This window comes from Amblyomma mixtum, chromosome 6 (genome assembly GCF_055824585.1).
Source record: "Amblyomma mixtum isolate Tamu chromosome 6, ASM5582458v1, whole genome shotgun sequence".
Lineage (NCBI taxonomy): Eukaryota > Metazoa > Arthropoda > Arachnida > Ixodida > Ixodidae > Amblyomma > Amblyomma mixtum.
The window spans coordinates 48,062,747-48,125,836 of NC_143017.1; the positions used below are offsets into that span (position 1 = coordinate 48,062,747).

The 63,090-nt window shown below is 48.5% G+C and overlaps 2 protein-coding genes across 2 annotated transcripts; one reads left to right on the forward strand and one right to left on the reverse strand.

Annotated features, from left to right (window-relative positions):
• Positions 1-2,377: 2,377 nt before the first annotated feature.
• Positions 2,378-13,356, forward strand: LOC149339010 (uncharacterized). Its single transcript, XM_089550390.1, has 5 exons — positions 2,378-2,545; positions 8,280-8,445; positions 9,715-9,928; positions 12,478-12,766; positions 13,081-13,356. Exons 1-5 carry the CDS (start codon positions 2,378-2,380, stop codon positions 13,354-13,356), a joined length of 1,113 nt encoding a protein of 370 aa, XP_089406516.1.
• A 12,012-nt stretch (positions 13,357-25,368) lies between these two features.
• LOC149339011 (glycine receptor subunit alpha-2-like) lies at positions 25,369-47,351 on the reverse strand. The gene is made up of 8 exons (XM_089550391.1): positions 47,242-47,351; positions 46,642-46,709; positions 42,465-42,694; positions 42,288-42,370; positions 42,018-42,152; positions 36,168-36,309; positions 31,482-31,701; positions 25,369-26,688 (listed from the first exon to the last, which is right to left on the reverse strand). Exons 2-8 carry the CDS (start codon positions 46,681-46,683, stop codon positions 26,521-26,523), a joined length of 1,020 nt encoding a protein of 339 aa, XP_089406517.1. The 5' UTR covers positions 46,684-46,709; positions 47,242-47,351; the 3' UTR covers positions 25,369-26,520.
• Positions 47,352-63,090: the final 15,739 nt, after the last annotated feature.

Consider the following 63,090-nt stretch of genomic DNA (forward strand, 5'->3'; position numbering starts at 1 on the left):
AATATAGAAAGAAGGCTACAGGAAAGTAATCTAGGTTATAATCTGTCGTACAAATTAGGCAGATAGGTCACTGACCAACGGCTCCCAGGTTTAATGTATGCGGACGACATTGTACTGTTAGCCGATAGCCAGGAAGATTTGAAAACTCTGATTAATTTTTGTGGAGGCGAAGGAGACGCTCCGGTTTCATTTTTAGCGCGACTAAGACAGGTGTGATGAATTTTAGCGATACAACTGATCAGGTGCTTACAATACAATGACATGAAATGCACATAGCGGCCGAATACAAAAAACTAGGGGTATGGGTAAAGAAAGGGCAGATATACAAGAAAAAGCACGAATAATCTGTTAGGGCAAAAGGGCGAAGAGATGCCGGATTACTGAAACGTAGAGCATTGTGGGGGTACAACAAATATGAAGTACCGAGAGGTATATGGAAACAAAATAACGGTGTCGGGGTTTACTTTCGGGAAGGCGGTTCTGTGCTTAAGGGCAGTTCAGTTGAGATTAGAGTAAACCAGAGAGTTGTTGGAAGATTAGCACTAGGTACCCACGGCAACACCACAAATGAGGCAGTACAGGGGGATATGGGGTGGGCATTGTTCAAAGCACGGGAAGGGAGGGCAGCTACGGTATTTAAATATTTATACAGAAAGAGCGTTGACTCACAATGGCGAAAAAGAACTAGGAGACTAACCAGTAACTATGCAGGGCACAAGGACGGACAAAGAAAGAGCATTAAACAATAGGTAAAAAATGCGGAAGATAAAAACTGGATGAAATCAATGGAAAAGAGCACACTGTAGAACTATATCGACACTGGAAAAGGCAGATCAGAAAGGAATAGCTCTATGGTAACTCAACAAGCAGTGCCCTACTCTTTGAAGCTAGATGAGGGTACCTTAGAACCCCCAGCCACAAAAAGAATTTAACCAAGAATATGACACATGAGCTGTGTGTGGTAAATCTGTAGACACAATTGAACACCTCATACTCGAATTTGATGGTTTCCATCCGAATGTTGATGCAGGCACAGTCACTCTCCCTGAGACTCTAGGGTTTAGAGATAGCAATGGTCCCGAAATAAATATGCGGTGGATATTAGCAAAAAGCGTTTTAAATATTGTTGCCTCAAAAGCAGGGAGGAGACATAAGGTTAGAAGTGAAACGTATTTAAAGAAAATGGCGAATTTTAAGATCAATTTCCAACGCAGTTGAACAAAAGTTAAGAAAAAAAAGCCGAGCATGGTGGCAACTGCCACCACTCCGTTTCAAAGGGGACGCTCCTATCTTCCATCCGTCCATCTAGCTTTATCCTTGAGAGTTTGGAAACACGCATCAATGTCATTTCGTGGTCGACATTTGCGATATCCCTCCTAGTATTCATGCTAGTGGATTCTGCTTGAACTGGCACACACCGCAGCGCTGCGGTGCATGGTGAAAGTTGACAAGAAAGCAGCTGGCAGTTTCCTAGAGAGCGCGCGGCATGCACAAGAAGTTTATACGGATGGAAAACGCGATTGCTCAATGAGGATTTTTCCAAATTATTTTTTCACAAGTAAGTAGAAGCCCCCACGAAGCCATACACGAGCGCGGCCTTTGGCCAGGTGTATTATTGCTTAAAGAAACATTCAACCCGTGGTGGGTCTAATCAACACAAGCTTGACTGCATGATGTCGGAAGCCGTTGACGACTTCACATGCATAAGTCACCAATTTAAAAATTTGGTTCACTCTGCTCGTTTTTTTTTTCTCACCAATCTAGCCCAGGAGCAGGCTTTGCGTCAGCGAACACGCGCTCTAATTCCTCCGTGTTTGTACCCTCTCCCCCGGAGTCTCACTCGGGAGGAGGACGTATCTGTGCGCCGGATTCGGGTAGGAGCGGCTCTGACTCCTTCTGTGCGTCATCGGTGGCGTGACAAACGTTTCGAAGTGACTGACAAGTGTCCTCAATGTGGTGCTGCGCCAGACCAGTGTGACGAAAAACACTTGCTGTGGACTTTCCCGGCTACAGCTTCCGTGAGACGACGCTTCCTGAAGAAGGTAGGCCTGCGACGGGACGTTGCAGGAGACTATCGCAAGTGGACTCATGACAATCCCTTTATCGTGAACTTTTGCCACTTTTTAAGCGAGGCTTGTTTACACTCCTTCTCATAACTTTCTTTCCCTTTATGATTATGCCTAATGGCAAGCATCTCGAATAAAAAAAAAGAAAGGAATAATGTATTTCGCATAGCAAATCGCGCATCAAATAAAGACAAAGTGGAGACGGCAGCGCGAGGCACGCGCTTACCGAAGAAGGAAATTTTTTTCACGAAACGGTCGCATCGCGTTGTCGTCGCGATTGGGTCTGTTCGAAATTGAGCCCGCGTGTCGCGATGGACGTCTCCCACATTGCCGCCAAGGACTTCGTGGTGGAGAACGTGCTCGGCTTCCTCGACACCGAGCAGCTGTTCACGTGCGCCGAAGTGAGCCGGCTATGGCAGTCCGTCGCCCTGTCCCTCCTGCGCAAGAAGCTCATCTCCGTCTCCGTCTGCTGTGCGCCGGTAAGCCTTTCTTTCGCGTTCCGTTGTGCGGTGCTGTGTTACCAGTATCATGCGCCTTCGTTTCCTCGATGGCGATAAGCCCGCTTGTGAAATCGGCAAGGCTACCTTTGATCAGTCCAAGCCCAGCTTTCCTGGACATCAGCGTTGTCTGTTACTCACCAGGAACGGTTTGTGGTGGTCCAAAACGTCCCAAAGCGACTAAAGCTATGAGGGACGCCGTTGTGAAGGGCTCCGGAAAGTTCGGTCACCTAAGGTTCTTCAACGTGCGCTGATATCGCACAGTACACGGGCCTCTAGAATTTCGCCTCCATCGAAATACCACCGCCTGTGGCCGAGATCCCACTAGTAACGAGTACTGTGCAACTCTATGAAGATATTTTAACTTGTTGTTCTTTTTTAAAAGAAATCTGCGCGAAAATGCTGAAATTGATGCTTTACTTTTGCCCTTCGCTAAAAAACCTTTCGTATAAAATGCCTCGTGCGCTCTCATCGACTAGTTTCGACGCCCATAGAAAATCAATGGGATGTACCGAGCTTTCTAAATTCCTACGGTGATTTTCTGTGTTGAGCGCCACGCAGCACGTGACGGCGTTCGTGTGACCTAAAAGCGTTTCTCCAGGATTTTTGGTCTTGTCAGGCAAAGCGGACTTTCGAGCTCTGCTAAAGTCTGGTCACTGACCTGTGCTTCATATTATTGCTGTGTCATCATCATGGCACAAGAGTGTGAATCTAAACACATTTGTGTCAAGTTACAAGTTCTTCAGGAGTCCGGATACGTCGCGTTAGGTCTGCATGAAACATTACGGCAAGTGTGATGGCTGCAGCGTAATCGGTCGCTGTTCCAGCTGGCGGCAGTCAGCCTGCAAGAATCAGCGCGGCATTCTGCGTGCACTTAATCCTCCCGCCGCCACTCTTTCCAAACCAACTTCTATGTGTCCGGCCCGGTGGCTTTCCGCATAAAGACAGATGATATGTGATGTTTTACCGAAAACAAATTTCCGGAGCCCTCCACTACGGCGTCTCTCATAGCCTGAGTCGCTTTGGGACGTTAAACCCCATAAACCAACCAACCAACCAAAAGCAGCGAATCTTCGTGCAACAGGATTGGTTTATAGGTTATGGTGTTCAGCGTCTCAGAGTGACTTCGTCTCCGAGGGACGCCGTGTAGTGGAGGGCTCCGGATAATTTCGAAGACCTGGCGGTTTCTTTCACTCGCACTGACATCGCACATTACACTGGCCACCAGAATTTCGCCTCCAACGAAATTTGACCGCTGGAGCAGGGATAGAACGCGGGCACGTCTTCCGGGTCAATACTCGAGTGCTATAACCACTGAGCAGCCGCGGCAGCGCAACAGTAATCGGTTGTAATGATTCGTTGTCAGGAGCACCTCGTCTCGTGCTTTCTCCCTACCGGAAGGAGCTCACCTGCGCTAATTTGTTTTCCAGTGTGAAGGGATACCACATCCTTTGGGATATCCGATTTGGGATATCCACACCTGTGGAGACGAAAATCCTACTCATGCTCTTTAATCCGTGGTTATGAAATAATCTTATCACTGCAAACATGGCGCCCATGGGTATAAATCGCTTTCCTAGTGCCCTAGAGACTTTTGTCTGCGATAGTACTTTAGGCGAAACGGAATATGTGTGAGTTATCTGTTAAGCTATCACGCTAAGAATGCAAAAAATGCTCTCAAGGCAAAGATTATGGCGGGTTTTAGCCACGCCATTCTTTGAGCAGGCAGGTGAGCAAGGAACTGCTCCCTGATCTCGAGAACACATACGCAGGAAAAGCAAAAGACGTGTCGCGCGGGAAGTCGTGGAATCAGAACGCATTGCTTAAATGACAGTATTGCGGACGGCTACAGCAATGTGGCTTCCAGTGCCCGCTCAAAGAGCTGGCCTATTTGTTCATGCCTCAACCATTTGGGCTAGTTGTCGAGGTAGTTGGTTATTTTCTTGTAAATTCGTAAGAAATCGCGAGGAAAAGTACACAAAGGAATACACACAGAGAGGACGAGCGCAAACTAACGACTAATTTATTCAGAGGCTTTCGCCGGCTATTCGGAGGCTGTCAAGTCGGCGCATGTGCGTAGCATCTTTTTACGGAAGGTCAGTGAAACAAATTGGCTCTGGTTTGACCAATGGCCATCCCGAGTAGAATTGAGGAAGCAACGGCGCAGCAATCGCAGTGGGGGCGCCATCTCAGGGGGAACTTTGACTGTCTATAAAGTGCGTAGACGCTAAAGCGTTTTCCGCACCACTTTGATTGCCTCTCTGGCACTGGTGACGTCACCACTGGATGACGTTACACACGCTACTATTCAACATAGCGATAATAGGACTCACGAAAGTACTGGACGAAATAGAAAACATCAGCTACGCAATGTATGCAGATGACATAACAATATGGACAACCACAGGCTCCCTAGCAGCTAAACAAGAGCGGCTACAAAAAGCGATCGACCATACTGAACAATACGCCAGGGCCAGAGGATTATCGTGCTCAGCAGAAAAATCAGAATACGTAAGAATAAAATAAGGTACACGAAAATACGACTCCCAAATCATCCTGAAACTCGGAAACGAGACAATACCTGAGAAAACGGAAGTCAGGGTACTTGGAATGTGGCTGCAAAACACAGGCCGATGTAGCAAAACCATTGCCTCTATTAAGAATACAACAGAGCAAGTCGCCAGAATCGTGCGAAGAATCAGCAGTAGAAATAAGGGGATGAGAGAACAGGACACCCTAAGACTCATTGACAGCCTCGTCACGAGCAGGGTTACGTACAGCCTCCCCTACCACGAACTAAACAAGCAAGAGACTCTACAAATCGACACCATACTACGCAAAGCGTACAAAACGGCGCTCGAACTTCCAATGTCCACACCAACCGAAAAACTAATGGCCCTGGGAGTATCAAACACCTTCGACGAACTACGAGAAGCGCAACGTAGTGCGCAATTAGATAGACTCACTCAAACCAGAACGGGAAGACACCTACTGGAGAAATTACGGCTACCTCTAGGCACACAAAGAGACAAGGAACAGATTAATAATGAAGACAGAAACAACATCCGGGTAAGACCAATACCACGACATATGGATCCGAATTTACATCATGAAAGACGACAAGCCATAGTCCGAGCACTCACCAGGGAACTAAGCGACCATCCCAACGTAGTCTACACGGACGCAGCAAAGTACCGATACCAACGCAAAACAATCGCCGTTGTAACAGACGAAGGAGGGCAAGAAATAACCAGCGCAACGATAAACAACCCAAACATAGAAGCAGCTGAAGAAGCCGCCATTGCTCTGGCAATATCGCACGGCAACGCAACAGGACACAACCTCATTATAGTGACGGACTCCAAACAAGCATGTAGAAACTACACACGAGGCAGGATCGACAGCATCGCCAATCATATTCTACACACGACGAGAAGACACAAAAACACTAAACATAGTATAGTGTGGGTTCCGGGACATGAGGGGATGAGGGGCAACGTGGCAGCAGACGAGTTAGCTCGAGGATACGTCAACCGAGCAGACTCAGCACTTTGCACCACAGACACCTTTGACCCAGTTACCCCCACGTACTCAGATATACCAGCCCCACACAAAAGGCTCACCAAAGAGGAGGCGGTAGACTGGCGCAGACTACAAACCGGTACCTACCCACACCTTCACAATCTACACAAGATTTTCCCTACACAATATGCAGACGAATGTCCGTGGTGTCAGGGTAAACCTACACTAGAACATATCACATGGACCTGCCCTAAGGCAGACTTAGAGCCAAGAATAAACCCGAGTGTGATGCAGTGGGAGCACTTGCTGGCCAGCGAGGACGAGGAAGCGCAACGATTCCTTGTGCGCCGAGCCAAAATGGCAGCAGTCAAGTGCGGCATCCTGGACCAAGGATCGACCACGGCGCCCAGTGACCCGTAAGGGTCACGAACACCAATTTATTGACAATAAAGTTTTTTCCATCCATCCATCCATCCGTTACACACGAGTATTAATTACTAAGTAATTACAAATTATTAATTAATGGTTAATTACTGATTAATGACTAAATACTAATTAACTGTTAATGACGCTTAAGCTTCGCCTTTAGGAGTGGAACGCGACAGCGTGTTGTAGCGCTGCCAGGCAGTCCATGGTTAGTCCACGGAATGCCACCACCCGTTCGGCGCGATGCCTTGCCCTTTGAACGCAACGCTTTTTGAGGAAAGGAAATTCTCTGTCATCTCAGTGGACACCCGAACCGCACCGTACAGGAAGGGAGGAAGTTGGAGGGAAAGAAGAAAGAGAAAGAGGGGCCGTAATGAATCACATGAAAATTATATTTGTGGAAAGGAAATTACGCAGTGACTGTCTCACACTCCCTCCTCGCGCATGCGCAGTTGGGGCTCTCCGGGGCTCCGCGAAATCGCTCACACCTAGCTACACCGTGCACCTAGCGTAGTGTTGGTTCCGCAACAAAACTTGCGACCACCAGGACCCCCTATAAGACAGAATTCAAAAAATGCAAGCTCACTACTATGCATTGCCACAGAACAGTCATCATCGCAGTTCTGAGTGTTCTTTATGAGAAAGGCTTCCATGAGCGCTGTTGTAGGCGAAGTTTGCGCGAAGAGAAATACTATGTCCCGAAGAGAAATACTAAATTCTAAAGAGAAACTGAGTAATTAAGGCTCTGGAATTACACTCCGCTAAAACAAATACAGAATAAAAGTAAAAGTTTAGTTTAGTTTAGTGAAATTCTAGAGGCCCGCGTACTGTGCGATAGTGCACGTTAAAGAAACCCAAGTGGACGAGATTTCCGGAGACCTTCACTACGTCGTCACTCATAGCTTGAGTTGCTTTAGGACGTTAAACCCCAATAAACTCAACTACGAAGGGGAAAAAAAGCGGAAGAATTAGAGGATGGCACTTAAGTGTGCCTAAGAGAGGAAATGCGTGAGCTTTTCCCTGTCCTCTCTCTTTCTCCATCCATTTTTTGGTTGCTTATGTTTGTTTGTTATTTCTAGTTTAATTTCTTTAATTTTTCTCTTCAGATCACTGCGGCGACCGGCATTGGAGCAATGTGAAAGCAAAACGTATACATACTATACCAGCACCATGGCTATTCTGACGTCCAAGTGCTATGTCGACGTTCGTGTCTACTGCGACTTCTGTGTTTTTGGCGTTTAATTGACTAAGTATTCCACGTCAACCACATTTGGAATTTAGCGCGATTTTTTCACCCACTACCTAGTGCAATCAGGCTTTTTTTCATATACCTTCATACAACATGAACGTGCGGACAAAATTTGCTTACACTCGTTGATCACGCGTACATAGCCATATAATGCTATCGCATGAAAAACAACAAAAACGCTGGAATAAAATGTTTTGGAGTCACTCTACTCTTCGGCTCGTGACGAAAACGCGCAAATGGCATGTTTTCCTTACTAAATAACGAATTCGATCAGGATCCTTCACAATAACAGTTATTGGCAGTTCAGCACTCGTCCATCGTCCTCTATTAATGTGCCGCTGTCATTTTGCGTTATCGATTGTCAACGCTGCTTCGGCAGATGTGGCGATGAACAGAAGAGGTCGCGACAGTCCACGTCATACTGAGCACACTTACGCGAAATCGGAAACGCACCACTTCTTGAGGCAAGCCGCCATGACTGCGGCGCAGAAACAAGCATTTGTTTCAACATGTGTGCAGGACTCGGAGGGGGCTCCGCTGACGTCGGCACTGGGCAGCGCGCACATGTGCGTGGATATCTTCTGCTCCAAGTTCTCCCGCTTCCGCAACATTGCGCGCATGGCGGGAATGCGGCCCTCCCTCGTCTTCCTCTCCTACCACGGGGACCTCAACGAGGACAGGAAGGGTGCGTCTTCGTAGATTCGGGCTGTTGTTTGCCATCAGAACGCAACACGAAAGGTTACTATGCTATGATGGGGAGCGTACGCGAACATGCATGGCTAAATTATATGTACGGTGATGGGAGACCGTCCGCACATTTCTTTTTATAAAACTGAAGGCATAAACACCAAACTCCATCGCACAAGTCGTTTCCAACGCTGTGAAGGCTGCCGCTGTCTAACCCGATCAGAAGAGATAGCGCTGAAGAACGTATTCCTCCACTCCTCTCACCTCAAGACTGGTGGCTCCATCCCTGAGAGGGAAAGAGTACCAGTTTCCAGTTGCTGCGCCCAGGAGACTCGGCCGACTCGGTGGACACCATATTTACGGATGGCTGCGCACAACTTCGGAGCCAGACTCTCTTCTACATCCGCAGTGCTCTGTTGCGCGAACTTTATCTCGTAATTTAGCCAGTGAATGAAACGCTCGCTGTACTTTTAAGACGCTATCTTAGACTATCTTTTCAATTTCTACAATAATTGACTGAAAAATAGTCACAACACTGTTCAAATTGTTGAGAGACCATTTGTTTTCCTTGGCACTGACTGGACGACAGACCTTCACTTTCACACTGCTTGAAACATCTTCTAAGATGAAGTATACGGAGTATACGGTACAACCACAACGTTTGCATTCAGTTCCAAATTAGATTTGGTAGCGCACGCCATTAGTACTTTTGCCTGAATTCACTAGCTAGTCGGCACAGGGATACAAACTCCAACAGACTGAAATATATGGCTTGAAAAATAGCAAATCGTAAATTGTGGGGTCTAAAGTTCGGAAGTGACGCATAGGCTATGAGAAGCACTCTAGCTGAGTGCTGTGGATTAACTTAGGGAACCTGGTGTCCTTTAACGTGCACTGACTTCGCACAGCACATGGCCGTTTTTATATTTAACCGCTATGAAAATACGGTCGCTGCCACCGGGTTCCAACTCACCACCCTGGGATCAGCAGGTGAGCACCAGAGCCACCGAATCGCCGCGGTGGGCCATATCTCTTGAACTGTGCAGAAAGTCGTTGATCTACCTGTTTTCGTCGTCCAAAAAGAGAAATAATTATAGAGGAGGGATCGGTGTGATTTAAAGGCAGAAACCCGTGTACACCACAATTCAAGTAACACCACAAACGAGGCGAGCTTTGAACACCGCTGCTGAGCAGTCAAAGTACATGGAGAACTTCAGGTAAACGAGCGAAAAATTCGCCTAATTTTCTTCGGCGATTTCTTGCGCAGTGGTGGAACGCCTGCGCGAGTTGCTGCCTTCCGATTCGGTGATTCTATACTTCAAGCTGGAGCTTGTTGGAACTATCGACGAGGCCGATGACGCAACGCATGAGGGCGTCTTCGGCGAGTTCCTATTCTGCGCCGACACTAACAAAACACCGCAGCCGCTAGCGTTGGACGAACCAGACGACCAGGAGACGTCGCGCAGCCCTTTTGCTGCCGGGTGAGTAACTTCCCAGTCGCTATAAACCGGAGCTATAAACCGGAGGCAATGTAAGCCCCGTTAAAAAAAGTAGGGGTTTACAAAGTTAAACCGAGTAGACGTGTGAAACCAGTTGTTCGTTCTTCATTTGGAGGGGGCATTTAAGCTCCGCTTTTAGGATATGACACGATATATTTGGTCAGTTTTCGTATATGTAGCATTGGTCATTCTGTATTTAACATCCATACATCGCGGCTGGTCCTCGTATTACTGCCAGCGCAATGGCGCAGTGGTTGAGAGATGCGTCTCTGCACTGGCAGGTAGGCTATCCCCGCCACAGGTAGGAATCCTGCGATCCAAGTTCGTCTTCCTGAGCAACCTCTCGCTACCATTAATTTAACTTCCACCTGCCATCTCCACGAGACAAGAAGAGATTTTGCTCGGGATTGGTAAGTCCGGAGTAATGTACTGGCACTAAAAAAAAGAACCTTGTCAGGACTACATAATATTTTGTCGTAACGACAGATTTTTATTTTGTTTTGTGGCGCTTTTAACTTGAGAACGTTTGTGCCTTCAATCCCGAAAAAGTTGTCGGGAGTTCGCGTTGGCGACCATTTCAAGCCTCGCAACCGTTGCGGCCGGCGTTAGCAGATAGAATATGGCGCCTTGAGGAAGAGGGGAGAGAGGATAAGTTATTCAGTAGCCATGACATTCTCGTTCGTCACTCCGCGTTCCGGGGTTCGGGTACCATAATTTTCAAAAAAGACAAGAGCTCGAGAAAAATAAGTACTGCACGAATAAGACGGGACAGGAGAGAGCCCGCAAGGTCGTTACAAGAGCGCAATTACAATCACAGATTACAAGAGCGCAAGGCTCATCAGATTTTCCCAGGCAATAACTATTACAAGAGCGTTAAAAACAGGATAAGTGTAATTACAAGCAGATCTCTCTCCTTGCGGTCGCGTTATTGAGCTTCAACTTCCATACACATGTTTATAATTTTGTAAAAGCATTCTCCACAGTGCATGAACGTCCTTTGACCGGCGTTCGTGTTCGAAATACTATATTTCTCAGCACGCCTTAGGTCGCTGACAATATTTTGACACGCCACTCATCAGCAAGACACAAACAGCTGCGAAAAGGAGACATGGATGGCGCAGAAACAGTCTTACAACACATAAACGCAGAGTATCAAGCTCATTTCATGAAGGAATGCAAGACGTATTTATGAGCGATCTCAGCAGCTCACTTAGTCTTATCCAAAGGCGCCGGTGCGTAAAAAGTGCCATTCAGAGGCAATGAAATGAGCAAAAATGCATATCGCGCGAATGATATCCAAGAGATGGTCCTTTACTTGGCCCGCCCTCACTGCAAAACCAATGATAAAAATTTGTAGAGGTTTAACGTGTTTAAACCGACTAAACGTGCGAAAGCAAGTGTTCACACTTCAATCGAGAGAGACACTTAAGCTCCGAAATAATGTTACGACGTGATATCTTTAGTGGGTTAATGCACATATCTGCAGAATTGGTCATTCTCTATTTAACATGCGTAGATGGCGGCGAGTCCTCATATACCCCTACCAGCGCAGTGGCGCAGCGGTTAAGCGATGCGCCACTGCACTGGCAGGTGGCTGTTTCTATCCCAGCCACCCGTCGGGATTGTGCGACCAATGTTGCTTTTCCCAAGCAACCTCTCGCACAGCTGGCGCTACGCTCCACAGAACGTACCCAACTTACTACCCGGTGGTGGTGGTGAAAATATTTTAATAAAATAGTTTAGGAACTTGTAGCGGCGGTTGGAGCTCTCAGTCCGGAACCCCATTCGCGTAGGCTGCTGTCCGGGCTCTTTCGATGAGTTGCTTTTGACTCGTTTCGTCCGAGCTGGTCAGAGCTGCCTCCCACCCCACCTGCGTTGGCTGGTTTTTAAGTGATCGCCTGATTTTGTTGGCAGGCCCATACCATATGGTACAGGTCCGCCTTCTCCCCGAAGAATTTGCATTGTGAGTCAAATGACTCTAGGTATATTGCGTGTAGTCTTCGTGGGTTGTTGTAAGTGTTGGTCTGTAGCTTTCGGAGGTGTTGTTCCTCCCCTTGATCTAGTGTCTTAGCCGGCGGAGGGTATACCCGACGGGATAATCCTAAGTGCTGAACTATGTCGGTGTAAGTTAGTAGTGGGGTAGGAGGTTCCACGGCATCCGCACTGTGTGCCTGGGGGAGAAATGCTCGGGTTGAGGCATGTGCTCTCTCGTTCCCTGGGATGCCCTGGTGACCTGGTACCAAGCTTACCCGAGTAACTCTGGTAGGCTCGAGTAGTAACTCGAGCCTATGTAAAGTTCGTCTAACAGAGTTATTCGTTGGACACAGCAGCCCAAAACCATAACTTCTAACACCTTCAAAGGAAACGGCTCTCTTAGAAATTTGTAATAAAAACATGGTCCTTGCAATAACGAAGCGGAACTAACTGCTCCCGAAAAAATTTCCAAGCGTTCCAAGCGTACCACTCATTTGCGACACCAACAACAATGATTAATTGTGCAGACCTTTTTCGTTACTTCCCACTGTTTGCAGACCGTCTTCAGCCGGCAACAGCCAGCAGCAGACACGTAAGGACAGCGACCCCCGCCACCTCCTGGGCCCTGCTGCTCCGGCCGCCCCTGTGGCCGCATCGTCAGCGCTGCTGCCATCTCCTTGGGCCCGGCCCCGTCTCCCGTCGGTTGGCAGTGACGGTGGCGCCGTGTTCCGCAACGTGCTGCCTGGGGTCCTCATGTTCCAGGCGCTGCATGTGACCATGGCCGGCCTCCAGGGACACGCCGTCACGTCGCACTTCACCGAGGAGGCCACCGGGAGGACGGTGATGGTAACGTCACGTGAATATGCTCGAACCATTGCTTTCTGTGGAGCCATTGTTCCCTCTGCATCACATTAATTTTAGTGGCATTGAACACAGAAGCCAAATCAAGAAGATGGAGGACGGCGACAACATAAAATAACTGCGCAATCGTCTCGGTGTAGATGGACTATAGACAAACATGGCTAGAGACAAACACAAAGCGCCATTCACCAAAGCTGCCAGCAGGCGGGTACAAGACATGGCGCTGAGGTCGACGGGGATAGTCTGGTAGTATGGTGGGAGTTGCGCATGCGCTTACCCACTTTCCACGTGTGCTGCAGGTGACGTCGGCGGCCCTGCTAAGCACGATGCCGAGCAGCCAGCTGGAGGCGTTCATGCGTGGCCTGAGCGACAGCTTCGGCTCGACCGCCAACACGATCGCGGTGGCCTTCCCGCGAAACCAAGACGAAGCGCTCGTCGAGCTGGAGATCTTCGAGCGCTGCTTCCGCGGGGTGCCGGCACTGGCCAACCAGGCCACCGAGTTCAACGTGGGCGGACAGTTCGCGCCGTTGGGTCAGCTCAAGCTCGTCTTGCTGCTTATAAAGCTACTCGACTGATTTGGTACTGCAAACAGACCTGCGATCTACTCGGTGGTTGTCTACTTCCGCGTACGTTAGGAATGTCAACTACAAAAACTTCACTGCCAAAACAACGAAAAAGTGTGACAGGAGCATGCAGTGAAAAAAGAGACTGACTTCCTCCTCGGGCTTCTTCCGTAGTCCTTACCATAAAGGCAGGCTTCGGTTACAAGTGGAAACTCTGCTTATTCGCGTTTTATAACAGAATCCAGATGACCTCGCGACGCTAACGGTAAGGGATTGGTGGATGAATTCATAATGCGTTTATTCCTGTATCCTTTGATTTGAATGCTCTCATTCGCCAATGCTATGCACCTCGCACACATTGTCAGCTGTCCTGGGTGTGTCCTAAATAAGGCATACTACCATCCTTCGCGATACACGTATTTGAAGACACCTAAGATCCAAACTTTACTGAAAATAGAGGCTTTCTGAGTCACGTAGCATTGTCTTACTAAATGCGTGTAATGCTCATGTTTTCCTGCTATCTTAAAATGAACGCCCATGCTAAGTTCTGGCTAGACTCAGCAACCTCCCGAAAATAGATTTTACTCTTCACAAGTAACCGGTGAACGCTTCCTTGACCTGATTCCACTGACGTGTATTGTGCTGGACGCCCGCGATCTCACTATGTCATCTCAAATACATGTCACGGACGCACTCAGACATAGTATGCTTCATAAAAAAATTCAGGGGGGCACTTTGTTGACCTAAAGTCTGGTGGGGCGAAAGCCATTAGCGCGGTGTTGCTGCTTGTGTCACTGATGTGCGATTAAGATGTCGATTAAGTACACAATTGCTTGTGAATCCTAAATGCTGGAGACACTGGAGGGCGTTTGGGAGGCATCTGTCTGATTCGACGCCTTTCTGCAAACACTCTCCAGCTTCCTAGACAATGAGAACTGCATATGTGTCGACAGGAAGTAGCATAGCGATTAGTACGCTCGGCTGCGGAACGGCAGGATGGTGGTTCGAATCCCATCGTGCACAAAGACTGTTTTTCGGGTCTGACTAGAAAAAGCGTGACACCTCTGCTGACAACCTTCTGTTGACAATGATGAGGCATTAGAGGCTTTCGCAAATAAAACTCTGGTTTGGGCGAGTTGGTTCATGTTGAAAGAAAAAACTGGAAATGGCGCAAGAAACGGGGACACAGAAGGCACACAAAAGACAGAACTGACGCCAACTTGCAACTGGGGTTTATTGCACCAAGCCTGCCTTTTGTACCGCAACCAAGCCGTATCAACAAATGCATTAATGTTGTACATATCAAACGGCAATTCATGCGAACACTGGCAACTAAGTATCGCTGAGCGCTGCAGAATCTAATCTAAAAGGAGCTTGGGATGCAAACTTCTTTTCTGGCCAGCAAATACAATAACAACGTCAACCAAGGCATCTTTTCTTTTCTTTTTCTAGTCTTTCTTTCCTTCTTTTTTCTTTTTTTTCTTTTTTTCTCTTTCTTTTTCTTTTTTGTTTCTATTTCTTTTCGTTTCTTTTTTTGTTTCTTTCTTTTTCATTCTTTCCTTCCTTTTTATTTCTTTTCTTTCTTTTTTGTTTCTTTTTTTTATTGTTTATTTTGTTTCTTTCCTTTTCGATTTTTTTCTTCGTTTCTTTTTTCTTTTTTCCTTTCTCTCTTTCTTTCCTTTCTTTTTCTTTCTCTTTCTTTTCTTTTTTTGTTTCTTTCTCTTGTTTTTTTTCCCTTAGTTGACGTTGTTATTGTTTCTGCTGGCCAGAAAAGCTCCTTTTAGATTAGATTCAATTCAATTCAATTTCAATTTATTTTCGAATTTCTTTTACAGGAAATACAAACACTTTTTGGACCCATAGCCAGCGGCTAGTTCGGGTCCAAGTACACGAAACACGTAAAAGCAAATTCAAAAACGGCGGACATATACAGAAAAGCGTAAGCGTTGTACAAGATTAAAAGCAAAGCAGTCTAAATAACACTGGTAGATAACATTCGGCGCGGCAAAAGAAAGAAAATAGCTTTGAAGACATGACATGCAAAAAGAACTTTCGGACATCAAGTGTTAGTAAAAACTATCGTGTTACATACAAAGTACATAATAACAGAAAACTGTGACGAAAAAAGAATTTCAGGTTAAATCAATTATTTCAATTAAGTGTTTTTTAAACATACCAGCAAAATTGTGTGAGTTTTTAAGAGAAATGGGTATCGCGTTCCAAATTTTTACCCCAGCAGACTCCACTAAACGCTCACCATATACATTGCGGATGGTAGGGAGGTTGAAATTGCTGAAAGAGAGGTTTCTAGTGGACCGAAGAGGGAGATGTAGTATTGATGCATGAAAAGGGTGGTTGTGTCTTACTATGTTGTGAATACATACAGAGATTTTTAATCGGTACAATGAATCAAATGGAAGGATCATTGACTTGCGGAATAACGGTTTGCTGTGCTCATAACGGTTGGACTTGTTTATTATTCTTAATGCACGTTTTTGAAGACGGATAATAGGATTTAAATACGTATGGTAAGTTCCACCCCATGCTTCGACACAGTATGATAGATGGCTTTCGATGAAGGCAAAATAAAGCATTCGTAATGTAGAGATGTCAAATAATTCCTTAACCTGATGAAGAGCATGACATCCAGATGCCAACTTCCCGCAGACTGCGGGAAGTTGGCATTCTGTAGTGCTCAGCGATACTTAGTTGCCAGTGTTCGCATGAATTGCCGTTTGATATGTTGTGGGTTCCTAAGTGGACACAGGCCACCACCCACCGCGGGTTCGAGCTTCGCGCGAGCCAAGGGCCCCGATCAGCCGTCACCACACACACACTGGGACACCGATGCGGTGCACTCAACCTCCGCTGGGAGGAGAGCGATTCGCCGCAAAGAAATAGGCCTCCAAGTTCACAAAGGAGACGTTTATTCACATCGTCCTCCAGCTGATACACACACACTCAATAGTCACCCCGTCCCGGGGGCGCGCGAGGAGCAAGGCTCCGCTGCGCGCACGAAGCGACTCGAGTAATGCGCACCGCTAGCACGCCGCTGCAGGAGAATGTCCCCGCGGCAGTGCTGTGATCTCTCTCTCGTGTCGACCGTTGGGCCGGTTGCGAGAGAGAGTGGGCAATCAACGCAAGGTACGCCTGTCTGAGGTCGCTGGACCCCGCTGGACAGGCTCGAGCCGCTGCAGGTCAGAGGACACGTGCGGGCGAGCTCGAGTAAGCACTGGTCCGAGCGGCAAAGGCCGGCAGGGACAAACAGTAACGTACGCACCTTTCGCTGTCTCGGAGGGATCTCTCTCTCGCTGGGCCCCGCTCGGACGGTCGCGCCGTGCGCGGCCGCCCGTAGCGGGTCCCGATTTCCCGCCAAAAGGCGCCAATGGCAAAGGCCGTTGGGGAGCCGGGGCGGAGCTGTGGCCAAATGACAGTGATTAGTCACCTAGCCGCCTCTCCACCGCCTGAGGCGGGAGCAAGGGAAAGAGGAGAAACAACGCAGGAAGCCGGCACAGCCGCGCAAAGGCAACGGCGGAAAGCCAGGATTCCCACATCCCCCTCTCCTTAAATGCCCTCCTACCCATCGGCAAAGCACGCGGCCAAAGTAAAGAAATCAATAAACAAAAAAATAAGCTACACTTCAGTTCCAAAATAAAGAAATGAATACACAAAAAAAACTAGCTACACTTCAGTTCCAGCCACAACAACGTAAGAAAAAAAAACAAAGGGAAAACAAGGCAAACAAACAAACACTGGCAAACGCTTCAAGAAAATCAAAACAGCTTGCAGATTATATACACGGTACACAAGAAGATGTGAATTCAACTGTACAACTATGTGACAGGTGGATGTCAGCCTCAAAGTTCGATGGCGCGGCCCAGTAGGCCGGTCGGCGACTCACCGCTCGCAGACTTCAAGTTGAACGTGTTGGGAGGGCCGACGACTGATGGCGGTCTTCTTTCCGTTGATGACGACGGGGCCGCGGCAGAGCACTAACCTCGCGCCCTTGGACACGAGGTCACGTTCGGGCACAAGACAGTTAGTGCACCCCTTTCACGCCGGTTGAAACGGGCGAGGACGTTCGGCGGGGTCCTGATGTGTAACCTTGGCCACTGCGAGGGGCCTTTCTCATCCTCGCGCTCACGCAGAAGCACACAACAGCACAACTCACAGGCGTCGCCTTGGCTCATGGTTACGCGCGCACACAGTCACAGCCACAGCCACGCATACACCGGCAAGTGCGCGGACGCTGGTCGGCGACAACGACCCCCCCATCAGAAGCGTCCAGAGGCGCCGCGGCGAGGGTCAAAGGGTGCACTTTCCGCCCCCCATCGCCCCAAACGCCCCGCCAACGTCCCCTCCATACGGGCCGCACAAAACTCCACCGCAACACACGGCTCCTTAACGAGCCAACCACCCACAGTCGGGCCGGAAATGAGAAAAGGCGCGCTGTACAAACGACACCTAATCCAATCTATTCCTTCTAGAAGATAAGAGCAAACACGAGCGGGCTGAAGTTTGCCTATAGCCTCGTATACATGGAGCCCGACGTTGCGGGTCGGGTCGGGGTGCGCCAGATGTCGGGCTGACCAGCCCGACCCTACCGCGTATACATGAACCGGTTTTCTGTCGGGCAGAGACCGTCGCTACCCCTAGCGTCGAGCACGCAAACTGCACGCATGCTAGAGGAGGAAAGACGCCCAGACGAAAAGTTCCCTTTCCCGCTGCTGCTCGTTCCGGCCGGTTGGTTCGCCCGTTCACGTGCGCGCTGTCTTCGAGGCCGGCAGCGGCTCGCTTTGATTTCTAATGGGTGTCTCCGCTGCCGGAAAAAAAAATCTCCCAGCACGGATGGTCTCGACGCGCGCGCTTTCTCGCTCTCTTCTTACGGCCTGAGCAGGTGCCGAGAAAACAAATCATGGTGAAAACCACTATCCAAAGCCGGGGTTTCTAGTGATTCCGGCGTTTTTTTTTTTTTGAAAAGGCGGTCAAGTATCTCCCACAATCGAAATTCTCGAAGTCTTGTAACTAATCATTGAACCACATCTAGAAGATTCACCCGTCCTATGCTGCCCGGAATGGGTTGACATAAGCCACGCCAAATGCTTAACACACCTCATTTCTGAGAAGTTTCTCCGAATTTTTCTCGTCAACTACACAAAGAAATTGACAAACCAAAATGACAAGCCGTCTGGTTTCATCCACAAGCCAACGCGAAAGCATTTAAGGCTGTAACTGACATCCCTTGAACTGCGAGCCGCACAACAATGTTGTATAGGTCATTACAAACAGCGCCTGTTATTGTTTTCAGTCCTTCTAAGTATGTGAAACGATATCGGAGTTCCAAAGAGCAAAGGATCTTTCTGATCTGGTGTGTTTCACGCAGTGAGAACAGATAGCACAGATACTTCGAATGTTTTCAAACGGCAAGTGCTATTATTTTATTCATACATTTCCAAGTATCAAGAGAGATTGTGCCAGCCCTGAAGATGAAAATAAATGTTTTCCTAACCGTGGCTTCGCCCTGTAATATCTTGCCTCACTTTTATTCCTGGTAGACGCAAATGATACAGCCCTATTCGCTAATACTATGCGCCATCATTGCATGCCGACTTCAATGTTTTGAGATCCATCTACTAGTTCCCTGCTTTGCGTGCCGATAGCAGTGGTTGCATAAGATTGTCGTCAAGTTCTTCTTCAGTACTCGGAGCAGCCGTTCAGCAATATGTGCGAAGTAACCGAACCAGGCCCCGGAGAGTTGCGGCGGTAGATAGCAACTGCCCCTCATGCACAGGCCGTTAAGAAAGAGCGCGCGCGCCGAGTGCTCCGAGTTCCTGCACAGCGCCAGCCAGACCGGAGAGGAGGCAGGAGAGTAGGCGCTAAGCCGATGCGGCAGCGTATACATGCTCCTTCCAGCCGGGTCGGGCAGAGCCAACCCACCCCCTGCAGTCGGGCTGGCCCAGCTCGACTCGACGGTCCCTTTGCTCGACCCCCTAGCGTATACTTGAGCCCGACAACCGGTTCTCGGCCCGACAGCCTGCTTAACCCGACTTTTGTCGGGCTCATGTAAACGCCCAGTATGTAACATGTCTGGTAAAAAAAAAAACTGAACGCCAACACAAACACATGTTACCTATGTACATCTCGGTACGTTAGAACGAAAACAGACGTACAAGCGGGGAAACTAAAGTGGCTAGAAACTGACTCAAACAAAAAAATAAACTGATAAACACACAAGGATGGAACTGAGCATGCTGCCAAAACAAAAAAAAACAAAAAAATAACACACCGTGCTTCGCCTGGGTAGGGCCTGACGAGAAAGCTCGCCAGCTAGCTGAGGCTGCGTGCCTTCGGTTGCGGAAAAGTCCGCCGTCCGGCATCAATCACACCTTGTGACCGTCGCCTCAGATTGTACCGGTGCTCCGTACGCTTGCGTTCCGCAGCACCAGTTGTGCCTTTGCGCTTGCCTTTGATACCAATGGGTACCGGCGCAAGCTCGTCAGACCGTGACGCGTAGGCCTTCAGGTCTATGAACCCCGGCTTGCTCCTGGGGAAAGGCCCCATCAAATCGCAGGTGGCCATCTGCCACGGACGCACACTGTCAATCGGTTTCATCATTACAGGCGGCTTGCCGCCCCGTGACTTCACCGCTTGACAGACATGGCAGGAACGGCAATAGCGGAAAATGTCGCACTTCATGCCGGGCCACGTCACCGAATGGCTCAGTTTTGCAAAAACTTTGGAGCCACTCAAATGACCGGCCAGTGGTTCGTCATGAGAGAATCTCAACAGTGCGCCTCTCAGACTTTTGGGGATAACCACCTAGAACGGGTCGATGGACTCGTCATCGGTGGCTATGTATTTCAGCACGAGCCCGTCATGGTCCAGCAAATATGAATCCCCAGGGTTCGCCGCGACACACGCTGGCTTCTGCCCCCCTGCGCCCGCTACAATACAAGTAGCGTCACGGCGCTCCGTCTCCCTGAGACCGTCGCTCACCTCGCGACAAAAGGGGTCATTTTGCTGGGCTTTCAGTAGCTCTTACGGCTGAAAACGATTCCAGTCATCCCAGAGGGGAGCATGGTCTCGTCCCCACTCAGGTTTGCAGCCAAAATTTCCGTTCGCGTCGGCACCTCCGAGGCGCTCACGAAGAGCTTTGCCTCTCGTCCGCTTTGCGAAGCGCTGCTCGCCTGGTTAGCGGAATGGGTTAACCCGTTTGCGGGTTCCCCCTCCTTGCCGCCCGGCGGCTCGTCCGCTGTTTCGCCCCCTCCGCCTACAGGCGTCAAGGCGCCGCTGGCGAGTGGGGCACGAGATAGCGCGTCAGCTACCACGTTCGTGCTCCCCTTTCGATACTGCACGGAAAAGTCGTAATGCTGTATCAGGAGAGCCCAGCGCGCCAGCCGACCCGCAGGCTCGCGGAGCCGCATCAGCCAACTGAGCGCACTGTGGTCTGTCTGCACCACGAATTGCGTTCTATCAAGGTAGACGTCAAATTTGCGCAGTGCAAACACGATGGCGAGGCACTCCTTCTCGGTCACGGAATAATTCCTCTCCGAGGGCAGCAAGGAGCGGCTGGCAAAGGCCAGCGGTTGCAGCACGCCATCGAATTCCTGTAGGAGAACTGCTCCTAAACCCAGATTGCTCGCGTCAGTCTGGACTACGAACTGTCTGGTCAGGTCGGGTAGCCTGAGCTGCACTGTCTCGGCAATGACACTAGACAGGAGGCGAAAGGATCGCTCTTGCTCGGGCTCCCATCGCCACGCGGCAGTCTTTCCCAAGAGCTAGGTCAAGGGTGCCTGCACGCGGGCACAGGACGATAAAAGTTGGCCATTCCCACACAACGGCGCAGGCCGCGTACGTCCTTGGGCGCGGGAAATTCGGGCATGGCTCGAAGTTTCTCCGCATCTGGCTCAATGGAGCCCCGGCCGCAGCGACTGCGCCCCTGCCTCAGTGGAGGCTTGGGCGGGCTGCACGAACGAGGGAGGCAAGGCTCCTAGTTCGATGAGCGGCGTGGTTTCCACAGGGAACCGAGCCAGCGCCTCGCCGTTCCCAGAGCAGAATTGACTGCTCGCGGGGCACGGCTGCTGCTGTTCGAAACTGCCGGTTGCGGCAGCGTGACACGAACTGCTTTCGCACTGGGCGGAAAGCGTGCACAGCTGAGGCATGCGACCAGCGGATGCACCGCAGGGTGCTTCCGATACAGCTCCAATGGGAGCCGCGTGGTCGACATTTTGGGTTGTCTCGCCGTGAACCCCACTGGGGGCCGCGGCCAACCACGGTGTCTAGCTATTCGAAGGAACAGCAGCCAGCGGATCAAACGACGCTACAACTCCGTAGGGAGCCGACATGTAGCTGCCGAGTGCCCCGCTGGGGGTGTTAGACACGGTGCGCAAGCGTGATCGTCAAGGCGACCTGCTCGGCTAATGTGCCGTCAAAGGCGTAAGCGCCAGTGACTTAGCACGTTGGGCGCCAGTTGTGGGTTCCTAAGTGGACACAGGCCACCACCCACCGCGGGTTCGAGCTTCGCGCGAGCCAAGGGCCCCGATCAGCCGTCACCACACACACACTGGGACACCGATGCGGTGCACTCAACCTCCGCTGGGAGGAGAGCGATTCGCTGCAAAGAAATAGGCCTCCAAGTTCACAAAGGAGACGTTTATTCACATCGTCCTCCAGCTGATACACACACACTCAATAGTCACCCCGTCCCGGGGGCGCGCGAGGAGCAAGGCTCCGCTGCGCGCACGAAGCGACTCGAGTAATGCGCACCGCTAGCACGCCGCTGCAGGAGAATGTCCCCGCGGCAGTGCTGTGATCTCTCTCTCGTGTCGACCGTTGGGCCGGTTGCGAGAGAGAGTGGGCAATCAACGCAAGGTACGCCTGTCTGAGGTCGCTGGACCCCGCTGGACAGGCTCGAGCCGCTGCAGGTCAGAGGACACGTGCGGGCGAGCTCGAGTAAGCACTGGTCCGAGCGGCAAAGGCCGGCAGGGACAAACAGTAACGTACGCACCTTTCGCTGTCTCGGAGGGATCTCTCTCTCGCTGGGCCCCGCTCGGACGGTCGCGCCGTGCGCGGCCGCCCGTAGCGGGTCCCGATTTCCCGCCAAAAGGCGCCAATGGCAAAGGCCGTTGGGGAGCCGGGGCGGAGCTGTGGCCAAATGACAGTGATTAGTCACCTAGCCGCCTCTCCACCGCCTGAGGCGGGAGCAAGGGAAAGAGGAGAAACAACGCAGGAAGCCGGCACAGCCGCGCAAAGGCAACGGCGGAAAGCCAGGATTCCCACAATGTACAGCCGCCCTGATTTTTAATAATATAGCGCGAGCGTCGACCGAACTGCTGGTCAGCGCCTTATAACGGCGATAAGCGTGCAACAAGGTGAGAGTTCGCGCATGCGCACAAAGGCAGAGCGTCGTCTGCTACGCTGTTCCGAGCACGAGGACACACGCCCTGCCACAATATCAGTTCTCAAGATCCCGCCAAGTCGTAGAGCGCATCGCATGATTATATGCGAGACCGCATGAAACGTGATTTCTTTCTCCCTCTTTTTTTTGCCTATTACGGGAGGCCAGCCTGGTGATGCGAAGTTATGATACGAAAAAATAAAAGGAAAGAAATATAGCAGCTCATTGAAACGATTGCCTGCATCGCTATAAACGGGGTTCCAACCAGCTCTTTAATCTGCCTTGCAGTGTCTCGACGGCATAAAAAGGCATCGGTTGGAACCCCGTTTATCGCGATCCAGGCAATCGTTTCAACGTGCTGCTATATTTCTTTCCTTTTATTTTTTCTTATCATAACTTTGCATCGCCAGGCTGGTCTCCCGTAATAGGCAAAAAAAGAGGGAGAAAGAAATCACGTCTCATGCACTCTCGCATATTAATCATGCGCATGCGCTCTACGGCTTCACCGGGATCTTGCGAACTGATATTGTGGCAGGGTGTGTGTCCTCGTGCACGGAACAGCGCAGCAGACGACGCTCTGCCTTCGTGCGCGTGCGCGAACTCTCGCCTTGTTGCACGCTTATCGCCGTTATAAGGCGCTGACCAGCAGTTCGGTCGACGCTCGCGCTATATTATTAAAAATCAGGGCGGCTGTACAACATTAATGCATTTGTTGCTACGGATTGGTTGTGGTACAAAAGGCAGGCTTGGTGCAATAAACCCCAGTTGCAAGTTGGCGACAGTCCTGTCTTTTGTGTGCCTTCTGTGTCCCCGTTTCTTGCGCCATTTCCAGTTTTTTCTTTCAGGCTTTCGCAACTTAAAATTTATAAGTTGCGCACCACCACTGCATCGAGCTTCGGTTTCGACTGAGCCCTCTATTGGGACCGCACAAGACCTAAAGAGGGCGTATCGCACCGCGTTGACAACGCTGCCAGCGGTGACGCCCGCGTTCGCATCGGCGCTGGCCTACACACCGTCGCTGGCCGTTACATATGTGCGTCTCATTACACGCGATATCAACAAGCGGTGCTGGTTTTCGAGGCGTCATCCGCACCGGATTCTTGTGATGTCAGCAGAGATAAGGAGCAAAGCTATGCAGAAGCAAACATGTTTTCGACGTGTCAGAAGAGAGCGCGAGCTCGCGCGGCACGATGCGCCCACGCTGGTGCCTGTGGCAGACGAATGTCGATGCGTTGAACTGCGTTCTCTCACTCTTCAGATTTGCGTGCATAGTTTTTTGTGATACGTATTTCAATTAACGCAAGTTCTAACACTAAAAGAACCTCGGGTGTATTAAAATTAGCCACTTGCGCACTGTGTGATGTATGCAGACGCAAAGTAGAAACCGCCGTACTGCTGAAGCGAGACAGGCGAACAGCTGCTGGAAAGGCACGTTGTATTTGACGTAAATAGATGACTACGACTAACAACAAGTGAATAAATGGTAGTTTTAACTGCAAATACACCGTTGCGTTGTTTATTTAAAAACGTGCATCAAATGCATTCAGTCCAGTAAGGCATGTTGACGGGCTAGTTGGTTTTTCATCTTAACTGACGTGAGTGACACGTCAGTTAAGTTGTATGCGGCGGAGTGCGATTTTCTGAGCAATAATGTTCGTGCTAGGCGATAAGTCAGGGCTGCGATAAGGCACGTGGTGTGTAAATGTGGGCGTTGCCTGAGACTATAAATGTATCTGTTTTTTTTCGAGCAATAAATAGTTGGAAGTTGGCGCCTGTCCGTTGTCTCCTTGTCTCCTTTTGTGTCGTGAAATCATTTGCGCCTAGGTGGGTTTTTTCCCAAGTTTCAAGATGCATTCAGTCGTGTCGTGGCATACAGCCATGGTGCAGGGGCGCTAAAAAAAAAAAAAAAAGTGCGGCGCCTCTGTCTATCGCGGCAATATGTTCTCTTTGCATGTAAGGAAAGTTTTTGTGTAGGCTTTGTGACAAACTCTCTTCTTTTTTTGCTTTCGCAATAATGCCGAATGCCAAACACTTTTGTTACCCCATGTTTCTTGCTGTTTTATTATTCGTATTTTTTTGTGTACCACCCACTCCTACCTAAGACCTTATTTAAAGAATGGGAGGTGCAATAAAATAATTCAGCTGCCACGCCCGTTTTAATTTATCGGAATTGAAATTTAATAGCGGCTGACTCTAACAATGAAGGAGATGTGCTCATGCGTCCGACATCCATCGGCACAGTTCCGTTGAAAGTACGACGCTCTTAACTGCCTCGAACAGCTCATGGAGCAAGGCTTCCGTTTCAAGTGTTTGCTGCAGCCATTCACTTAAACGACTTCGTCGCCTGTGCCACCGCATTTCACCAGCACTAGGCAAACCTGCCAATCATGGTGGAAGCCGTGATGAAATCTCAATTACGCCTTGGGCAAGTCACAATGGAGCTTCACCTTCAAGGCCTTCACAGCGCGGTACACCGAATAAAAGTACTAATTCTAATGTCTTATCGTTCTTTACCATTCAGCTATTCTGTACTGTTTTTTTTTTCATATCCTGTACTGACTGCCTTACTCTCTGCAATTAAAGAATCACCCAGCAAGGGCGCCATAATTCGTCCCTTATTCGAGAAGTGTAGCTTGGAATGCTTTATTTGTAGTTCCGATGTCACGGACATGTTCTGGTGAGCAATCAAGCCTACTTACACCAAAAAAAATCGTAAACAGATGATACACCTTGCTGACGTTGGTCCCTCTGCGTGGAATAAGTTCATATGCTTAATAACAAAAGGCCTACTAAGAAAGAAGAGACATCGCCCAGAAGCACACCAAATCTTACCTGCTCTTTAGAGACAGCCAAAGCTGAAGCATTAGTAACCGCTAATGTTTCCTTTGGTCGTCTTGAAACCAAAATTCTGAAATCCCGATGTGGGGCCATCGTCGTAGTCGCTGATTGTTCAGGTGCAAGTAAATGAGGATTCAGCTAAGTTCAGTTGGGGAGCCGCACACATCTTTACATTTTATGGTTTAATGTGGGTTTAACGTCCCAAAGGGACTCACATTATGAGGGACGCCGTAGTGAAGGGCTCCAGAAATTTCGACCACCTGGGGTTGTTCAACGTGCACTGACATCGCACAGTACACGGGCCTCTCGAATTTCACCTCCATCGAAATTCGACCGCCGCGCCTGGAATCGAACCTGAAACGCGGGTTCGATCCCGGTCGCGGCGGTCCAATTTACTAACGGTGGTTACTAACACTTCAGACAGTTTCAAGAAATACATCCAGTGTATGGCACCCCTCCCGGTCGTCCCTTTCCGTCAACGTCTTGTCTCGAGCTACTGGTTCAGTAGTATGCTTTGCTAAGACACGTATTCTACCACATCACACGTTTAAAAGCCTTTATGTATTTCAGTACAATATGGCAGCTACCATAAATTCATCCCATAACCACTTTTCTGAGGCTGCCACAGGATGGAAACCACTGTCCCCGCCTCGCCGCTAACTATATAGAGAGACATGTCCCTTATACGCCCTGTATGAACAATGCCCCTCTACAAAATTATAGATTAGCAGGAAAAGGGATACAGGAAATAACTAGGCAAACTGTCGTCGTAACTATCATTCAGATACTACGGCGGTGCAGACAGAGTGAGCTCCACGCATTTACATCAAGGCAAAGTTATCTAGCGCATTATTCTAAAAACTATGCTGTCACGTAAAATGCTGGTGAACATTAGAAAGCATCTACACTTGTCAGCTTCAAACGACATAGGTGCGAATATCTCAGATCCTGTCCGCCTCCACAAGTGGCCTGCTGAGGTACACGGACCAGTAGACGATGTTGAGTGCCAGGAAAAGCAGCGGAAACATGGCCCTCGAGTAGCGCTCCACGGTGAAGGCCCTCTTTTGGTTCAGTGGAAGACCGCTGGGGTCTCTCGCCAACTTGTCTTTCTGAAATTGGACACAGACCGTGAAAGACGATGACAGGGGCTCGCCGCGCAACATGGTCATTAATTATGCGTGACTTAATCCAGTGGTGCCGTCACCAGTCTCACATAGGCAAAGTGGTGCGGAAAACGCATTCGCCTCTACGCACTTTAGACAGTTTCGAACGCGCTGCATATACATTCTTGTCAGGCCTGCGTCTCGTCGTGTTCGCGTACGCTTCTGCATCGTCCTGCATTTCATTGTCGCCACCGTCACAGGTGCTTAAGCCGAGCAATGGAGCCTGATGAGAGGTAGGAAGTGTCTTGCGGAAAGCGATCGCTTTGCGAGGGATATGCCACAGCAGAAGACTGCTCGCCCCTGTCGACAACGCCATGATTATGCGGCCGCTCCCGAAAGCGACAAGGCCGCCGCGGTTCGCGACTGCCTACCCAAGCCCGCACTATTGCAGGCGATCGCTTCGACGCAACAAGAAGAGTGTGGTGTGGTGTGTTGAACACCAAACACCATTTCAACATTTTGATTAGCACCATCTACAACCAATATGTTATGCCGGTAAACATTTCATGCTTACTCTACTCTCGGTTACGGGAGAGGCAGAGTTTTTTAAGGTTCCTGGACGTTCTAAGTTGCGGTCGAAGTATACATATGGCGTGTCAGCTTTCTAATGAAAAGGGTTTAAAAGTATCAAAAACGGTAAATTGGAGGCGCTCACTTAAAACAACAATGACCGCAAAAGGCAAAGCAATGGGACGGCGTGTAATGGTCCACTGGCTATTTTTAAACATTTCCAATTGTATAGGAAATCGCAATAGCTAGTAGCAATAACAAGAAAAAATTGCTTCACGAATTGCGATAATGTAGTACGCATGCAAGTGTCCAACGAAGGCGTTCCTTTCCTTTTAATTCATTATAGAACTGCCACGTTTGAAAACTATCCATATTTAGCTACTCTGCCTTTTACATTCACCCTTGTTCACTGCTACGACTGTGTGCATTGATGTCACCAGAAACAAACTTTATTTACTTGGTCCCTTTAGTCCACAAGTATAGGAATGAATGAAGTGCAAATGGATATTGTAAACTGGCAGCAGTGCTAAAACAGGGGCCAGTTAATTGTGCAGCTTGGTTACTGCGCATCTTTACGCAACACTGACGATATAAGAAGCAAACATGTACAACCAATGAGCGAATCACAACTGTTTATCAGATATTCAATCCTTCCTTTCTTGTACATTTCTACCGCATGCTGGGTCTGGTTTTGATTCTGATGCACGTGTGGCCGCGTCTTTATCGGTTTTATTCCGTTTTTGAATAGTTCTGTTTTATTTTCTAGCAATGCAATGCAGTGCAACTGAAATATAACTAATCAAGAACGGATATAAAGTAATAGAGGTATAGCCACAAATGCATCATTAGAACCAAAATTGAAAGCATACGCGTTAAAAATGTATAAAAAGCAAGAATTACAGTCTAATAAATAGTTGTGAGCTCGCATTTTGTACAAGTCTGTTTCTTATATCGTCAGTAGTGTTGTGTGCAGCGCGCAGTAAAGAAGAAGGAAATAAACGGGCCTTGTTAAATTTTATGAGGAGAAGAAAAGTGATTCCACCGGCTGTCAATATTGAATCCCTCGTTCAATCCCCTGCTGACATCGCTAAGGCCTTAGAGGGAATTGCGGGTGGCCTAGAACGTCGATTCACATCTGCACTTCATTCTCCACCTACATTCTCATGCATCTCAAGTGATTTCATTGAGGTCACTATGCCTGAGCTTTCGCAAATTGTTCTGCGCCTATCACCAGCGGCTCCTGGCCCCGATAAGGTCACTACATCTATGATTAAAATTTTGTTTACCGAATCTCCTGACGATCTATTGGCTCTGGTTAACCATTCCCTTAAAGGTCCATGGATACCCCATGAGTGGCGTCTTGCGGAAATAGTTCCACTACTTAAAAAACAAGGGGAGGGTTTCACTTCTGACAACATACGCCCGATTTCATTAACATCGAATTTAGTGAAATTGGTGGAACGGGTCCTGCTTCGTCGTATCATGTATTTCATTTCTGCAAATGATATCTTGAATCCTTGTCAAATTGGTTTCAGGCCGGGCTGTTCGATTTGGTGTGCTCATACTGACCTTAAGAGCCGTATTAAATTAGCTCGCAGCACTAAACAGTTTGCCGCGCTTGTCACTCTGGATATCAGTAAAGCCTACGACAGCGTCGAGTACTCGATGCTGTTACAAAGATTACAGGTCCTTAATTTCCCAAACTATTTCGTAGCCTGGATCTTTGCTTTCCTGGAAAACAGAGAATTTTATTGGTGCCGAAATGGTGTTTCGTCAAGGAAATTTCGGCAGACAAGAGGTGTACCGCAAGGCTCAGTTCTTTCCCCTGTTCTTTTTAACATCTTTCTAAGCTCCATTCCATGCATCCATAATGTGACAACTTACGTGCACGCTGACGACATCGCATTTTTTGCTTCTGCAAAAGATATTCACTCTCTTTATCAGATCTTGCAGGATTACCTCAATATTCTTGACAACTGGTTAGGAAGTATTCGTCTGTCCCTCAATGTTAACAAATGCGCCTTGTTGGTCTTCCCGGTTTCTCATCATGTACATATCTGCGTTGCTTATAGAAATCATATAATTCCTCAGGTTTAAACAGTGAAGTATCTTGGAGTTACATATGACTCTACTCTTTCCTGGCGGGCTCACATTGAGCAACTTTCTGTAAAAGGAGTTCGGGCCATTGGCATCCTGCGTCGGCTTTGCAGCGCTAGGTCAGGGATGAGAAGGCACACACTTCTGCTGATCTATAAAATGTATGTCCGCCCAATTTTTGGAGTTCGGATGTGTTTTATTCTCAGGAGCTCCTGCCTATAAACTTCGACCGCTTGTGCTCTTGGAGCGTGAGGCGTTGCGCCTCTGCTTGGGACTTCCAAAGTATGTAGCTAATGTTGTCCTGCACCTTGAGGCGCGAATTCCATCTTTATTAGCCAGATTTCGCCTTTTAACAGTCCAAACCTTTTTAAAATTGTGCGACTCTCCTCTCCACACATCCAATGTAATATTTCTTAGTCAACCCGCAGTCTTTAAATGCCACCTGGTCTCGTTTGCATACTCCGCAGATATGTTTCGTGCAGTCTCTCCTCGATCCCTTAAACATTAAGCTCACAGATATCCATCCACGGCATAACATCTCACCTTCAGTCGAGATTGCATTTGATAACATTTTCCCATCGAATGCCAAGCTCCAGCCCTTTCCTCTCCTTCACGGTTTGTTACAGGACCACCTAAGGTCCTTTCCTTTTCATATTCTCATTGCTACCGATGCCTCGCAGGATCGTGAAAAGGCAGGTGTGGGCATTTTTTCACCTGCATTGGGATGGTCCTTTTCTGTCCGTCTCCCTGACTTCACTCCAATTTATCTGGCCGAATTATTAGCTGTCATTCTAGCCTTACGTAAATTAGATCCTGCAGTTTCCCAAGTCATGGTTATGACGGACTCTCTATCTATTTGCTTTTCATTATCATCACCCTCTGAGTCTCGAGCATTACGCCTCTTTAAGCAGCTGATCCCGCTCAATCTAAATTCGGTGAGGTTGCTTTGGGTACCGGGTCATGTGGGCATTCAGTTAAATGAGGTTGCTGATTCATTAGCAAGGGCCTCTCTCTGTGGCCCAATAATTGCTGTCCTGCCAACCTGCGCATATACAGCTGCGGTGAGATTTCGCAGTTACACAATATTTGAGGAATTTTCAGCCTCGGCGCTTCCTTCATCTCCCGAATATCAGCACCTTCTGCACCCCTGGAGTAGCAAAGACTGGAGTTCGCGCAGACTGGAGGTCTCTTTCACGCGTTTGCGTTGCCGAGTTCCTCTGCTAAATTTCTACCTTCACAGATCTGGTCTGGCGGTTTCTCCACTGTGCCCATTTTGTGCCGAGCCTGAGACAGTGGATCACTACCTGCTGTTCTGCCGCCGATTCTCTTCTTTGAGGAGGCGCCTATTAGAAATTCCGTTTCACCAGCTGGGTCTGCCTGTGACCACTGAGGTTGTTCTTTCCTTTGGCGCTACTTCGCTTGGACGAAGCAACAGGAGCGCACGCTGTGCAGTTCAAAAATTTCTTCTAGAAGCACAGCGACTCCCATGCTAATATTAATTTTATTTATTTATTTTTCTATTTGTTTTCATTTTTCTGATTATCAAACAGTTCATTTATTATTATTATTATTTATTTTATTTTATTTTATTTTTTATTTTTTTCTGTCTCTCTTTTAGTCAATACAAAATTGAACCATTCCATATGATGCATTCAAATTTGCACATAAAGCCGTCGTCCCATCTTCGATCTCCCAGCTAACAGGACCCCTTTCGTTGCGTCGTCCAAATTGTCAGCCTATATACCCTATTAATACTCCTTTTCCTCTAAAACTCCTAATCATTCCAACAGTTCACCGCCTGTGTCTTGGCCACTCCCCCGTAGTGGGTATGTGCCATTCTACTTCAGACCAACCAACCAACCAACAATGGCGAGTTTAGTGCGGGCTTCGTGGCCCAGCTTTCCTCAGTCTCGTGCGTTCATCACACGCTTCTTTCCTGAAGACGTTCGGTAAGGCGGTCAAACTGCTTTTACGTCAGTAAACACACTTTTGCAAGGAAAGCGTCATATGCGCCTACATCGGAACCGTCAGTCCTAGTGATTAACTTCGCAAAGGAAGAACGTGAAAAGCAAATCTCTTTTGCTGTCCGTTGTTCGTGATTGCTATCAATATAATGGATATAAGGCGGGAACCTTGAATACGCTGAGTGCCTGCAGAAACTCGGCCCGAGTGAGCCTGCTGCGGAAGAGGTAGTTTGCGATGCCGAACTCGACCAGCGCTCCGATGATGAGCAGAATGCACGCCACAAGCCACACGTCGATGGCCTTGTTGTACGACACCTTGGGCAGGTGAGTGCTCAGGGACAGGTAGATGCCCGCCATTGTCAGCAGCGTGTTCACGCCAATGATGGCCCTGCGCAATGAAAGCGGAGAAAATTAAGCGACCAAAATGGCGGACATCTCACCGGACGTTTCGTTCCGTACAAATTAGGAGTGTGGTACATCAGCTGATGTGTCCCCTACTACCGACGGCTTTATGAACAAGCAGCAACGGTCCCAACAAGGCAGAGATGCACGTACTCAGGCCGGAACGCCTTGCCCAGTCCTTACATTTAAACGAAAACCAAAGTGCAAAAACGTCCAGGATGCCGTTCATCATTTGGCAAACAATGCTCAATAGTGAATGTCACGCGCCATTCCCATTGCAGTGCCCGCCCAGCGATCTGTCTTGCCGGTGTTTTCTGTGCAATGAGACAGGATGGCAGCAATCCTGGCTCGCTGTCGGTTAATAAAACAGTTTATGGCTCTGACAATGCGGAAGCTTTGGCGACATTGTGCAACCAAAACTTTATATCCGGGTGCTGAAAATGAGCGTCGAAACAACACCGCGAGTTAACAGCACTATGCCCACGCAACTTTTATAAGCCGTGCGGAAAACACTCGTTCTCTAAGCGGAAAGTCGAAGCTACTCCTCTCTGGCGCCATCACCACAAAGTTTGTAGAAGCACTGGAATCGCTGCGTTCCCACGAGGATGAGAGAGATGCCAAAGTGGACGCCATGTAACATCAGATGCATTCGTCCTGAAGTGTGAAGCAATATTTAGTCTGTTCAGGCAAGAGCTTCACCATATAAGGACCGTCTGACGAAAAACACCCCCACCGGCCTGGAGCAAACCACTAAACAGAAGTGTTTAGGCTGTAATTCAAAGGACAGGTTAAAGCACGAAGCATTCACACGCAGCGAAAGAAACCCGCCTTGCGCACAGGAGCCATCAGCAGTTCACTCGTCTCCGACCGGAGCTTCTTGACTCGTTTAAGGCTCCTTTCCTCTCATGCCTATCGCACTGTAGTACATCACCCCATTTTTGTTAGTAATGCCACGGGAGCATTGACCAGACGGTCATTCTGCGTTCCATGCAGGACCGAAGTGGCGAAATTCTCCTTACGTGACACAATCGCCACTGGTCGTCTGCTCGACGAACAGATGAGCAGCGCCGGTTGTGTCACGTAAGCAAAGCAGCGTAACAGACGTCGCAGTAATGGAGTTATTTATTTTAACTAGAGGAAAAGCTGGCGGAGGTACACTTCACCCACCATGGAAAGGCTGTGGAATGCCGGGAAGACGTGATTGCTTACTTGGCTTGGCTATTGTAGCGCACAAAACGTGCACATGGATTCAGCCACAAAAATACGATTCTTCTCGAGGCAAACCTAAAGGAAATGCCGTGAAAATTTTGCATACCGGCCTAACACAGAACTTTCACTTGCGTTGAATGTATTGAAGAAGTGAAAAACGCAGTATTTATATAATTAAATCTGCGCACAGAGGAGAGCGTCGCGGCGAAGCTACCAATTTCCTGGTACAATCCACGTTTTCGGCCTCACACTAGCCAAGCCCTAAAGGAAACCCCGTCTTCCCAGCACGTCCAACATTCCTGGAGAAAAATTTTGAATATTGAAAAACTGTAAGGTACTGTTATGACAATATTAAATATAACGGTCGATTCTTCGGATGTACAGCAAAATCTTTCCATCGCTTGCAACGAGCAGTTAAGACTGCCATAGAAAACCATTGAGGAACGCTCTTGACGATAGAAAAAACGTTAGCAAAAACGTTAACGTTACAAACCCGCGTCATTAAACAGAAAACGTAATCCTCTCCTCTTCTCGTATAAAATCTCGCAAGTCACGATAAAATTAGCTCTGACTTAGAAATACCTGGGCGTAACATTGCCCAATGATCTAACCTGGAATGCGCATGTCACTAAAGTCATATCCGCTAACAGAAGCCTTGGATTCTTGAAATGACCTCTACGTCATGCGCCACGAAACATAAAATCACTTGCCTACAAATCACTTGTCCGTTCTAAATTAGAATACGCCTCTGCTAATTGGAGCCCTAACAAAAATTATCTAATAAATTCCCTAGAATCAGTACAAAATCGAGCCACTAGATTCATACATTCGTGCTATTCATATAATGTCAGTATATCATCACTAAATGCAGAGGCATCCCTGGCTTGTACGCGTCGTATTACTAGTATGTGCTTGTTTCACAAATTTTATTTCAGCTCACTTCGTCGTCCGCCCCACATAAATCCGCCGGCACGCATTTCCCTCGGCATTGGTGATCCCCTTCGAGTTGCCCGGCCATGTACGCGTACAACTACATTTGCATCGCCATTCTTTCTGAGCTCAGCCGCGGACTGGAGCAGTCTTCCACACGACATCGCCACAATCACCTGTCTATCAACATTTGCGAACTGTTTAGCTACCATTTTTAACAGCGAATAATTTATGCACCTTACTTATTTTCTTTGTTTATTCAATACGCTTTATACATGTGACCCACCCCTTATGAGGCGTCTCTCATAGCCTCAGTCGCTTTGGGACGTTAAACCCCACTAAACCAAACCAAACCACCCCTATGAATACCCCCAATCTTGGGGGCCCTTAAGGTAATAAAGTGAAGTGAAGTGAATGGCAAAAAAGCCTGCCGAGGGGAGATCTGCGTATATATTGTTACAGCGAAATCATACAATATATAAAAAATTGCGTTCATAAACTATCGTTAAAAAATGCTTTTTCCCAGAATTGTTGGATGAAGTGCTCCTTAAAGGGCAACTGCAGCACTTTTTTGAGAATTTTACGATATTCAAGGATTCAAATCTATATAGGATGTAGGTAAAGCACGCCGAGTCACGAGTATCTGACCTCGCTTCGGCGAGCGCGGCTTCGGCCGCTTACCTGATTTTTTCAGCAGCGTCCGCTCCGGCGGACGCAGTTGTTGCTGCGACGCGCGTCTTTTCTTGCCTTTTTCTCTTTCCTCTGATCTCTTACCTCTCCTCTATCTGCACGTTGGCAGCGGTGGTGGCTTGGCTAGAGCAAGTAGCAGGCCCGTGCAATTTCCTTTTCATCCTTCTCTCAGTCACAACAACAACAACAACAAGCACGCCAAATGTTTTGCACTAGCATTTAAACTCGTCACGTAATCGACGATTGAATTTTGCGCTTCTTCCCAATGCAGGAATGCAGGAAAACTCAGCGTGATGTTACGGAAGGTATGATTTCAAATTACCGCCGTCGTCAGCCACACCCTGCACTGACTCGTTAGACGCTGCCAAACAACTCTCGGCAGGGTTCGCCTTCGGTGGCGTTGGTTTTTTTCCTTCAAAGCAGGCGTTTGTGCGTTGGAAATGTACCGATACCTTCAATGACGTCATGATGCGCACCCCACTTGGCGTTGTGCTCTGCGGAGAAGCTTGAAGGGCGTCGAGATTTCAATCGGTGATTACTTCACTATTTCAAGTGCAAGCCCAAAAAGACTTCGCATGCTTTACCTGCAAGTTTCGCACATTCGACCCTCTTAAGCTCGTTGATTTCTAAAACCTATGCCGTTTCCCTTTAAGAAACTCGCATAGACGGTGGCGCCAGCTTTTCCTCTAGGTAATATTTACAAACTCAATGTTCAAGCGCCTTGTACGCATTCACGTACTCCCGTCCGTTTCACCACTGCGGTCCTTCATAGGACACTGAACGACCGTCTGATCGACGCTCCCGTGATATTACTAAAACATTGGAGAGCTTTGCTCACATCATCTGTGTTTACACAGGCCCTTGCAGCACTGTGACCTTCCCTAGATGTGATAATGGAGGAAATCGGTAAGTGCACCGCGCTCTACGCTGGCTCAATCGGCATTGGGCAAGAAAGAAGCCCAAAGCTAGAAGGAGCCGTGTGAATATGTTCTGAATCACAATTCATTAGTGCCGAACTGAAGGCTACAGCGGGGGCCAGTAAACTGGGGATAGAAGGCAAAAATCGTAGGGCATGTAAGCATGGTTCGCGACTTGCTCGAGTCCGTCCGGCCAGCAATTGTAATAGCGTGAAGTACAATGGCCAAGGCTCCAGCCTACCATCTGCAGTAAAAAGCGCGATCACCTGACTGCAAGTAAAGTTTCCACCGTAGTATCAGCAATTAACAAGTCAATGTTTGTTTTTTTTTTCAGGCTCATATTTCCATATCGATAGCTTTCTTATCAAAGCTTTAAAGGGGGCTAGTTAGTTTCCCATATTAACATAGCAATGCGCCAACTTCGGTGCAGACTATATGGTATGAAACCACAAAGAACACAAGCTGGGGCATCAAGCGTTTAGACTTGATGCCTCGTCTTGTGAGCCAGCGCACTCCTATGTTAATATAGCTTGCTTATAGAATATGAGAATATGCGTTCCATCCATATGTACTCTTACCTGTCTTATCACAACAGTCGTAATGCACCTGTGCTCTTCCTAGTGATCCCTGCCGTTTCTCATCTCCAACCTTCTGCACGTTGCTATACACAGCTGTCTGTGAATGTGGCTTAAAGATCTGTAATTACCTCGGTGGAATGACGTCTGGCCTGATCCAGGCGGATAGCCAGGACACGAAGATAAGGATGTAGGTGGGTAAAAATGTCTGTATCATGTGGAAGCCCTGCTGTCTTTCCAGTAGGAAATTCACCTGGAGGCACGAAAAGACACCTGAAAAAGATTGAAGAGCTGTGTGAAGTAGCGTACGGAGACAGAAGGAATGTGAAATATAGAAAAATCAAAGCGTCACTTATGGAGGGCTGGTTTTCAGCACAACAATACTAATATTTTGTTTCACTACATTGATCCGACAACGGGCACAATCATAAACACACAATTTGCGCATCGCGAAGAATGCTCTGTGGTGATTATGCTTATGGTGGTACAGTAGCCTATAAGGTATCACATGCCGGTCGCGTCGCCTAAACACGTACAAGGTCATAAACGAGATTCAATGCGAATTGAACTAAAACATTTTACCTAAAATAACATTGCCTTCCGCTATAGAATCTCTGCTCTGGTCTCTGGACCTCGCCTTCCTTGACAATATGAAGCGACATACGTCCGTTTAAAAGCAGCGAAGCATTTAAGAGCAAAGCTCCAGCAAAGTCACACGTCAGATAGATAGACGGATAGAGAGATCTTTATTTTAGACAACAAGGTCACGGATACAAGGGCAAAAGGCAGGTGCACTCTGCCTGACGGGGCCCAAGCACCCGACACAATCCTCAGGACAAGCGGCAAAAGAAGCAAGAACTTCATACGTTCTCATTACACAAAAAAACACATAATTATACAAGGTAAAACTAGCAGGAAGGTGCATACTTTTGCAATGACATAACTGTAAAGTAAATATTTACAAGGCACATCAGAATAAGAAAAACACGAGAATTTACAGTTGACGGAAAAACAGGGACATCAAGAATTTCTGCGTGAACAACCCTTTAATCATTCGGACGAGAAAGGAGGTAAGCTTTAGCATTTCTATTGAAAGACTTTTGGGAAACAGATTTCTGAATAATTTCTATGGCCTGTGTATGTTTATTTAGAAGACTGGGAATTAAATATGAAAGAATTTCGGTTCCATAGTTAGTCCTTACGAGTGGTACTCTGTAACTGGCGTCTCTTAATTTATAAGGCGCCTTACTACTAGAGTTTAATTGAACATATTTAGTGGGATGATGTTTGAAATCGTTAAACAATAGCTTCTGCCTTCCCCTCCCCAAAGAGGTTCAAGCGGCTGTTACAGAAGGAAAATGACGGAAGACCGGTTTAATGTTAAGATGGATGGAGTGCGAAGCCAGAAGGACACGTATCGGACGTGCAGTGAAGGAACAGGGAGCGATAGAAAACTGGAAATTATTGAAAATGAGAGGAGGTAATGTTATAAATGCAGAGCTGTACACGGCGTCCAAGGAACGATGCACCTAAGAGCCAATCGCACCGATAGCCTCAACGCATCCCTTTGATGTACGCAACAAGGTCGGCCTCGTACGTTTATCCTAACGCATAACACGAGCATGCAAGCGCGCATCACACAGACACGCATTAGAGGCGGACGTTCAGGCCTCTCAGAAAAATTGGCACAGAGCCTTTGCTGCGCACAGTGGTTCACTGATTTAGGCCTAGGCTTCAAGGAGAGACACTTTCGGAACGAGGGCAGGTAGTTCGGTTGCTTAAGAGTGGCTTGAAGTACCACTTCAATCGTACATGAAGCGAGGGCATAAGCAAACTATGCGAAAACCATTGTCCAGGGTACTGCAGACAAAGCAGTTAACACTGCTTCCATGTACAGTCGTGTATAAGTAGCGCGTTGAGCACATGATGCTAAGACATAAACGCAACGACCACTGGCCAAAGCGTTTCCTCATCTAGTGGCGGAAATGAAAAGATTGTGCCTCATATTGAGCACTGAACATCAAAGAATATCAGTTGAGCCCTGTAATATTGGCTCGTGCTCATGGGAGCGCGCCGACGATGAAGCCGAAGTGTGCGCGTGTCGGTAGACGAAGACGAAGTGTGTGTGTGGTTCGGTCAGCGAGTCAGCCATCTTGGGAGTTCTCTGCTGTGCACTGAACCTTGCTGAAACTGTGAGCTGTGCCAGTCTTGTCTTCGTTACAATATCAAAGAAACGAAGATTTATGACTTTTATTTGGCACTGAAAATCGCATCAAAAATTGAAAGACCATCACGATAGTTGGCAATGCGAGATTTGAACGCAGCTCTTCACACGCAATCCGTCATTGCTCGTAGGTGGCGTGTTACGCTGCTTGCCACCCTCTGGGACCTTCCCGTGGCAGCCACCTTCCAGATGGCGTTTCGCGCTACTACATGGACAACCGGTTACGCCGACAACGCCGACGACGACGCGGAATGCAGGAACGGGCGCTTAAGAGCTGCTCTCTAAAAGCCATCTTGCGGTGAAACCACCATTATCAGTGTAGCCCGAAATGCGACCACATCTACGAAAGTTTCACTTATGGTTTTATGCGCACAGTGTTTTTCTCTCAGGGATGTTCCTCATGTTATATTATAATCTAAACTCTCTCCAATGCGCCCTCCTGTGAAAAGCAACGCTCCCTTCGCATGGTCGGATATGCGCTTATAGCTTTTGTAATTAGATGGAGCCACGGTGTTTTGAATTTCTTGGATGGAGCTGCAACCAAATTTTCGTCGACGAGGCGTAGATCATTGTGCCGTAATAGCTTTGGGTATGAAAGCTAAAATAGATGCTACTACTAAAAGTATCTTATTACTGTCTGGCAGATGAGATTTATATTAATTTGCGCTACAGCAGTTTTGCTGATGTGCATTCGCCATCACGCCTGCTGATCATGGTTTCCAGCATCGGGATACAAGAACCGGGCCCATGCACAGATTTGAAAATCGCGCTAAAAACTTCCTGCAGCTTTTGTAACAAACCCGTTGTGGAATCCAGCACCTTAGACAGCAACCCTTCCGTAGTGCCGAAAAAATTTGGAACCATAAATTGAGTGCTCGGTCTCTTTAAGTGACTTCAATTTCGACCTTACTTTTTCTAGCGCCTTCAAAAAAAGGTGCCTAATTTCAAAGGCCATTCAATAAGTCGGAGCCAGTAAACATAATTTGTGCAAACTCCAAGTTGACAGCCAAGTGCCTTTTTCCGTAAATGCTGCGTCGTCTATGAAAGTCTGTGGTACCGTGCATTGCTCCAGATAAAAATAAAAGAGTGATTTTTTATTCTGCTCACCCTTATGTGCATGGATATAGTGTGCCTTGCCTGCGAAAAAAAAATTGTGCATATCACCTGATCCGCTGGAACATTACAGCAATAAAGGTATATTTCAGAGCAATCCTTGTTCGGCCTTCACAAGATGGAGACGGTGTTAAGAGGCGAAGCATTTTGTTTCAAAAATCTGGGCCCGAACTTTGAAAAATAGAGGTCACCGTAAATAAACTGCGGTCACTGACGAACAGTGTGTCTGACCCTAATAATTTTGCTTCTACGGCAAGCACAGGGTAGCTCCGTGCTGAGACGTTTGAAGAACAAGATGATTAATAATATGACAGCATCAAAAATCCCATCGGGGAAAAAAACATGCCGCCCGGCGGCCTGTGTAATGATAATCTCTGATTGGTCGCCTGACGTCATGACGGCGCGCACCGCGAGCGAGTGACGGTTTGCCAGCGGTGGTACTCTTACGTTACGCCGACAAGACCACACTGCGATAAAATAACAGGACGAGAAAATACATGCACGGGCATAAAAGGCATTAATGCTGCCGCATTCTCAACATATAATGTAATTAAATGTCCCAGGAAGCTTTTTTTTCTTTGTTTGTATCGACTGCGTTGTCTCTCCCGGCTGTCCCTGTTGCGTATTTTAGAGGATTGCCTGAATTTCTCTGTTAGTTGTCTTAAGGCTTCAAGAGAGGCGTTAAAGTGCATACGTTTAAAGAAACTGATTTAACGTGCATGATTCTTATGAAAAATACGCACTTTCACTTATTTTGAGTTTTTCAATCTCTATTAAAAAAACGGAGAACAATTGACAGCGTGGTTGCCACCAGTTAACGCGAGATTAAGCGACAGCTGCAAAGGTAAATTTGTACTTCATCATCTGTTGTGATAAAGAACATGACAGTGACCTCACATCTGCATAGTTCTAGGGCGCTCATATAGTATCCCACACATAGTCCATTTTCGCCTAGGCTTGCTCTCCAGTCCGCCGTTCTAGAAGTACAACGCAACCGATGATCACCACCTCGTGCGCCGTGTTTCACAGCACCTGCCGCAGATGGACCGTGCTACAATCATCCGCTCTCGCCACACCCTTCCACCTCCTTCTTCAACGGTAACCACGTTCCGGATGGTTACCGTGGTACGCCTTCCTGCTCTCGCCGCACCCTCCCTCCTTCTCCTTCTAGGGTAACTAACCTCCCGTTGGTTCTAATGACAGTTACGTACCAAGTGCACTTTCTCAAGATCTCGCCATACCCTCGTCCTTCCACGGTAATCATCCTCCGGTTGGTGGTTTCTCCGCTTTCGCCACCCCCTCCTCTCTGCACGGTAACCACCTTCCGGACGGTTACTGTTGCACCCATCCTCTGGTTACGCCTTCCTACGCCTCGCCACAAAGCCTCCTTCCGTGGTAGCCCTCCATGCTGTCCTTCCAGAGTAACCACACATCTGGGGTGGTATTCTGCCGGTGTCGCCTTTTGCGACATGTCGCATATGGGCGGGGCCTAAAAAAGTGCTTACAGATGCTCGAAGAAACGGAAAAAGCCGCCGGCACTTTCGTCTGCGGTGCATTCATTCACTCCGAGAAGCGACAATTTACCACTGCTGATTCACTAGCAGCAGTAGTTTCGTATCTTTTATAGCAAGAATATTTGCCATCACATGACGTCTAATGTTCAAAAAAACATTTGCAAATTTAATATAAACTCGCTTTACTTCATTTAAGTCTATAAAACACCGCGAAAAAGCTCGAAATCTATTTTTCTTTCGTTCCGGACGGTTGTGCTAGGTTTCGGCTGCGTTTTGGGCAGTTGCAGACGGTAGCAGTGTAGCTGGAGGTGCCATTAGGCTTGCGCGCTCCAGAATCGAGAGCGTATCTAAAAAACTAGGCTGAATTGCAGCTTAAACTTTATCGTCGAAGCAAGGTAAGTCATAGCGAAAAGTAACAACACCAGTAGTTGCCGGTAAACATGCTGACCGGAATCGCAAGGACTGCTGAATTGGCTGAAGCGGGCGGCTCTCGCTTGAAAGGACGTCGCCATGTTTTCACGCCAAGGGGGCAAAAGCCGCAACTGCCGATTGCGTTCGTACGCTAACGGTAGCCCGTCGCCCGCGCGAATCGCTTCAGCGCATTCCGTTGTTCGACTAAGCGTAGTAAATTGGGGCGACGTCACGACGACGTAGCAGGAAGGCGGATCCGTGTTGTCACGCCGCCGTCACCGCGGCTCGAGCCAATCAGCGAAGTGCGACTGCGACATGTCGCAAAAGGCGACACCGGGAGAATACCACCCCTGGTGGTTCCCGTGACAACCGCCAACTGGTTTCGCCTTACGCTCTCGCCACACACTCTTCCATCCAGGGTAACCATCCTTCGGTTAGGGATTCCTCCGTTTTCCTGATACCCTCCTTCTTCCAGGGTAACTACCCTCCGAATGGTACCTGTGGTAACCACCCAATAGTTACGCATTTCTCGGCTCACGTGATACCTCCCTCCTTGCACGGTAACCGCCTTCCGAGTGGTTCCCATGGCAAGGAACCCACCGCTTACACCGGCGGCTACAACCGACAACGACAAACTACTACGACGCGAAACCCAGGAACTGATGCATATTAACAACTGTCGCTGTAAAATAAAAGAAAGACTTCCGGAAATAGCTCACCTTTCTCAAGTTCAATGGTGTAGTTCTCGTACGTTAACTCTTCGAGGTTGAAGTCCTGCATCTGGGTTGGGCGTTCCAGGTATACCGGCTCACTTTCCCGCCACACAAACTCCACTTGACTTAGCGTATTGATATCTGCTCGAGAAAGAGAGTTGTTGCCGTGAGTAAAATGATATAGATATATATATATAGAGAGAGAGAGAGAGCGAGCACACCCACCTCCGAGCTCATGGACTACATAGTTCAAGTAACGATGAAATGTCGACTTACAAGGACGAAGCTGAGCGAAGCACTTTTGCTTGTCGAAAGGAAAGTAGTAGAAATACATCAGGCAGGATAGTTTCAGGCTCAACCTGCGCAATAACATATCATTATCAGGCTTCTACATCACGATTTTGCACCGCGGATGGCGGTGCTCGCGACACCGTTTCCCATTCGACTGCGCACCTGATGCTGACGAGCACGTCGCCGTCTGGGGAGAGCCGCAGCAGCTGGTTCGGCATGGTCACGCTGTGGGTGCGCACCTCCTTGGCGTTGACGAAGTACAGGTCGGGCTTCCACATGCGCCCCAGCAGCGCGGCTCCGTTCACCGTCAGGTTCTCGGTGTGGCCGAAGCGGCGCAGCGATATCCGCGGATCACGCCAGGCTTGACGAAAGTACATGTCCATTTCGTAGTCCTGCGGTGGCGACGCCAAAGACGCACGCCAGCGAAATTTCTAAGCTAGGTTTGGTTTGGTTTGGTTTATGGGGTTTAACGTCCCAAAGCGACTCAGGCTATGAGAGACGCCGTAGTGGAGGGCTCCGGAAATTTCGACCACCTGGGGTTCTTTAACGTGCACTGACATCGCGTACTACACGGGCCTCTAGAATTTCTCCTCCATCTAAGCTAGGCGCCCAACCATATTCTTGCAATTATTCATGCCTTACTAATTTAGTTGTTACGTGAGAATGTGTTTGCACCACAAACAGGTAGCGTGGTTGCTGACTTTTCTGTAATACTTACGAAATATATTTTCTTCACAATTCATTTATTGCAATATAGTACCTACAGCACCATGTAGCATTAAAAAAGTGTGTTTGTGGGGGGGGGGGGGGGGTGCGAGCGTGCGTGCGTGCGTGTGTGGAGGGGGCAGGGTCAAACAGCAGCTAAAAAAGTAGGTAAACCGAACCATGCACGCAAGAAAAGAAGTTTAAAACCACGGTAGAAACGAAGGCTTAAATGCAATCCAGATTCTGCAAAGACAAAGAAATAAAAATTCGGCAGACACACTTATAAATGCTTACGTGCGGGAATGCAAAAGCATTGCTGTCCCTCGCTGCATTGACAATCACACACACGCGCGCGCGCGCGTGCGTACGACACACCCTGTCATGACACCGGTTGTCATGACACCGCGGTTAATCCCATTTCACGGAGGCACTTGCCATTCTCCTACGATTTCAAAACTTTCTATGGCAGTGCAGCAGAGGCTAGGAAGAAAATGGAAGGAGACGGCCATTTGTCCCTGTGCCGTCGGGAGTGGGCTCCTCAACGAAAGCGACCCTGCACCCTGCCTACAACTTCCCTCCTTCAACCCTACGCACCCCTAGCCCGAACAACGAACAACCCGCTCCCCATGGTACGGGGACCAATGACCGTCTCCTTCCCTTTCCTGACTAGCCTCTGCTGCACTGCAACCGCGTAGTCACGAGAACCGCGGTCGGCGCCTTTGGCTGTAAGGCCTCCTCTGAGGGCCATTCACCGCTCTCTTCTTGACTTTTATTCGACTAAACAATTTTTCATTTCTTGCCGCCGTAGCATTACATGTTATCCATGCTTTCTTAAAGTTATAGGCATAATTCACTGTCTTTCTCTAGTGCCAGAGCGCGTAGCCGTTTGACATAAGTTCCTAATTAAGGCCTAATTTTCTCATGTTCAATTAGCGTTCTAGGAGCCCGGTTTTTTCAAAAGAGGGTGCTTATCTCTGCATGCCGATTATTATTAGTAGGAACTATCAATCTATGGTTTTTACGCTGCACCACTTTTTTAATTCGTCAACGTTCCGCAATTTTGCCCATGAATGGATATGAGCACTAGTAGGGTTCCTAACTTTTTTGCAGCCTTTGATTACAACGAACTACAAGAACTAAAGGCTTGCGAGAATTACTGTACTATTTTCATATTTTTCTACACCTTATAGCTGTGTATTATAGTGATACATTCTGCAATAACTTGTAGGGTCTGAGAAAAATAAATACATGTAAGTTGTATGTTATGCAAATGAACACTTGCGTTTTGCGCTATGTCACATCGGAGCTGTTGTACCTAAAAAACTGGAGGCGCCAGAACAGATCACAAAGATTAGTGGGTGCATTCTGCAAGGTGCCGAAATATTACTTACAAACAGGAGGGACTTGTGAAGTGGTGGAAAACACGGCAGCTACTTTTTCTATTAAGTATTCTACATGGTTTTTTGTTTTTGCCGCGCATGAGCTTATCCCTTTGATGTAGTGTAAAACATCACACCATATTTCAACATAATTGAGCAAATTTGTAATTGCTGAGAGAAATTCCGGTACGCTGAAAATTGACTCATCATCGGCCGCCAGCGCTTTGAAGTGAGGAGCGCAGTAGTCAATGTACTGCATGTTTCTCCACTGCGCAGCCCACGCTTAGCCCTTTTCTGCCAGATATGTACGGTACAGGCGGGGAAGATGTGGGAACGGCTCATGTGCCCACGCGCAGCCCATAGATTTTCTACGCAGGACCCTTGTAGGCTGCAGGCGGGAGTACTGGTGTTAGCGCACAAACAGCCTAATTGGCTCCGCCAGGGTGCTGCACGGGCAGCCTCTATTGGGGTTGCCCACACTTCGCCATCATATGTACCGCATCTTCCATGCACACGAACTGCATGCAGCCCATGCTTAGCCCTTTCATGCCCGACTTAGGATACAGGCGGAGAACACGTGGGAATGGCAAATGCGCCCATGCCTATAGCCCATGCAGGACCGTCGCTGGTGTAGCCCAGGCAGCCAGAACTGCATGCCTATAGCGCTTCACCACTGTAAAGCCCAAAGTTTAGCTTCTGTATTCTCAACACAGGACCCATGTAGGCCGAAGGCGGGAATACCAGCTTTTTGCCCTCACAAAACCACTGCGGCTCCCTCACGGTGATGTGCGCGCGAAGCCCCTATTGGGGTTACCCGCCCTTCACCATAACAGAGCCCCAATCTTTGCCCGCATGTATCTCCGGTGGGACCTAGGCGGGCTATCCAGTCCGTTTAAGCCCAAGCTTCGCCGACGAGGGTTTCACTCAGGCATCAAATGGGCAGCCTAAGCTTTTCGTGCCAGCACTGCGCCCATGGGGTACCCATGTATGTTTACTGCAGGCAGCCGCCAGCCCTGACTGCCCGTGTCGCACCCGCATGGGCCCGCCACCTTGTGCTACTGCGGTGCTTATGACCACTGCTGTCTAAAGGTACCGTCATTGCTGCTATTTTTTTTTGCTTCTGGAACCAAATGAAGCAGTTAGCTCTAATAAAAAGGATAACTACGGTTATTCCTAAACTACTTGCTGCCTACACGCATGTGCAAAATGTGTTTTGGAATATTCGCTTAAAGTAAAACCTATATTTGCAGTAGCCTTTGTGTGTAATGTTCATGCAGTTGAAAGTATCGATGTGCATACGAAGATAAAAACCAGCCAGCGTCTAGGCTTCGACATTTAGTGCGTCTGAACGTGTGTTCTACTATTGTCAGATACTAGTCAAGATAAAAGCGGCTTTTCCCCGTCAAAGGAGCCCCTTCCAGCCACTGGCGTCGGCCGATTATCACGAACCTACTAGTGTGGCAGTGCAGGGCGTGGCAGATGGAAGGGGAGTGCCCTCTCCCTTAATACTCCACTCCCGGAATTGTCACGCTCAGGTTTATGAGAACTGGCCGAAGTGTTTGGCTGAGAGGGAGTCCTTTGATGGGGAAAAGGCGCTTTATTTCTTGACTATTCTATCCGACGATTACGATTCTTGCCAATAAAGCTGTGCGATTCTAATAACTCATACCTAGCTTAGCCCGCGAGCTTTCCCATTGCTTGAATTTTATTTAGTACAAAAGTTTTGGTGAGTTTTACTTGTTCGAATATCAATTTTTCTTAATAAGGTTATTACGTAGCCAGTTTAATGTTGCTGTCAGTATAAATACAAATTATATGCGCGTTAATTATATAGGACTATATTGAACGGGTGGTCATTTCGTTACCCAAACAGACTTGTCTTTTTTTCACATACCTATATCGCATCTTTGTATACATCTAGTTACGATGCCAACGTTAGGACCCCCCCCCCCGACGAGCTTATAATAATCTACTTGTCAAATGAGCTCTAATTCTGCTTAAAATTCCTTCAGTGTCAAAAACAAGCATTTCAGCGATGTTTATGTCAATCACAGATAGAAAACAATTTTACCCAGGACGTTTGTTTATGAGAACCCAGGAGTCCTTCTGACCTAAATGAACCCTCATCCGAGGAGCGATATTTGAATGCAACCTCTCAAATTGACTGTCTGCAATGAGTGAGAGCAAAGCAATTATTTGTTCCACGAATAAATTTTCGCACACCGCAATTTGAAGCGGCACGACCACGGACTTACCATGTCTTCGGCGTTCATCGGACCCAGAGTGTTGATTCGCATGCCCACTACGACTTTTGTAGGTTCCCCTGCAAATAATGAAAGGTTAGCCTACCTATTCTTGAACCGCAAGTTTTGCGACGAGTACATCATTGCCTGGAAGCCAAAGGTCCGGTATCTAACTTTGCAACTGAAAGTCAAGTCTCAGCGCACTGGTTGAAGACAAAATTAAATTCAGTGTTTGCAACAGACTCGACGTTGTTTCACTTTCTATTTTCAGATACAACTCAAGTCTGCCGTGAAGCTTCGCCCATATTCAGGACCGCCGCACAGAATTCCTTCACGACAAAAAGTAGTCCGCCCGTTGTTAAAACTTATGTTCCCTAAATAAGAAGCTAATCAAAAGAAAACAACTACAACCTCTAGAATTTTGATGCCTGGCTTGTTCTTGTTTACTTGTTGATTGGCCAGCGGAATAATACAGGACGCCGCGGACTGCGGTCTAGTGTTGCGAACTGTTTTTTTTTTTATGTTGTATCCTACTGCAGAATGTGGCAGACGACTTTCAGGCCTCAATGGAAAAGGTGGCATAAGTCCCGTCTAGAACAAATGTGCTCTGACCCGTGCCGTACGTGGGCCAAGCCCGCTTGTCGTATCCCTCGAACAATTCATCCAAGTTTGGCAACTGGTGGAAGCCCAGAGCGCTCAGGGAACCCGGGGCTTGCTGTGCGACATTGAGAAACGCGGCAATGCTGGAAAATAAAACCAAAGAGTGTTAGGAGTGTTGTGGAAATCCGTTCAATCATATAGACTCGGCTCAAAATCAGGTCTCTCCGGATTCTTGTTGGTGAGATGCTTATACAGTTTTCCGTACCACCATCGCCTATCGTACAAAACAAGCCAGGCTATGTTGCAGTGCTAAAGAACCAAGGCAAACAATTGAAGGCCAAGCAAGCTTCCACCTGAATTCATATTTCTGAATTTGTGACTACCAAAGTTGCACTTGAACTTCTCCGCCCTGTACACTTTGTACAGATTCTTTGCGCGGTTACAAAAACGAAGCTGTATAAACCTGCAGCAGTACACCGCGCTATCTCGAGCAATATATTTGAAACAAAAAAACCTCGCGTTCTCACTCTGCTTCCGGATTCTTCTAATAAACTAAACACGCTTAGCTTAACAACGCAATCTGTATGTCTGAGCACGAAATGCTGCGTGTAAGCTCTCAGAAAAATATTGCTGAACGGCTGCTCTCGCCCACTGAGGCTACATGACGACTACCAACGTGTTGAATATGCTGAGGTACGCACTCACCTACTTCCGGACATGAAGACGAGAGTGAAAAGCCAAAACATTTTGAGAGAGAAACGCCTCAAGGTAAGCACTACGGTGTTTTCAAATTGAGCAGACAGAGCTGACTGCATGAAACCTTGTTGGCACTAGAGAAAGTGAAAGTCCAGTCGACGCACATGCGAAAGCTGGAGTGACACGCGTCGATCCAGTCTCAATTGTGTTCACGCAACGGAATCAACCCTCTTCACTCCGCCAAAGCTGACAGTGAATGGCGCCCTCATTCGCTGTGTGCGGCGGACCGAAGTAAAATCAGAGCTATTGTCCGGACGAGGCACCAATTGAGAGAAGGGGCAGGACGGTGTCATTCCTAATTGCTCGCTTAGGGTGTAGGGCGTGGGACCACTACGTTATCCGCAGTATCGTCCCCAGTAATGTGCAGGTGTGAAAAAAATACTAAATTTAGGGCCCATCAATTCGGTTGACGCGGAAGAAATGCTACACAGCATTCTTCTTTTACTAGCTAATCAATATCAATTATAATTCTATTTCATTTCCGAATCTTGTCAAACTACAGTTCTATTAGAATTCTGATTCGTTTAGTATTCTGAGTACATTGTCTTTCGCACCTGTTAAGGCAGTGGCCTACGGCGCCCGTAGGCCAAATCCCCCCTACCGTGTCCGTCTGAAGTCGGGAGGGGTTAGGAATGGCGACAGCGGGTCGCGCGCTTCGGATGCCGTCCAAGGCTGCGGGAAAGACCGCGACCGCCTTGTCGGGGACCAAGGGGCCGACGACCCCTTGAAAGGATCCCTTGACAAACATAGAAGTGGGGGTGGGGGACAATAAGGTCGACGACTCCTTAAACCCCCGACTGTCTAGCTAAGCAGTGGCGCCTCCAGAGTCGGGCCCTGGCGTGCACTGGGCTCCGCCTACTTGTATGCGCAGTGCCACTGCAGCAGTATTGGTTGGAATTGGGCGAGAGCCGGTTTATTAAAGCTCCGCCCAATTATCGAGGGGATAAAAACCGCTGCAAACAAAGAGCGGGGGGGAGTGCGCCGAGTCTCAGTCTCGGCCGCTTTTAAGCGTCCTTTTTTTTTAAACGGCCCTTCTTTTAACAGCCTTTTTTTGAACCGCCTTTTCTCTAAGTGTTTGTATTTGGTCTCGTCTTGATTAAATCAGTTTGGTCTCGGGAAGTTTGGAGTGGCTGCCCCAACCGGCAACGTGTCGCCGGACGAGCATACGATCAGACCAACCGGCCAAATCCGACCTTGTATTTAACTGGTGCCGTGACCAGGATGTCCAGAGCTGTGAGTTAACTGGTGCCGTGACCAGGATAGTCCGAGCGGCTTTCTGCGAACGGTTGGAGGCACTACCTTCCGGAAGCCTGACGGGGCAACATCTTAGTGAGAAGCCCCGGGGACAAAGGTCTAAGTGAGGCGATTTCTTTGTGAGAGGCATCGCAGCCAAGACACCACGCCAACGCCGAGAAGAGAGAGGAGCGAGACCGACGGAGTGCAAGCGCCGCGACTTCGGCGGCACCTGCGTTTGCCGACTTCGTCTGCCGGGAGCAAGTGATGGGCCTGCTGTGAGCCCTGGATGCCGGACATCATCGCCTAAGGACGCAACCTGCCGATGCTGCATAGCAAGTGCCATGATGTACAGCTGGACAGCAGAGTGAGTTGCCCCATTCTCACTTTACTTGCCTTGGGAGTGCTTGAGCCGCAAGGTTAGAATTAACCAGGGCACCATGGCAACGTTAGGTTGGCGGAGTGGGTATGGCTGTGGCTATGGGTATGGCGCTCAGCGGGCACAACTGTCAGAGGCCGAGCGAGCCAGAGAAAAGGAAAGAAGCGACGCCTACATTCTAGACCTCAAGCGTCAGCTAGCGATAGCCGAAGAGAAGCTACGGCAGGAGAGGAAAAGGATCGAAGAGGAGGAATGCTCAAGGAGAGCAGTGTGTATACTGCCGGAGACGGCACAGTCGCAGTCGTACTCTGATCGAACGCCGATCGAGGTAGCGAGCAAAGATGATAGCAGCAGCGGAATTCAGTCCGTTCATATTGAGAACAGACAAGAGCAATCACAGGTTCCTGCAGAGAGTGAAGCGATCACTAGCGCCGAGGAGCCGCCCATTGTGCTGTCAGCCACGAGCGTTGACACAGGAAAGCAGGCTTTGGTTCCCGAGGTGGAGGCGAGCTCCACGGACATTGCAGGTAAAAATTCGTCTCGTGATGAAACTGTGCAAGCCAACTCTGGCGAGGCAGCCGAACATGTTAGTAGTGGTGCTAATGGCACTGATGAGCAAAACGGTATGAACGGCTCGGCTGGCCGGGTTGCCCAGTACGACCTTTCGTTGCCCACCGAAGCATCAGTATGCCAGGCAGGGTTTCATGAAAGTGACAGGTGTGTTCAGAGACCATGCGCAGCACTCATAGCGGTGTCGGAGAAGCCAGCAGCACAGCTGGGTAGGCGAGGCTGTTCTGATTCGGAAAAATCAGACCCGTGTAACACCGCGATAGCCTTCGGGGTAGATGAGTGGAATCTGAGTAGTGGCGACGGCGAATTCGCTCCAGGCCTTCAGAGGAGCGAAGTTACACTGCCGCTGATAGGGGCGTATCGCGATCCATGCTGCGATCTCGTTGCGGGTCGGCGCAACAGGTGGATCGCAAGCTTAGACGCCGCTTATGACGGCGTGTTCGATCCTGGTGGATGGCGACGAGCGCCTAATGTCCACAGCCTTAGCCCACTCTGCCACTGCCAGGTTGCGATACGCGCAAAAATGCTCTGTGGCTCGAGCGCAATATGAGGCAGTGGGTGAGAGTGGGGAGACATGAACAGTGTACAGCTGAGACTGTGAAAATGACTTGACAGGATCATGCGGGTGTGATGATTGTGTCCTTTGTGAGCTGTTCTTGAGCTGAGGACATAATCCGCGTCTGAAGAGTGCCGTGTTATTTGTCTTGCCCCCGTTGGGATCGTGTTGCGGTGTATATGCAATTTAATGAAAACTCTGTAGCATAATGTTTTCTTCATCTTGTGTTTATTGACATGTTGTTCCATGTATGATTTTTGTCAGGAGTTTACCAGAGGGTTCTATTTGTGCTTCTCTGCTTGGAATTGAAATGTGTTAACTGAGAATTGTGTTTGCATCTGCATGCAGACAGCGTCCTGAGCAGGTTTTCTCTTGGAATTGTTAGCAGGACGCAGAAGCGCTCCTTTTTTTTTATGTTGTTGGTGCAGCGCCTGGTTGACGGTCCTGTCCCTTGTGCTGTGGTGTTTTTTTTTTATGTTATTGACGGCCGGATCTTTTGTACTTTTGCGCGCTTTGGTATGTTGTGTGTACGGCGAGCGTCCACCCAACATTCTTGGTGGGGAGGTGTTAAGGCAGTGGCCTACGGCGCCCGTAGGCCAAATCCCCCCTACCGTGTCCGTCTGAAGTCGGGAGGGGTTAGGAATGGCGACAGCGGGTCGCGCGCTTCGGATGCCGTCCAAGGCTGCGGGAAAGACCGCGACCGCCTTGTCGGGGACCAAGGGGCCGACGACCCCTTGAAAGGATCCCTTGACAAACATAGAAGTGGGGGTGGGGGACAATAAGGTCGACGACTCCTTAAACCCCCGACTGTCTAGCTAAGCAGTGGCGCCTCCAGAGTCGGGCCCTGGCGTGCACTGGGCTCCGCCTACTTGTATGCGCAGTGCCACTGCAGCAGTATTGGTTGGAATTGGGCGAGAGCCGGTTTATTAAAGCTCCGCCCAATTATCGAGGGGATAAAAACCGCTGCAAAGAGCGGGGGGAGTGCGCCGAGTCTCAGTCTCGGCCGCTTTTAAGCGTCCTTTTTTTTTAAACGGCCCTTCTTTTAACAGCCTTTTTTTGAACCGCCTTTTCTCTAAGTGTTTGTATTTGGTCTCGTCTTGATTAAATCAGTTTGGTCTCAGGAAGTTTGGAGTGGCTGCCCCAACCGGCAACGTGTCGCCGGACGAGCATACGATCAGACCAACCGGCCAAATCCGACCTTGTATTTAACTGGTGCCGTGACCAGGATGTCCAGAGCTGTGAGTTAACTGCACCCCAATCTATTCTATTAAGGAATGGCCCATCGTTGTCGACAGAAGGCTGTCAGCAGAAGCTTGTCAGTAGAGGTGTCACGCTTTTGACGGGTGTCCACCGATATATGTGAGACAGTCACTGCGGAATGTACTGTGCTATGTCAGTGCACGTTAAAGAACCCCAGGTGGTCGAAATTTCCGAAGACCTCCACTACGGCGTCTCTCATAGCCTGAGTCGCTTTGGGACGTCAAACTCCATAAACCATAAACTTTTCCTCAAATACAATTTTCATTTTCTTCATTACGGCCTCTCTCTCTCTTTCTTCTTTCGCTCCCACTTAATCCCTTCCTGTAAGGTGTGGTTCGGGTGTCCACCGAGATGATAGAGAATTTCCTCAAAAAGCGTTGCGTTCAAAGGGCAAAGCATCGCGCTGAACGGGTGGTGGTGTTCTGTGGACTCCCTGGCAGCGCTACAACACGCTGTCGCGTTCCACTCCTCAAGGCGAAGCTTAAGCGTCATTAATTAGCAGTTAATTACTATTTAGTCATTAATCAGTAATTATCCATTAATTAGTAGTTTGACATTACTTAGTAATTAGTCGTTAACTATGTGTGACGTCATCTAGTAGTGACGTCACCTGTGCCACACAGGCAGTGAAAGTGGTACGGAAAACGCTTTCGCCTCTACGCACTTTAGATACTCAAATTGCCCCCTGAATTTTTTTCCGACCACGCAACTACGCAAAATGTGTAAGAATGATAGATATCGCGGCGAGTCCTCATACCACTACCGGCGCACTGTCGGCTCCGCGCGTACTGGAGAGCTTCCCGCTCCAGTGTAGGCGGGACAGAGAACGTCACGTGGTACGTACGTCACGGAGTGTCGCGATTTGATTGACATCGCTCTGCGCCATCTCGCGAGCGCGCGGTTTTCCAGTGCAGCGAGAAATGGCTCAGATTAGTCGAGCCACAGCGGCGAGAATAATCGCGTTTTTGAAATTCTATTAATGGCCGGCTACAAATTTCTAATTGCAATCAGGTGGCTATCGGTAATAGTTGAAAAGGTAATTTTTAGAATCAAGTTAATCGCGTAACTAGTTAACATGTTTCGCCTGTTTTTTGACGTCCATCAACACGTACTACTATGCTACAAAAAGCTTCTCTTTACCTCCAAAACCTTTTTTTTTTAATTTTGCAGCAAAAAATCGCAAACAATGCTGAAAAAGTAAAGCATTGCAATAAAGGCAGTTTTCACGTCATTAATGGGACAAGGAGTAAGAACCTGAGGCTGACATCTTTTTTCTAGTTTTAATGCGTTCTTTTTACCATCACTGGACATTTGTACGTCTAGAACTGGTTGGCGATCTTTAATTAGGCGTTGAAATAATCTAAAATACGAAATATTCGAAAAAGGCGAACTTTGACGGACATTAAAAGAAACTCCACCTCCGAGTTTTTTTTAATATTTCTCTGGAACTTCTTCAGTACCTGGAAATCCTATGTCAAGAAAAAAGTGTGGCATTATACCATTGCATTATATTCTTCTAAATTATAAAATTAAAGGCCTAACGCACACCATATTTTAGTTAGCACAATGTCAGCCTCAGAGAATACCTTGAAAGCATGTTTTTCCTTGCAAGCGTTTCTTAATAAGTCATAACAGCAATATGCTTCCTTCTTCACGTGGCTCCTATATGTCTGGCTAATGGGATTCAGAATTTTCCTGTCCTATTTCAAAACTATTACATAGCAATTTGCTAGAAATCATATATAAAACAGTTACCTCAAACTTTCATAGAGTTCAGATCAACGAAACTGTCATTAAACTTAAAGGTGCGCGAAATAGAATAGTTGTGCTTTGTGCTTCTGGTATTCGAAAATGAGCCGGAAATGTCCCTTTATCCCAGAAACAAGACGACTCTGTGCATATCTCGGCGAGCTAGAGCTTCCTGGGCCTTCGGTAAGGACAAGTTTTGCCGAAATGAGATAACTTTATCATGACAATAAATTTATCATGGCGGTATCACGACGAGAAGAGTTATAAGCGAAAGTCACAAATTGTAGGCTAACGTCCCAATCACGGCGGTCATCCGAAACATGCATAGAGAGCATGTCTGTCAGCGTGCCGTTGGGACGTTCCGTAAGGCCATTCGTCTGAGGGTGATAAGCAGTCATGAAGTGGTGTCGAACAGAGCACGAACGATATATTTTGTCAACCAGTCGGGAGAGGAAGCAGCGGCCACGGTCGGTGAGCAGTTGTCGGGGGGCGCCATGGTGCAGGAGGACGTCGTGAAGAAGGAAGTCAGCCACGTCACAAGTGCAGCTGGTCCGGGTCGCGTACCGCGTGGCATAGTCGGTGGCGACGGCCATCCATTTGCTCCCCAAGGTGGGCACCGGGAAGAGCCCAAGCAAGCCACGGCCAACACGGGATAACGGCTCGGCCGAGATGGCTATCGGCTGCAAGTGCCCAGAAGGCAGGGCCGAGGGCTTATTTCGGCGTTGGCAGCGCTCGCAAGCAGCCACATAGCGTTGGAGAGAGCGGTAGAGGCGAGGCCAGAAGAAAAGCCGACGAACGCATGCGTACGCGCGAGCGACACAAAGATGACCAGCCGTCAGAGCATCATGGAATTGTTCGAGGACGGTAGAACGCAGGTGGTTGGGAACAACATGCAAAAACTCAGCGCCATCAGGACGCATACTGCGGTGGTATGGAGAGTGCTCCCGTCGATGGCGAACATGGCAAGGGAGAGGTCAGGGCGATCGGTGCTGGGACGGTCGATGATGGAGCGTAAGTTGGGATCCAGGCGCTGTTCGTCGACAAAGTGCGAGAAGGCCGAGATAGAAAAGACCCAGGCGTTAGAGTCACAGTCTGTTGATGAAGTATGATCAACGGGATGACAGGACAGGCAGTCTGCATTATGATGACGTCGGTAGGATTTGTGCACGACAGAAATGGATACTCTTGCAAGCACAACGCCCAGCGCCCAAGACAGCGTCCCTGAGGGAAGAGAGCCAGCACAAAGCGTGGTGGTCGGTTACAACAGTGAACGGTTGACCAAACAACTAAAGGCGGAATTTCGCAATTACCCAGACAATAGCCAGACACTCCCGCTCTGTGATGGAGCAATTCTTCTCAGGGAAAGAAAGGAGGCGGCTGGCATAGGCAATCACGCAGTGGTAGCCGCGTTGCCGCTGAGCAAGGATGGCGCCAATCCCGTGGCCGCTGACGTCTGCGCGAAGTTCTGTAGGGGCGGAAGGGTCGAAGTGCGCCACGACATGTGCGTTGGTGAGGACAGCAATGAAGTTGGAGAAAGCGTCAGCCTGCTCTGGGCACCAAGAGAAGAGAACGTCTTTCTTCAGCAGATTGGTAAGAGGGCGGGCGACTTGAGCGAAATTGTGGACGAACCGGCGAAAATAGGAACACAACCCGATGAAAGTGAGCACGTCGTTGGACAAACGGGGACTGGGAAAGGCACTGACGGCACGGACTTCATCGGGATCAGGCTGAACGCTCGCAGCATTAACGAAGTGGTCCAGAACTAAATTCGTGGTGACCAAAACTGCATTGCTTTGAGTTAAGCTGAAGTCCGGCGCAGTGGAAGAGGGCAAGGATGGACGAGAGTCGAAGCAAGTGGCTGTGAAATGTGGGCGAGAAAACAATCACGTCGTTCAAGTAGCACAGACAAGTTGTCCACTTAAAGCCGCGCAGCAGCGAGTACATCATGCGTTCAAATGTGGCAGGGGCATTACTAAGGCCAGAAGGCATTATTTTAAATTGGTAGAGACTGTCTGGGGCGACGAAAGCGGTCTTCACGGTCCCTTTCGTCGACAGAGATTTGCCAGTAGCCGCTACGAAGGTCAATGACGAAAACTAGCGAGCTCCGAGTAAACAATCCAGTGCATCATCAACGCGCGGAAGAGGATAATCTTTCTTGGTGTTCTTGTTCAGAAGACGATAGTCGACACAAAAGCGCCAGCTCTGATATTTCTTCTTGGCGAGCTCGACGGATGCCCAGGGGCTGTTCGAAGGCTCGATAATTTCGTTGGCCAGCATCGTGTCCACCTCCCGCTGGATGACGTGGCGTTCAGACAGAGATACACGGTATGGCCTCCGAAGTACAGGACTGGCATCGTCGGTGTCAATCAGGTGAGTTACAATGGACGTTCGGACCGGAGGTCGAGTACCAAAGTAAAAAATGTCAGTATAGGACACTAAAAGGTGGAGATCTTGAGCATACTTCGGGCTCAGATCTTGCGCAATCATCCCGAAAAGAGGAGTTCGGCCAGAGATGGATGGCAGAGAGACGTCAGAGGACACATCATGTGTTAGGGCACAAACGGTGCAGTCGGTCAGAGGCGTCAAATCAGTGAACGAAATGCCTCGGAAAGAACTTGGGACAGGCTGAAGTAAAGGACAGGAAGGCTATTCTTGGTGACGCGTATGACGAGGTGCAGGAGAATAACATTATGGTGTAGAACAACATCGGTAATGGGCAAGCGGCGTAGTCGCCGTCAGGAACGGGTGGAAAAGGCGACATAGGGAGGTAGACACCAGAGTCAGGGGGCAGGCGAGCGAACTCCGTAAAGCGAAGGCGGGTAGGGCTGGAGGATCGAGGCGTCAGAGCTACGGGCAAGTCCAGTCGAAGAAGGCCGCTGAGGCCGTCGATAAGGGCAGAGTGGGCTGTTAAGTCCAGACCGAGGATCACGTCGTGAGGGCACTGGGAAAGGACGACGAACAGAACCGGGGTGTGATGACCGGCAACGGTTACTCGGGCAGCACACATTCCAGTAACGCCGCAGCACTGCCATCGGCGACGCGAACTGTTAACAAAGAGGTACGGCTCGTCACTTTCGTGAGGCGGCGGCGAAAAGTTGAGCGAAGTACGGATACTTGAGCACCAGGGTCAATGAGGGCTGGGACAGGAACATCATCCAAAAAGACATCAAGGAGATTACAGGGACGAACAGTGGTCAGCAGAGGATTTGCAGTCCGGGGCATCAATGCAGCGTCACCTCCGGGAGCTGCATCGGCTGCCCAGACAACACCAGACGTCCTCAAATGATCCGAATGTCTTCATCCCGAACGGGACATTCCGAACCTTTTGAGTGCTTCGATGGTCAAATGTCCCCATGATGATGTCCTCAGTTTATACTTTGCTGCGCCACTCGAGGATGAAAATTCCTTAAATGTCCTACAATCGTCCTGTCGCAGGATAATACTGTGGAACCAAACTCAGATCGAACCAGGTTTATCTCTCGCACTCGGCTCTCATTAAAAACTGCAGGGTTAGTAAACGATAAGTGTGCACAATAGTGATCTAATGAAGGAAACTGTTGTGACCCCAAAAATTATATTCCTTGAGGAAATATCTTCAGATATTTTTTTCTTTTACACCTGTTCTTATGCATCTCATGCTTCTGATGGGGTTGGACTGTTTATATTTTTGGGCGACTCATCATTTCCACTCAAGCAGCATAATTAAACTCCAGAGAGCTACTTACTCCCTGTGGCCCTTAGTAAGCCCGTTCTTTTTGCTTAATTCTTGTTACTTTCGCTCTTATTAGGTTTGAATACGGCACTCCTATGAAAAAAAAAAGGTCTCGATAAAAATCCTGTACTAGTACTGAAAACAGGACGTATTCGCGTTGCCAGTGTTTCCCGAGAAGCGTCCGGCGGAAGATGGGGAGAAGGTGGAGCGAAGAAGAGGGGACGAGAACGGCGGGTTTGCGGGTATGTGCCATTTTGTTTGAGGCCAACCAACCAACCAATGTGATCGACTGGGCCCATGAACAGGCGGAGCGGTCTCGCAGCGGTGTGACTCATGGCCGGAAGAGAAACGGCGAGGTCCGTAGTTGGCACGACGATCAACGTAGGAGGACTGGCGGGGAGGAGAGTACCAACGGCTGCGGCAGTGGCGAGAGATGTGACGTACCCGCGAGCATGTGAAACAGATGGGCCGATCGTCAGGGTGCGCCACTGCGCAGGATTGTGGCATCGGTAACGGGTCATGAAGCTGTTAGTGGGCGTAGCCCCAGCGACCTCAGAAGGGACGGGGCTTGAAATCATGTTTTCCAGTGTGCGGCTAGAGGGCATGCCCAAGTTTGCAACCTCCTGTCGAACAACGGCCTGAATGAGATACTGTGGCCAGTATGTTGTCAGGCAAAGGCAGCGTGGAGGCAACGCGAATCAGGGCCTCTAGTTCACGGCGCACGATCCGAGCTAAGTTGTCGGCGTTCGAAGGCTGCCATAAAGTCGGTAGATCCTCGCACGAGGAACTGGCAGCTGTGGTAGACGGTCAAAACGATGATCAATTCTCCGGTGTTTGGCCTGTTCGAAGCGCCGGCACACCTGTAGGACGAAATAAACCGCAGAGCAGTCTACAGAGAAGACTGAAAGCGTCGTCAGCAATGCCTTTTAGTATGTAAAAATTGGTAAATTGGTTTTTGGGGGGAAAAAATGGCGCAGTATCTGTCTCAAATATATCGGCGGAAACCTGAACCGCGCCGTAAGGGAAGGGAGGAAGGTAGGAGTGAAAGAAGAAAGAGAGAAAGAGGTGCCGTAGTGGAGGTCTCCGGAATAATTTCGACCACCTGGGGATCTTTAACGTGCACTGACATCGCACAGCACACAGGCGCCTCTTGCGTTTCGCCTCCATCGAAACGCGGCCGCTGCGGTCGGGTTCGAACCCCTACGTTCTCTGCATCAGACATTTGTTCATCGACTTTTCGGAGCAAGGCCAAGACATCCTGAACATAGGAAAGGTAAGATTCCGTGGACGTTTGGGCGCGAGCATCAAGTTCCTTCCAAGCGGCTAGCTGCCGTCCAACGGGCTTCCAAAACAAGTCTCGGAGCTTCTGTTTGCATATATCCTAAGATGCAAGATCTTCTTCGTGGTTTTCGAAACATACACTTGCGGTTCCGGCAAGATATCAGGACATTCGCAAGCGTGACCGTAGCGTCCCACCAGTTATGCTTGTTGGCACGCTCATAAAGCGAAAGCCAGTCCTCGATATCGACACCCTATTCACGTCGTCTCTCTGCGACCTGAGGCTTTGAGAAAGCTCACGTGCACACACACAGCGTCATCGTCTTCAAGAACACCGACAGTCACTTCTTTGTCAGCGGGTAACAGTACGAATAATATCGCACAAAATGTTTGCGTTTAGCATACGTAAGAGTGCATGCGCGTATGGTATGTTGACAGCGTCATTTGGGCTCTTTTAAAACCATATCTCTGTAGACTGCAGGAAGACGACGGTCGCGGATGAATACGTTTAACGCGCTTTCCTGATTGACTAAGGTGTTCTCTTCTCTACCTTCCAAAGCGCTGCAAGCAACTTATGGAGTATAGTGACTGGACGTGCGTGGTTGAGTGCGAGTGGTTACGAGGGGACATGAGTGCGAGAGAACAAGTGTGAATGGAGAGTGCTAGTGGTCACGAATGCGAGTGAATGGCCGCTTGTGTGACTGAGCCGCGCCTCATGGTACCGCGATATGAGCAACGCAATCATAACTTGCTAATCCACCCTGCTCCTCTGCTTTAAAGCCGTGAATGAGTTTGCTTTTCGCAAGCCCAACTCTCCACCCGTCAAGCACGTACTCAGTTCACTTCAATGTGAGCCACGCACCTGACCCAACACCACCAAATTGGCATTTCCCAGAGTTGCTTACAGTACAACAATTTCGAACTCTACAACATTCACTGCAGCTGAAACCTTGTCCAAGGCTTTTTCTCTGAACCTTTGTCAATTTAATACTCCGTAAAGCGCATCTAGTGCATCGAGCATGTTCTAAAGAACGGAGGTAGGCTAAAGCAGTGAAGAGAGAACTAGACATAGGTATAGGTAAAACCCAGATGTATGCACTGAGAGACAAAGGGCAATGTCATTAGCAGTATGGATAAGACAGTTAAAGTAGCTGAGGAGTTCTACACAAATCTATACAGTAGCGAATGTAATCAGATAGTTAATGAGAAAGGCAGTAAAGCACATCAATGGGACATTCCGCCAGTAGCGAAGGAGGAAGTAAAGAAAGCCTTGGGAGCAATGGAAAAGGGAAAGTAGCTGGTGAGGATGTGAGGTGAGGTGTGGCATACGAGATATCAGACCTACGGAAAAGCCTATGTGGGCCAAAGGGGGCAGTGCGTTATGGCCGTGCTGCTGAGCATGCACGATCGCTAAAAAAACTAGTAAGTGCACATCTTTCACAGCACTGTGCTGTAATGCTGCGTGTGTAACCGTATGGCAAAACATGGGCCGGGGGAAAAAAGATTCAAACAATGCAAGAAGTGTGAAACAAGACTTCAGGAGAAAGATTCTGGGCAGGAGTAGAGATATACGGGAGGTTCCGGAAGCGTTCCACATAAGAGGGGAATAGATTGTGTGAGCGATACTTCGCGGTCCGCCTTTTCAAGACAGAGATATATCTTGAAACTGTTTTGTTGATGCCTTGTGTTCGTTTTTTGCGCATGCCTTAAATTTTCTGTATATTGGCTGGCTTGGCAAGTGAAGTTAGCGCATGTCCTGCGTCAGTCTTGTGAATGTCTAGCTACAGCGCTATTGCCTTTTCAATCTCAAATAATGAGCCATCTAGCCTTAATTGACGCTCTTTTAAACTATCCGGTAACAGCAGATCTCTTGAAGGACGGAGGAGAGATTATGCTAAAAAAACTAGCCACCCTGCATACGCAATGCCTTATGACCTCGAGCATACCAGAAGCTTGAAAGAACGCTAACATTATCTTAATTCATAAGAAAGGAGACGTCAAGGACTTGAAAAATTACAAACCGATCAGCTTATTGTCCGTTGCCTACAAGTATTTACCGAGGTAATCGCCAATAGTCAGGACAACCTTAGACCAATCAACGTAATGATAAGGCTGAGGCACGTGATAGAGAAATGCGCACAATAACCATTCTTCCACAGCCCTATGCACATCGCACCTTATATTCTTAGCCCAGCATGCGTATCTCATCGCACCAGCCATCACCTACAAGTTAAGTTGCCCATCCAAACTCACGCAACGTCAGTTTTTCTAATTCCTTCTTCCCTCTAGCAGCCGCAGACTAGAACACCCTTCCAAACAATGTTGCCATTATCATTTGCCCAAGTGTTATCGCTGATAATGTAAAAACATTCCTGTATGAACCTCTTCATACAGCTAGCGTTCATTACGAGAAAGCATTTGACTCTGTTGAAACATTGGCAGTCATGCAGGCATTGCGGAATCAGGGTGAAGACTGTTTGGTTTATGGGGTTTAACGTCCGAAAGAGACCCAGGCTGTGAGACGCCGTAGTGAAGGGCTCCGGAAATTTTGACCACCTGGGGATCTGACATCGCACAGTACACGGTCCTCTAGAATTTCGCTTCCATTGAAAGTGGACCACCACGGCCGGGATCGAACCCGCATCTTTTGGGTCAGCAGCCAAGCACTGTAACTACTAAGCGACCACGACAGTCTTGGTGAAATATAACTGCACAGCTACCAAGCCACCATACTTAATAAAGACCGCGGTCAAATTTTGTTAACGCCGGGTGTCAGGCAGGGAGACAATCTCGGCAATGCTATTCACTGCCTGTTTACAGGAGGCGTTCCAAGACCTTGATTGGGTACAGTTGGGGTTAAGAGTTAATGCACAATACCCAAGCAATTTCAGGTTCGCTGATCACATTGTCTTGCTAAGTCACACAGGTGAGCTGCAAAGCGTGATCAATGAGTTAAAGACTGGCAGAACAGAACAGTAGATCTTAGAATAAACATGTAAAAAACCAATGTAATTTTCAACAGTCCCGCAAGGGAACAGCAGTTCACAATTGGTAGCGAGGTGCTGGAAGTGGTAAGAGAATAAGTTTTTAGCACAGGTAGTGGCTGCTGATCCAGATCACGATGGAGACAGTGGTGGAACTGGCAACTGGCTTCTTGTAGCAGCTTTTGTAGCTGAAGAAATCGCAGTTTGTAGCAGGAATTTTAAGTTTTGTAGCAGGAAAAATGGCATTTTGTAGCAGAATTCGAGCTTTTGTAGCACGAAAAAAAAAGCTTCGTACCAGAACTACATGCCAAAAAACAGTCATTTTAAATAAAGAAGCTTTGTTGTATTTCTGGAACAGGCATTTGCTCAGACGTTTTTAGCAACCACAGCCATGCAAGAGCAAGCTTCAATCCCAAATGCAGTTTAAAGTGCTTGGTTCCTTAAAAAGAGCCGAAAATAAGCAAAACAGGAGGTTCCCCTAAAAACACTGCCGTTTTTATTCAGAAGAGCGACATAACGAGATGCTCAACAGAACTATAAAAAATGATACCGTTCTTAAAACAAACTTTCAGGTACTATTTCTTCCCTTTTCTTGATCACTCCAGCTTAGACAGTGCCGCTGCGAGCTTTTCCTGTCCATTCTTCAGAAGGGCTTGTCCACTCTCAACATCTGCAAAATGTTTAGACTTGACACCTTTTTGTGAAAAGCAGCTCAGCATTGGTGATCATATTCCTGGCCAGTCTGATCTCTTCTTGTACCTTCTCTTCATTCTGACCTCTTTTCTGGGTGTCTTTGTCCTGTACATCAGTCTTGTTTCGCTTGTCTTGCACGGGTCTCTTCTCCTGCATCCGCCTCCAACCGTTGCAGCTGACGCTTCCGCGATCCTTTCACCGCTCTGATTAATCCTTGTGTCATAGGAATGGCAGCTGGATTTTGGCAGTTTTGTTGCCTTTCAGCTTTGACAAAGACATCGAAGACGTGAAGTGTCCATCCAGACAGGCAGTGCGCTGACAGTGGTACAGTGCTCTAGAATATTCTAGAGCACTATAACAGTGGTCCCTTTGTTCACCTTCGGTTGCAAAGCAGCGATGGCGATGTGGCTGCCGGCAGACATCGGTTTTGGTTTCACGGTTTCGTTCTCGGCAGAGTTATTGGAGTTATTCAGAGATATTCCGGCGCAGGCATGGCGCAAAAGTAGGCAAAAAACCGATTTTGTAGCAGCACGTAGCAGGATTTCCCATTTGGCGCAGTTTGGCGCAGCAGTTCCACCAATGGAGAGAAGTGACTTGAATAAGGATGGGAAGAGCATTTACAGCAGGCTCTCTCAGATGGCAGTTTATCATTACCCAACAAGAAAAGTACACAACAGCTGTATCTTACCGG

What these genes read in the sequence shown, in the direction of transcription:
- LOC149339010 (XM_089550390.1), top strand. Translation starts at nt 2,378, where the DNA reads ATGGACGTCTCCCACATTGCCGCCAAGGACTTCGTGGTGGAGAACGTG. An exon ending in TCTCCGTCTGCTGTGCGCCG is followed by an intron (nt 2,546 to 8,279) that starts GTAAGCCTTTCT and finishes ACATGTGTGCAG; the next exon opens with GACTCGGAGGGGGCTCCGCT. An exon ending in CCACCGGGAGGACGGTGATG is followed by an intron (nt 12,767 to 13,080) that starts GTAACGTCACGT and finishes CGTGTGCTGCAG; the next exon opens with GTGACGTCGGCGGCCCTGCT.
- LOC149339011 (XM_089550391.1), bottom strand. Translation starts at nt 46,683, where the DNA reads ATGCGAATCAACACTCTGGGTCCGATGAACGCCGAAGACATG. An exon ending in GACGTGCTCGTCAGCATCAG is followed by an intron (nt 42,371 to 42,464) that starts GTGCGCAGTCGA and finishes GTTATTGCGCAG; the next exon opens with GTTGAGCCTGAAACTATCCT. An exon ending in CTTCGCTCAGCTTCGTCCTT is followed by an intron (nt 42,153 to 42,287) that starts GTAAGTCGACAT and finishes TTTCTCGAGCAG; the next exon opens with ATATCAATACGCTAAGTCAA.